We start from the raw sequence: 72,089 nt of genomic DNA, 5'->3' as shown, positions 1-72,089 counted from the left end.
AATGTCAGTGCAGATTTTGGTTGGAGCAAGTTGTTAGTCATTTGTCGACATTAGTCTATTTATCACTGTGGCTTAATTAGACAAACCCATTTTTTGTTTTCTAATTATAAACCTAGTTCAGATTCATTGAAAGACACAAGTGAACAAGAAAAATATTTATTGCCATTTGTCCCTTCTTCTGGAACATAAGTGGTTATGCTAATCTAAATGTTGTAGTCCCGTGCCTCTACATGCTGGATCTGAAGGCTGGTTTTCCGGAGGCGTCCACATCATGCAGGAGCTCACCACCAAGGCCCACCGCCATGACCATGACACCGTTGTTTAGGAGCTCGTCGACATTGACACCATAACGTCAAGCTTCTTCCTTTGAATGTTGGTAATATGTTGGAATATCGAATATGTGTGGCTTATATATATTTACCATGTAATGCTCAACTGTGCATGAACCCTAATGAAGTGAGTTTGACATCCTATGCCATCCATGAAATTGATAATTTCTTGTTTTATGTGATTGGTTTGATTACTTGATGCGTGAGATTTTACTTCTGCTTTTGGTAGAGTTGTAAATTAGATTGGGACATGTTTGTGGGTATGTGTCCGGATTGGAAAAGTGAATTCAATTTCCTGTCCATGCCTATTTTAGTGGTTATTCCCGTTCCCTATTAATCCCGTCTTGAAGTTTGAAAAAATACTCATCATATTTGTAAAGGTTGAGATGGGTGTGAGTTTTTGTAACATATGGTTTTCACGAAACCTGTGGATCACATTAACTTCCGCTTCTCCTAAGCATCTATTGCTCTTTTGCTAATGAAACAATATTGATGCCCTTCTCAATTCACCGTTCCTGTCGGTGCACATGATAAATGTACTATTTTAATTTTCCTAATTGCAAGGCATGGTGGTGATCGGGTTTTGCTGGACCCCACTCCAGCCGTGTATGTCGCCATCCAAGAGAAAGTTGAGATCCTACTAAAATCTCATGCTTCAAATAAAGAGGCCATGAGTGAAAAAGCTGCTGAAGTTAGCTAAAAAGAAAGTTACTTCTTATCTTATTAATCATCTTGAAAGGCGAGATATATCATTTACACGTATTTTATTCATTATTAGACCAGCCTGAGGAATCTTTAGTACTATTGCACTAAATTCAGTAGTTGTGTGTGGAAAAAGTCATTTTGTACCTCGATAAATTGTGGCTATATCTGCTGGGACCATACTTTTTTTTACAGTTTTGGGATGTTATTTGCTTGATTAGAATAGTACTATAAGCTACCTCTTGCGTTCTACCTATTGGGGTGATAACCAATGAACACAGAACTTTTCATATGTTTGAGCATCACGAAAACCCTGATGTTGTACTTCTGATTAAGTGATGAGAAGCTATATGGGCATCTTATTTTCTGTTTTATTTCTGCACAACTTTTATTTGTCCCGACTCCTTGTTGTTCTAAATTTGCCTCAGAACCGAGGAGCGCCGCCGCATTATACAACTTGACATTCAGTTGCTCAAGATTTAAATATGTCGGGTTGGCTATGAACCCGTTGTCTAAGTGAAGGTGTTTACTTGTTTCTTGTAGTTTCTAGTGGACTTGCTTGTCGATGTATAATAAGAGGCTTTACTATGTACTATGTTTGTGATTTGGGCTGATGTACAAATGTTGGAGTTCATTTTTTATGGTTTACAAGATGGTAGAGGGAGCTTTATTGCAGCTAGTAATAACAATGTAGACTATGATCTTGATGAAGCTACGTGTGAGGCGCTAGCTAGCGGCAAGATATGGGATCTACTTAGCGAATCATAGGCTGCAATAGTTTGATCATTCAATATGATTGTCTGGAGATTATTAACTCATTGAACGAGGGAGATTTTCACGGCGTTGGCAGCTGCACCGATCCTTGAAGATATTTGCATCCATGCAACATCTTTTCTAGAGTCCAGGTATGATTATGTTCCTAGGAATGCTAATAATGTAGCTCATGTTTTAGCAAAAAAGTATGAAGCTCAACCATGTGTTTGGAGTGTGTAACCACCTAGTTTTATTATCAATTTGTTAATTCATGATGTAGGTGTGCTTGATTAATGAAGTTTAAAGCGAGTCCTGTTGTTTCCCCTAAAACAATTAATAAACCTCATTTCCCACTTCTCTCTACTAAATGTTCAGTATACATTAAATGCATTTTCTTGGTTATTATTAGTGATACATATATCTTGCACCATAATCTCAATATCATGCTCTTTCTTATTGGGTTTTATTCTCTATTATATTGAAGCTAAATATCATGCATAATGACTTGTCCTAATCTGGTTCTCAATTCATAAATAAGTGGTTATTTGGTGGTTAAGCAGACATCCATGTTTTCGTTGTGTCGATGTGTGCTTTGCAATGGGGTCTCTAATTTACTACTAGTGGACAGGCTTAGCTAATCATTTTTATCGAGGGACAAAAACATGTGTGAGCTTCGAGCCTTGTTTAGGAGTACCTTGATTAATGTTCTACACTAAATAATCTTACTTGATTGCTAGTACTACATTATATTCTTAATTGATCAGTTTTTTTCCTTTCTAGTCATTGCTCTTTAGAACCTGCCTTGAGGCCCAACTAGAATGTTACAAGCTTTGATTTTTTTCTCGCCTGCGTTTTGAAGTACATTCTGCTACACAATACATCTTATTTGGAGGCCACGACTGGCTGTGTCGTTCCAGGCACTTGTGTGACCTTAAACCTTTCCACTTAAAGCCAAGGTGGTGGTGATGGTGAGGATGGGCGGCGGCAGGAATAGAAACGACGACTTGCTCCACTTGATGTTGCTAGGGATAAGAGCAGCTATGGCGACTCATAATTAGGTGCATCCTACTGCTTTTGTATGACTTTGTTGTTTTTGTGCTCCTCGTGCAACACAATATTTAGTGCACAAAAGGTTGTAGCTGATTTGGACATAGCGATTACAAATTTAACCTGTATGTTGCTATAGTTCAGTATTTGGTTTTGGTAACTTTGGCGTTGGACCTCTCATTTTGATAGACACCCCTAGATAAAGTCTGCTGCTTGGTAGTGGTGTTTCTAGTGGTAAACTATCACCACAGCTTAATGGTTGCCTCCCTGACTCCCTGTTGGTAAATGCGTCATTTCTTGCTTAATAGTTTTCACTATTTATTTCACTATAGCAAGATGCATGTTGCTACTTTATATGTGCAACATAAATATTTTGTGTATGGAAGTAGCTGTTATGTTCAAATACTTGGAAGTACATGCATCTAGCACTTGATTTCTATACATGTTCGAATGCACTACTCTTTCCAATGTCTATATATGCAGCTTGAGTTCTTTTAAAACCTGGATTTAATCTAGTGTTGATTGCACTTATTGGAGCTGATATGGAGTACTAGTTCGAGTTACTCTTTTGTGAGTCAACAATGCTAACACCTTATAAGGATGAGTTTTGTTGTTTGAAATGGTTGAGCTGCGATGGTTATATAGAAAGTCTGATTTGTGCCCCCTAAGGATGAGTTATGTTTGAATAGTATTTGAGGCGGGTAGTTTACAATTTAGCAGATTTTTGAATTATATATTATCTGTTGTTTGACATGGATGTACAAAAAAGATCAAATGTCAGTCCTAATTTTCAATTTTTTACTGAAGTTTAGTTGATTATCTAGCCTAAATTTTACTTTTGTGTTCTTTATATTTTGTGTAGTTTTCCTGGCTAGCTAGCCCTGATTATTATGTATCAATTGCTGACTAAACAAGCTAGGCAAACCATTACTATTGGCTGGATGTTCAATTTTGCTCTGTGTAGAGCGTTATGTTAACTTTGAAGGAATATGTTGCCTACTTGTTCCCTGATTGCCAACTGACCTAGGATTTTTTAGAATTAGTTTTTCTTTTGAATTGGACCAGTTCCATCTACTATTTTCTTGTGTTTTTGTATTTTAGGGGAGAAATGGAGCTGGACAAGAGGTAGCCATTGCCGCTGGATCGAGCCGGTCGACGGCGTGTGGGTTTAGGTACACTTTTGGTTCCTGCGTCCCGTGTCATGTGGGGTCAAGTCGTGTGGGATTGCAACAAGTGCTTATTTGCACTACTAGTAGTTGTGAGGTGCATTGGGAGCAACAAAAACTAGTTTGGTTTACCTCATCGTGTGTAATGATCTAGATTATAATTTCACTGGAATAGGTTGAGTTCTGAATTCAGCTTTAGCATTTAGAGAAAGTGCTCATTAATAGTAGTTTCAGTTAGAGTATGAAATTGATAAAGTTCAACTCTTTATAATTATTTTTGATACGCCAATCTCTGTTTGGTCCAGCTCCTGTTGCCATTCATGATTGTTTAAAGTGTGTTGCTTTCTAATGGTTTAGCTTTGCACAGGAGGTGCAATACCTTGTTGGAGTATGTATCTACGTGCGTAATCCACACAATTAGTTGTTGGGTTTTATCACCACAATCCAAATCACTAACTCACTAAAAGAATTGTTGCTTGTGTTTTATTATGGGCAAGAGTTCAGCTACTAGAAGGTAATTGAAATGCCTCCTGTTTTTCTCGAGGCCCTAGTGCCATGTATTTGCCTCTCGTTGCCTTCTCATAAATTTGGGTTTTTTAAAGCTGGCCATTCGACGCAACTACTACTACACACAAGCTTAATTATTGTGGGATGTGTTTGTGGCTATGTTCATTATTCTTTCATTAAGTGGCATTTCTTTGCTTTATTTGTCAACATAATTCCTTATTTGTCCTCTTTGTATTTCAGGCTTTTGGTGCTAAGGCTTCGTGGGGTCATCGAGGACAAGTTGACCTCCAGAGATAGAGGCAAATGGTCAGCTACATCATCAGTTATGTGTACAAGGTCGAAGACAAATGTAGTTGTACATGTAGTGTAACTGCTTTGTTCCGCATGTGATTGTTTGTCTCAATGTAGTTCCTATATAGTTTTGATTGATTAGTGAACTCATAATTTGTCTCACATCTAGCAGTCTCTACAAGACGATTTTTACGAGCGTTTGTCGTATTAACCTGGGATGCAAAAATTATGATTGATTTGATTTTTCTCATTTTCCTGTTCCTTTTCCACAGTGCAGTCCATCGTCTTTTTCGAGGGCGGCCGGCAGCTCAAGACTGACGCCTCAACTCATGTCCTCAAGCAACGGTCGTAGGGAGGTGCTCTGGTGGCTTGACATTAACTACGCGGTCCCGTTAAGTCCTCATTGTGTCCTGGGTCACTAGCATTGATTTCATTCGATACTCTCTACCTGCGTATAGGTATTTTTCCTTACGAACCTATATGCTTATGCGCCTATGGCAGCGTTTTGATTTACATGGGAGTGTGTAGGAATATTTGTGGGATATGTGCTTATCATTTTCTTGGTTTATCATGAGACGAGAAGGTTGAATATATTCATAGAAGATGACACCTCTTATGTGGGTCATCTCATTTTCCTAGTTTCGTAGAGTTAATTTTGTAATGTGGGCACCTGCGGATCTGTTAGCCCCTGCCATCACGGTGGCCAGATTACGATATGCAAGGAGGTCTTTCACTCTTTAATTGATACAAATACAAATGATTTAGCTAAGATATTTTGTGCTGAAAAAATTATTAGGCAAGTGTCGATACGTCTATTATATTTCATACAATTGTTTTGTTATCTTTATATTGGAATGTACTTTTGTTGTAGTTGATCTAGTGCAGGATGTATTTTCTGGTCCTGTTTCTTAATACTTGGAATAGAGTTTCTTAGGTGTATGCTAGTAGTATGTTTCATAATACGTATGTATATCCTGGCATGTTTATCCCGGAGTAGTTAACTTAAAATGTTGAGGATATCTCTGTGTTTTTAGAACTGCTATGTTCGAAGTGAGTACACATAGAGTTCCTTTTTGATGGATGACTGATGGGGCCAACTTTTACATTAATACTGTTGATAGATGCGCTCTTGCTTAGTCTTGGATTCTGGTATGTGTAAATTGATACAGTAACTTATCATGATTCTTCTTATATTTGCATTATAAAAATAAACATTGACAAACTTCATTACGATTTGTGGTGGCCCTCGACGCCTTAGGATGCGCACACCAGTGGTGCTTAGATGGAGCCAACCAAATCGAAGTGTGTCATCTCGTGACGCCGTCACAGTCGAGTTCGTCGGTAGGAGAGGGTGATTGTGGGCGCCAACGTTCTGCTCCTCGACGTCGAAACCTAGGTACACCACGAGCCCACCTCTGGCCTGCGGCTTTTTGCCATGTTCTTTCTGTCAACTTGGTTCTGGAAATTGACAAGGAGTGCTGCACTTTCAGGTGTTCATAGGGATCAAAATCCCGTCTACTATTGCTCCCCCAGCAAGGATTTGATTGGGGCACAAAGTTTCAGAGTAAAGTTAGTCTGCCACTTCCAACATACAGTGCACCTCCCATCTGTCATCATATCTGCAGCTCTGTGCGATTTATAAATTGCTGATTCAAACTTGTAGAAAAATTCTATCTTGAGAGCCGCTTGGCTCCAACATGAAGTGTGGTGGCCATCGGTGTCGCCTGCTTGCCGGTCGGACCGACAGGGTCAGGTGAGAGAGGGAGACTGAGGGTGCCACCGTCTTGCTCCTTGGCGTCCTTGGCGTTGAAACCCAGGTACACCACACGCCCACCTCCAGCCTCCGGCTTGACCCTGTTTTCTCCATCCATTTGGCACGGGAATTTGACATTGGACTTCTGTAGCTTTAGGTGTTCAAAGGCATCAAATGGTGCCGCATCTCGTCTATTAATGCTCCCAAGCAGCTATTTGACTGGAGCAGCAACTCGTTTTAGAGTAAGATTACGGCAAGCCACTTCTATTATGTATGCTTGAATCTGCTGTACTATGCACATGTAGTTTGGCTTTGGACGGGTAGCTTGTGTGGTTGATTATGTCATGAAATCTTCATGCATTTATATGAAACTGTTATCTTGAGCGCCACTATGATTGAGCATGACACACCATCGATGTCGGCCATTGTTTGTCTGGTGCTCATGTTGTCGGTCTGACTGCTATGGTCATGTCACAGGAAGTGCTAGGACGACCTAGATCGCTGCCTCTGCCAGGTCTCTACGTCAATTCGAGTAGCCTCTCAGATGTCGCAGCTGAGGGTAACATTAGATTGCAGATGTTGCAATGCTTGCTTCCATTCTGTGTCATCTCCTTGTCGTTTTTTGATTTGTATAGCACGTGTTGTATTTTGTTCTGCTTCATCTGCATTGCTTTTGCTGATGCTTATGGAAAGTAAACCAAGTGGAGGAGATGGTGAGCTCCCGGTATTCTTTGTACTTTTTAGCATGCTAGGGAGGGTCAAGGATATTAGGAAGAAAATCCATTTGAACTGGCCTTGTATGGACAGTGCTAGCCCAGACAACACGTGCTAGTTATGAAAGCATCACTAGTATATATGCACACAAACTAAATTCAGAGCGTGAGATCTCACACCGAAAAAATATTTTCTATTTGAGAAATTCTTATTGGTTGCACAATTGCAGGTCATTTGTAAGCTACTAAGCATTGGTTAGGGATGAACGAACCATGATCTTCTTTGTTTAGTTGTGATTGTCTACTTTTTGTGGCGTGGTGTGGCTAATCATGCTTCCAAGTATAAATGGAGGGGATACTACTTTTGTTGAAAGCTAGCGATGCCGTAAATGCCGTCAATTAGGATTGAATTGTTGCATGTGTACGCTTGATTCCTAATTTAAGATTAGATTCTTAACATAGCAATGACAGTTTTATTGTGTGAACCATTTGCCTTGATGCTAACTAAATAAAAGTACTTCCCTTCCATTGGTTGCATGCTTAGCGACAAGTAAAGTTAATCACATTACTAGTATTTAGTAGTATCTATTGTTTCTTCTATTGTTGTGGTTTTCCCTGCACCATCCTGCACAAGCTAAATTAAAATTGCATCGGTTAATTAGCTGAACTAGAACTTTTTTTTTGTCTTAGAGACAGATCCTAAACGTCCTTGGTTCTTGTTGCTGTGAATTATTTGCTATAGGGTTACTTGTTTATCATGAGCTAGCTAGTTTCTTTACCACTAGCCATTTCTTTGGTTCCAAGATTTATAAATATGTTTTTGTATTTGATATCTTGTGCCTGGTTGTGACTAAAATGTGTCTAGATAAATCTATATTAGTTGTTTCTTATGGTGTCTAGTTGTTTTCTTTTTTAAGTGCTGCAGATCTTCAATTTTATTGGATTAAAAGCATAAAGCTTTCCTAATGTAATACACTCTGGAAACATTATGCTTATAATCCAAAGAACATGCCTAGTGGATGAAGATTGCTATTCGTCGTTTGTAAATATCATCATATGATGAGATAATGTCTGTTGTACACTTTTGGGTTAAACACCTAGGATTCTATGAGTGTTGTTAATTTTATTGTATATGTATCACTTGCAGGATTTCCTATCAACTGGACTGTTGCGTTTGAGAGCATCTTTGTAGGCTGTTAAGACAGCTGTTTGGTGCGGTGGAGGCAATGTTTGGCCTCGGCTACAACCTCTCCGGTGAGCTCCTGGTTCACCGATTGATCTCCGTCTCCCATGTGCTCTATGATCTTGATGTGGGTTTTGTGCATTTGGTTTCCGTCGCTGTAGATGAACCCAGTCTGCAATTAGATCAAATGCAGAACATTTTTACCAATCAGAGTAGCGACACTATCGAGAGTCACTTATCATCTGTGTTTTCTTGTAGGTTGGAATTTCTTGTAGCTGTTGCATCCATGAGTGCAAGGCAAGAAAGTTGAACAATTTGGTAGCGATGTCAATGGCGAGATGGACAAGGGATGTCTTGATCCGTTTTCTTTGTTGGTTGGATGGCATCCTAGCTAATCGCAGTGGTGAAGATGAAGCCTGGTGGGACACGGTGACTTCCTCCACTCGAAACGACTTTAGCGGCAAGAACGGCTACAACTCGTAGTAATGTGCCTCATGGTGCCTTCTTTTGTTGCGTGTTTGATGATTGCGTTGTTGCTTATCTTGAAAGATGGAGTTATGCCCCTAAATTGATTGTTGCCCGACTTGGAAATCGTTTCATCAACTCCATCTTGAAAGATGGTTCTAGCTACTAGCTGTAGAACATGGTGAGAAAAGAGTTGGTTGCACCATGAGGCACCTTGAAAGATCGTTTCATCAATTCCATCTTGAAAGATGCTACACTTTATCGCAACATCTTGTTGTAGCTTGATTTGGTTGCGAGTTGTAGGGTCATTAGTACTATCTTGGTAAGATGCACGATAACTTCAGATTAGCTTGCCTATTTCTATGAATTTGATTTCAATAAGGACTATAGTGCAGGTTTAATCAACAATATTAACACACTATACATTGATGGTGATATCAATATGCGTATTGAGTTTTTGTTTGGACACGTTAGCATGTACTTGTTTGTCGACTGGATCATGTTTCTATTGGTTTCGCTTATTTGGCTTGTCAATTTTCTTATGGAATATGGATGGTATCTCTGCCTATGGAACTTGGTAGAAAATCAACTTTAATTTATTTTGAACTTTATATTTAGGTTTTAGTGCAAATACTCTTAAGGTAGGACCATTAGAATTAAATGAGCTTGCCTTGGAATTGATAGCTTCAAATTTTAGTTAGCTCCATGTTAGCAAATGTACCGGGTCTACTTGAATACGATTTGATATCATGCTTTTGGTCCTATTTCTTGGACTGCAAATAATCGATGGTTCAGAACCGCATGTCATGTGTCGTTGCTTATGGGAAGGTAGTTATGAATGTTTTTGTTTTATTTGTTGGCCATGATAAATTGAATGCATGCCTTTTAGTTACATAGTTTGTTGCGATGATTCAGTTGCCAATTGTAGCTCTATTTCTATTGTTTTCCGGGCTAGAATGTCCACTTTGTGCGTATCTAGAGTGAACTGAAATTTGATAACCTTACTCTGGCAGATCCTTGGGTGGAGGTGACCGAGGAGACTTGCGAGAAAGCAAAGGGTGCGGTGATTTGATATGGGCAGTTATGGCTTCAGCAGTGCTGCTGCCATTGGGCTCGCTGGCTGCATGGTGGTAGGCTCGGGTGGCCCTTGACCTCCGGACTCATCCACTCGGTATTGGCCACCACCATGTCGCTGAACGGGCGTGGACCGGCTGTAGGAGTTTACTGAAGCTACAAAGGATGCAGGTGTTACAATTTTGGTTGCATAGTTTGATGGATCTTGTTGGTGAGATGTTGTCCACTTTTCAAAATTGTTTTGTCCGATGAATGAATCACTTATCCTCTGCGTTTTGTTGTAGGTTGCATCCATGAGTGCATCGCTAGAAAGTTGAGAAATTTGGTAGGGCTACCGGTGGCGAAAGAACATCTTTGTAGATGTTAAGCTAGATGTTTGGTGCGTGGGAGGCAATGATTGGACTCGGTTACAACCTCTCTGGTGAGCTTTGATCTCTGTCTCGCATGTGCTACGTGATCTTGCTATGTTTAGTGTGCATTTGGTTTCCGTCGATGTAGATGAACTGCGGTCAGTCTCGATCTGAAATTAGATCGAATTCAGAACTTTATGCCAATGTTGCTGCTGTTGGCATTGCTGAATTGGGGAGTTGTATTTGTGGCTGGCGTTGATTCGGAAGAATAATTGATAGCCTCAGAACAAATATAAAATATTGTGGATTTAGTTGTGCACTTGACAAAAATATATTGATATTTATCTTTTATTGCTTTGGGCATGATTTCATTTAGTAGAGCTGCCATTATATATACCCGTGCATCATGTCCTTTTTTGGTTCAATTTTTTTTATCCAGTATTATATGCATGAATATGATGTGTTATCATAGGAATCAACACATAATGATTATATGTACTATGTGGATGATATGTGCTATGTGTGTATTAGGAATCAACACAGCATCATTTCATTGAGTGTTGGCTTGTAAAATTAGGATTGCAGTTGCTTATATGTGCTTTGTGCATTCATTCACCCCCTTGATTGCGTGTAGCTGTTGTGGCTGATGGAGGAGGGACGGCAAGCGGCATGGCATGGTCTTGGTCGCCGCCTCCACTCGGCTCCGGGAACCCACCAGCGAGATGGCGACAACGCTGATACGGAAGGAGGAGCTGGCTGGTTTACGCTGCTTCACTGACCTCATCGCTGGGGCCCTTGTGCACTTGGCAGCTGACGGCGTTGACTTGCTGTGGTTTGGTTTTTGGAGAGCGGAACAACTTGATCAGAACCTATATATGCTTGCTCCATGTGTGAGGTTATGCGTATGTGTGCTGTATGTGATAATAAGTGCTCCTGTTAGCTTGGTTATCATCATCTGACAGGACCTGATGCTTATGTAATGTTCCATGTAATTTTTGATGCAAAGGAGATCATGGGAAAAGTTTGAACTTTTACTGTTTAGAACACAGATTAACAATGTATTTGTCTAGTTAAAGAAAAATCTTCAAATTTCCATGTCTTTTCATAGCTCAGCAACAAGTTTGTATACGTGAGAAGAAATCAATCTAGATGAGCTATCTACCTTAATTCAGGTCGATAGATCAGCTTGACCAGCACTCCGGGGAAGGGAAGGCAGGTTCCCAACCGTGAAACATCTTTGGCGCGATGAGGCTGGGGATGATGGAAAATTTTGAAACTGATTTGCACTGGGCCGACGACCCTCTTGCTTGGGTCTCCGGCGAGCGCTACTGGCGATGATGTGGGAGGAGCCAGCATGCCTACTGTTTGTTTCAAATAAATATGGTATAGTGAAAAACAAAACAAAATTCTAGTCGTCTTGTTAAATCTATCAATGGTTCGTTAGACGGAGGAAGTACTAGTGTATGCCTGGTCTGCAGGTACGATATCATCCAAAGTGTGATATGATGAGATCTCTTCTCTCTGCAAAGCGAGATGGCTGTAGGGCAATGGATAAAAAATAGTCTAAAAACAGTTCGATGAGAAGAAATCTCGGGCTCCTTGTTTATTTGCTTCTCCATGTCAACGTTTATAAATTAGGATTTTAAGTTTTTGCGGTGAAGCAAAGTGTATTTTTTTAGCCTACGGATCTTGTGACCTGGAGGTTAGAAATGTGTCTGGTTCGTACCTAAGTTGAGCTTAGCTACTAATACAGTGGTATCTATCTTGTACTACGTAAGAGAATGCATATCTAGTATATTATTATTTTTCCAATATAAGTACATGCACATGGCACGCATTGTATTCCATCTATGCATCCGTGAGACCGGGAGGCATTAATTGTGGGAGGGATTTGAGGTGGTCGTTTAGGTATGTGGAATACTAGTAACATGCATAGGGCCGCCCATCTGCAGTTAATTAGATTGATTGCTGCCTATTAATTAGGAGATTCCCTCTGTATTTTCGTTTGACGAGAGCGCAGCGCTGCCAAGTCAGCAATCCGTGGCACCAGCTATCTCGTCCGTCCATCATGTTCTGATTAAGCAACCAACGAAGAGCAACACGATCGGAGGGAAACCGAAATCTCTTATCCTTGCCGCTCGCCTAACTTTCCCTCGTGAAAATTCGAAATTGGGCAGCCCCTTCTTCTATAAGTACAAGCCAGCCATGAGGTTCCGCGTGCGGTATCGTGTGTGTGACTTGTGCATATCTAGTATCGGCCCGGATCGGCCCGGTCTCCGGTGTGAGACTCTTAGTTCTTGTAGCGGGAGGAGAGTGGGGAGGGGAAATGAGCGGTTGGGTATATAAGGATGGAGTAACGAGAAATATCACACCCATAATCAAAACTTTTGAAATAAAGCTAGGAATAGACATTGCATGTTATGAAAATATAAAAAGATAAAAACTTGACGACACTACACCGGTTCCACCATCCACTTCATCAGCATGACCGGTACGCCTATTTCGGGCTGCATCGGCCCCCCTCATCAAGGACACCACACTCCGCCAACCCCATCAACATGACCGCCTTTGTTCTCAAGGAGGAAGGCCTCGCAGCTCTCTGGCCACCCCATCGACACACGATCACATGAGCTAAGGGTGGGGCTTGTTCGAGAAGCGAGGCAGGTGGGCTTAGCGACGAGTGAAGAATTTTCATCTGCAATGTAAGCCTAGCTGCAATCTACTAGTAACAAAGATACATTTTTTGTTCTCTTTCATGCATGTGTAGATGCCTTGAAAACTACTACTAGCTAGTAGCAAATACAACACCCCCTGCATTCACAATTACTTGCGTTATAGATTTTGTCAAACTTAAATTTTATGAACTTTGACTAAATATTTAGAAAAGTATATCGATATTTACAATATCATATATATTGTACTAGAACAGATATAAAGTATTATATATATTTGATATTATGGATATCAATATTTTTGGTTATATTCGTGATTAAGTTTTCCAAAGTTTGATTTTAACTAAACCTAAAACACGAAGTAAATAGAAGCGGAAGGAGTATATGTGATGGTTCCTTGTTTTTTCGAGCAAGTAATAATCGAACACGTGTTTTGAGTTTAATTAGACACGTACCATTGGATTGCTCCTAAGCTCATCGTGACAAGCTAGCTGATGACGTCCAAAACGAGCCGGAGGCATTAAAGGAGGGCGCGCGCATGCATCGGCTATAATTGCGGCGGTGGAGAAAACTAAGGAGACGCGAATCGGATTTGGGAGTAATTATGCACGCAATCGAGGCGTCCCTCTTAATTAGCCTGCTGCTAATAACGTGATTTTGAGATAATCCGCCAGTCTCCCGAAGAGTAGTCCTGAATCAGTCATCAACTGTCCCTTCCTCGCCAAGAAGCCACCCAACCCGGAGCGAGCTTGCCGGCCGCCAGCAGCCGTGCCGCCTCTCCGTCGCCAACCCCATCTTACCGCCCCTCTAATCAAGCCTTCTCCTTGCGTGGAACCCTGCCGTCCGCCGTCGAGTGCCGCTCCAGCCCAGCCTCTCCTACTCCCCGACCTCCCTCGTAAATCGTAACCGGCAAGGCCGCCCCATCCGCTCGCCGGTGCGGTCCTGCTCCGGCGCTCTTCCAGGAGGAGGACACGGACCGGTTCCTGCAGATGCGCGGCTCTCCTGCGACGACCCTGGTCAGCGCTCCCTCCTCCCTTCACCTCACGGCCTCCCTTCTTTTCCCACTAACGCTGCTGCTGCATCTTCCCTCTTTGCAGCTCCTGAACGACGGTGGCACAGCCCGACGGAGCCGCATCACCATCCTGGAAGGAGCCACGGCCGAACACCAGCACGCCAACCACCCCTACCCAACCGGTGAGACCTCACATCATCCCTCGCCCTACCTCGCTCGTCGGGTCGCACGTTGCCCCGCCCCTAGTTGTATGCACAGAAAAAATACCATCTTCCACCGCGCATCCATCCCGAGGGATGACGCCGGTCTTTGCTTCACAATGCGTTCTAGACTTGCTCTACAATTACTGCACCTGCTTTGCTTGTTCGGCTTCCAAGCTTGCTTTTGTGAGGCAGCACCCGTAACTAGAAATTGGAGCACCAATGTGGTTTGTTGCTACTTGTGACGCAGCACCCGAAACTAGGAGCAGTTCTTCTCATTTTGTGAACATCTGTTCAGTTCAGATATTTCAGAAGTGAAATGTCAGTGCAGGTTTTGGATCCCTGCCGGTTTATTTCCAGAATGCAGTCAAGATTTCATTTCTAGATAGAATTAGACACCGAGTCTGTACTACTTCCCCCTTCAATAATATGCCCCACTAGTTACTGTCAGATAAGAAATTTGATTCCAAAATAGAAGTAGCACCCGTAACTAGAAGGAGTGCCTGTTCTTCTCATTTTGTGAACATATGTTCAGTTCAGAAATTTTACAATTGAAATGTCAGTGCAGATTTTGGTTGGAGCAAGTTGTTAGTCATTTGTCAGCATTAGTCTATTTATCAGCTGTGGCTTAATTAGACAAACCCATTTTTTGTTTTCTAATTATAAACCTAGTTCAGATTCATTGAAATACACAAGTGAACAAGAAAAATATTTATTGCCATTTGTCCCTTCTTCTGGAACATAAGTGGTTATGCTAATCTAAATGTTGTAGTCCCGTGCCTCTACATGCTTTGGATCTGAAGGCTGGTTTTCCGGAGGCGTCCACATCATGCGAGGAGCTCACCACCAAGGCCCACCGCCATGACCATGACACCGTTGTTTAGGAGCTCGTCGACATTGACACCATAACGTCAAGCTTCTTCCTTTGAATGTTGGTAATATGTTGGAATATCGAATATGTGTGGCTTATATATATTTACCATGTAATGCTCAACTGTGCATGAACCCTAATGAAGTGAGTTTGACATCCTATGCCATCCATGAAATTGATAATTTCTTGTTTTATGTGATTGGTTTGATTACTTGATGCGTGAGATTTTACTTCTGCTTTTGGTAGAGTTGTAAATTAGATTGGGACATGTTTGTGGGTATGTGTCCGGATTGGAAAAGTGAATTCAATTTCCTGTCCATGCCTATTTTAGTGGTTATTCCCGTTCCCTATTAATCCCGTCTTGAAGTTTGAAAAAATACTCATCATATTTGTAAAGGTTGAGATGGGTGTGAGTTTTTGTAACATATGGTTTTCACTGAAACCTGTGGATCACATTAACTTCCGCTTCTCCTAAGCATCTATTGCTCTTTTGCTAATGAAACAATATTGATGCCCTTCTCAATTCACCGTTCCTGTCGGTGCACATGATAAATGTACTATTTTAATTTTCCTAATTGCAAGGCATGGTGGTGATCGGGTTTTGCTGGACCCCACTCCAGCCGTGTATGTCGCCATCCAAGAGAAAGTTGAGATCCTACTAAAATCTCATGCTTCAAATAAAGAGGCCATGAGTGAAAAAGCTGCTGAAGTTAGCTAAAAAGAAAGTTACTTCTTATCTTATTAATCATCTTGAAAGGCAGATATATCATTTACACGTATTTTATTCATTATTAGACCAGCCTGAGGAATCTTTAGTACTATTGCACTAAATTCAGTAGTTGTGTGTGGAAAAAGTCATTTTGTACCTCGATAAATTGTGGCTATATCTGCTGGGACCATACTTTTTTTTACAGTTTTGGGATGTTATTTGCTTGATTAGAATAGTACTATAAGCTACCTCTTGCGTTCTACCTATTGGGGTGATAACCAATGAACACAGAACTTTTCATATGTTTGAGCATCTTTGAAAACCCTGATGTTGTACTTCTGATTAAGTGATGAGAAGCTATATGGGCATCTTATTTTCTGTTTTATTTCTGCACAACTTTTATTTGTCCACGACTCCTTGTTGTTCTAAATTTGCCTCGGGAACCGAGGAGCGCCGCCCGCATTATACAACTTGACATTCAGTTGCTCAAGATTTAAATATGTCGGGTTGGCTATGAACCCGTTGTCTAAGTGAAGGTGTTTCTTGTTTCTTGTAGTTTCTAGTGGACTTGCTTGTCGATGTATAATAAGAGGCTTTACTATGTACTATGTTTGTGATTTGGGCTGATGTACAAATGTTGGAGTTCATTTTTATGGTTTACAAGATGGTAGAGGGAGCTTTATTGCAGCTAGTAATAACAATGTAGACTATGATCTTGATGAAGCTACGTGTGAGGCGCTAGCTAGCGGCAAGATATGGGATCTACTTAGCGAATCATAGGCTGCAATAGTTTGATCATTCAATATGATTGTCTGGAGATTATTAACTCATTGAACGAGGGAGATTTTCACGGCGTTGGCAGCTGCACCGATCCTTGAAGATATTTGCATCCATGCAACATCTTTTTCTAGAGTCCAGTATGATTATGTTCCTAGGAATGCTAATAATGTAGCTCATGTTTTAGCAAAAAGTATGAAGCTCAACCATGTGTTTGGAGTGTGTAACCACCTAGTTTTATTATCAATTTGTTAATTCATGATGTAGGTGTGCTTGATTAATGAAGTTTAAAGCAGAGTCCTGTTGTTTCCCCTAAAACAATTAATAAACCTCATTTCCCACTTCTCTCTACTAAATGTTCGGTATACATTCTGTGCATTTTCTTGGTTATTATTAGTGATACATATATCTTGCACCATAATCTCAATATCATGCTCTTTCTTATTGGGTTTTATTCTCTATTATATTGAAGCTAAATATCATGCATAATGACTTGTCCTAATCTGGTTCTCAATTCATAAATAAGTGGTTATTTGGTGGTTAAACGAGACATCCATGTTTTCGTTGTGTCGATGTGTGCTGCAATGGGGTCTCTAATTTACTACTAGTGGACAGGCTTAGCTAATCATTTTTATCGAGGGACAAAAACATGTGTGAGCTTCGAGCCTTGTTTAGGAGTCTTGATTAATGTTCTACACTAAATAATCTTACTTGATTGCTAGTACTACATTATATTCTTAATTGATCAGTTTTTTTCCTTTCTAGTCATTGCTCTTTAGAACCTGCCTTCAGAGGCCCAACTAGAATGTTACAAGCTTTGATTTTTTCTCGCCTTTGCGTTTTGAAGTACATTCTGCTACACAATACATCTTATTTGGAGGCCACGGCCGGGCTGTGTCGTTCAGAGCACTTGTGTGACCTTAAACCTTTCCACTTCTGAAAGCCAAGGTGGTGGTGATGGTGAGGATGGGCGGCGGCGGGAATAGAAACGACGACTTGCTCCACTTGATGTTGCTAGGGATAAGAGCAGCTATGGCGACTCATAATTAGGTGCATCCTACTGCTTTTGTATGACTTTGTTGTTTTTGTGCTCCTCGTGCAACACAATATTTAGTGCACAAAAGGTTGTAGCTGATTTGGACATAGCGATTACAAATTTAACGTGTATGTTGCTAGTGTTCGGGATTTGGTTTTGGTAACGGCGTTGGACCTCTCATTTTGATAGACACCCCTAGATAAAGTCTGCTGCTTGGTAGTGGTGTTTCTAGTGGTAAACTATCACCACAGCTTAATGGTTGCCTCCCGACTCCTGTTGGTAAATGCGTCATTTCTTGCTTAATAGTTTTCACTATTTATTTCACTATAGCAAGATGCATGTTGCTACTTTATATGTGCAACATAAATATTTTGTGTATGGAAGTAGCTGTTATGTTCAAATACTTGGAAGTACATGCATCTAGCACTTGATTTCTATACATGTTCGAATGCACTACTCTTTCCAATGTCTATATATGCAGCTTGAGTTCTTTTAAAACCTGGATTTAATCTAGTGTTGATTGCACTTATTGGAGCTGATATGGAGTACTAGTTCGAGTTACTCTTTTGTGAGTCAACAATGCGACACCTTATAAGGCTGAGTTTGGTGGTTTGAAATGGTTGAGCTGCTGATGGTTATATAGAAAGTCTGATTTGTGCCCCCTAAGGATGAGTTATGTTTGAATAGTATTTGAGGCGGGTAGTTTACAATTTAGCAGATTTTTGAATTATATATTATCTGTTGTGTGACCTGGATGTCCAAAAAAGAGCAAATGTCAGGCCAAATTTTCAATTTTTTACTGAAGTTTAGTTGATTATCTAGCCTAAATTTTACTTTTGTGTTCTTTATATTTTGTGTAGTTTTCCTGGCTAGCTAGCCCTGATTATTATGTATCAATTGCTGACTAAACAAGCTAGGCAAACCATTACTATTGGCTGGATGTTCAATTTTGCTCTGTGTAGAGCGTTATGTTAACTTTGAAGGAATATGTTGCCTACTTGTTCCCTGATTGCCAACTGACCTAGGATTTTTAGAATTAGTTTTTCTTTTGAATTGGACCAGTTCCATCTACTATTTTCTTGTGTTTTTGTATTTTAGGGGAGAAATGGAGCTGGACAAGAGGTAGCCATTGCCGCTGGATCAGGCCAGTCGACGGCGTGTGGGTTTAGGTACACTTTTGGTTCCTGCGTCCCGTGTCATGTGGGGTCAAGTCGTGTGGGATTGCAACAAGTGCTTATTTGCACTACTAGTAGTTGTGAGGTGCATTGGGAGCAACAAAAACTAGTTTGGTTTACCTCATCGTGTGTAATGATCTAGATTATAATTTCACTGGAATAGGTTGAGTTCTGAATTCAGCTTTAGCATTTAGAGAAAGTGCTCATTAATAGTAGTTTCAGTTAGAGTATGAAATTGATAAAGTTCAACTCTTTATAATTATTTTTGATACGCCAATCTCTGTTTGGTCCAGCTCCTGTTGCCATTCATGATTGTTTAAAGTGTGTTGCTGGCTAATGGTTTAGCTTTGCACAGGAGGTGCAATACCTTGTTGGAGTATGTATCTACGTGCAGAATCCACACAATTAGTTGTTGGGTTTTATCACCACAATCCAAATCACTAACTCACTAAAAGAATTGTTGCTTGTGTTTTATTATGGGCAAGAGTTCAGCTACTAGAAGGTAATTGAAATGCCTCCCCTGTTTTTCTGAGGCCCTAGTGCCATGTATTTGCCTCTCGTTGCCTTCTCATAAATTTGGGTTTTTTCTGAGCTGGCCATTCGACGCAACTACTACTACACACAAGCTTAATTATTGTGGGATGTGTTTGTGGCTTTGTTCTTTATTCTTTCATTAAGTGGCATTTCTTTGCTTTATTTGTCAACATAATTCCTTATTTGTCCTCTTTGTATTTCAGGCTTTTGGTGCTAAGGCTTCGTGGGGTCATCGAGGACAAGTTGACCTCCAGATAGAGGCAAATGGTCAGCTACATCATCAGGTTATGTGTACAAGGTCGAAGACAAATGTAGTTGTACATGTAGTGTAACTGCTTTGTTCCGCATGTGATTGTTTGTCTCAATGTAGTTCCTATATAGTTTTGATTGATTAGTGAACTCATAATTTGTCTCACATCTAGCAGTCTCTACAGAAGACGATTTTTCTGAGCGTTTGTCGTATTAACCTGGGATGCAAAAATTATGATTGATTTGATTTTTCTCATTTTCCTGTTCCTTTTCCACAGGCAGTCCATCGTCTTTTTCAGGGGGCGGCCAGCAGCTCAAGACTGACGCCTCAACTCATGTCCTCAAGCAACAGTCGTAGGGAGGTGCTCTGGTGGCTTGACATTAACTACGCGGTCCCGTTAAGTCCTCATTGTGTCCTGGGTCACTAGCATTGATTTCATTCGATACTCTCTACCTGCGTATAGGTATTTTTCCTTCTGAACCTATATGCTTATGCGCCTATGGCAGCGTTTTGATTTACATGGGAGTGTGTAGGAATATTTGTGGGATATGTGCTTATCATTTTCTTGGTTTATCATGAGACAGAAGGTTGAATATATTCATAGAAGATGACACCTCTTATGTGGGTCATCTCATTTTCCTAGTTTCGTAGAGTTAATTTTGTAATGTGGGCACCTCTGGATCTGTTAGCCCCTGCCATCACAGTGGCCAGATTCTGATATGCAAGGAGGTCTTTCACTCTTTAATTGATACAAATACAAATGATTTAGCTAAGATATTTTGTGCTGAAAAAATTATTAGGCAAGTGTCAGTACGTCTATTATATTTCATACAATTGTTTTGTTATCTTTATATTGGAATGTACTTTTGTTGTAGTTGATCTAGTGCCAGATGTATTTTCTGGTCCTGTTTCTTAATACTGGAATAGAGTTTCTTAGGTGTATGCTAGTAGTATGTTTCATAATACGTATGTATATCCTGGCATGTTTATCCCGGAGTAGTTAACTTAAAATGTTGAGGATATCTCCTGTGTTTTTAGAACTGCTATGTTCGAGAGTGAGTACACATAGAGTTCCTTTTTGATGGATGACTGATGGGGCCAACTTTTACATTAATACTTTTGATAGATGCGCTCTTGCTTAGTCTTGGATTCTGGTATGTGTAAATTGATACAGTAACTTATCATGATTCTTCTTATATTTGCATTATAAAAATAAACATTGACAAACTTCATTACGATTTGTGGTGGCCCTCGACGCCTTAGGATGCGCACACCAGTGGTGCTTAGATGGAGCCAACCAAATCGAAGTGTGTCATCTCGTGACGCCGTCACAGTCGAGTTCGTCGGTAGGAGAGGGTGATTGTGGGCGCCAACGTTCTGCTCCTCGACGTCGAAACCTAGGTACACCACGAGCCCACCTCTGGCCTGCGGCTTTTTGCCATGTTCTTTCTGTCAACTTGGTTCTGGAAATTGACAAGGAGTGCTGCACTTTCAGGTGTTCATAGGGATCAAAATCCCGTCTACTATTGCTCCCCCAGCAAGGATTTGATTGGGGCACAAAGTTTCAGAGTAAAGTTAGTCTGCCACTTCCAACATACAGTGCACCTCCCATCTGTCATCATATCTGCAGCTCTGTGCGATTTATAAATTGCTGATTCAAACTTGTAGAAAAATTCTATCTTGAGAGCCGCTTGGCTCCAACATGAAGTGTGGTGGCCATCGGTGTCGCCTGCTTGCCGGTCGGACCGACAGGGTCAGGTGAGAGAGGGAGACTGAGGGTGCCACCGTCTTGCTCCTTGGCGTCCTTGGCGTTGAAACCCAGGTACACCACACGCCCACCTCCAGCCTCCGGCTTGACCCTGTTTTCTCCATCCATTTGGCACGGGAATTTGACATTGGACTTCTGTAGCTTTAGGTGTTCAAAGGCATCAAATGGTGCCGCATCTCGTCTATTAATGCTCCCAAGCAGCTATTTGACTGGAGCAGCAACTCGTTTTAGAGTAAGATTACTGGCAAGCCACTTCTATTATGTATGCTTGAATCTGCCTGTACTATGCACATGTAGTTTGGCTTTGGACGGGTAGCTTGTGTGGTTGATTATGTCATGAAATCTTCATGCATTTATATGAAACTGTTATCTTGAGCGCCACTATGATTGAGCATGACACACCATCGATGTCGGCCATTGTTTGTCTGGTGCTCATGTTGTCGGTCTGACTGCTATGGTCATGTCACAGGAAGTGCTAGGACGACCTAGATCGCTGCCTCTGCCAGGTCTCTACGTCAATTCGAGTAGCCTCTCAGATGTCGCAGCTGAGGGTAACATTAGATTGCGAGATGTTGCAATGCTTGCTTCCATTCTGTGTCATCTCCTTGTCGTTTTTTGATTTGTATAGCACGTGTTGTATTTTGTTCTGCTTCATCTGCATTGCTTTTGCTGATGCTTATGGAAAGTAAACCAAGTGGAGGAGATGGTGAGCTCCCAGTATTACTGTACTTTTTAGCATGCTAGGGAGGGTCAAGGATATTAGGAAGAAAATCCATTTGAACTGGCCTTGTATGGACAGTGCTAGCCCAGACAACACGTGCTAGTTATGAAAGCATCACTAGTATATATGCACACAAACTAAATTCAGAGCGTGAGATCTCACACCGAAAAAATATTTTCTATTTGAGAAATTCTTATTGGTTGCACAATTGCAGGTCATTTGTAAGCTACTAAGCATTGGTTAGGGATGAACGAACCATGATCTTCTTTGTTTAGTTGTGATTGTCTACTTTTTGTGGCGTGGTGTGGCTAATCATGCTTCCAAGTATAAATGGAGGGGATACTACTTTTGTTGAAAGCTAGCCAGTACCGTCGTACCGTCAATTAGGATTGAATTGTTGCATGTGTACGCTTGATTCCTAATTTAAGATTAGATTCTTAACATAGCAATGACAGTTTTATTGACGCGAACCATTTGCCTTGATGCTAACTAAAAAAAAGAACTTCCCTTCCATTGGTTGCATGCTTAGCGACAAGTAAAGTTAATCACATTACTAGTATTTAGTAGTATCTATTGTTTCTTCTATTGTTGTGGTTTTCCCTGCACCATCCTGCACAAGCTAAATTAAAATTGCATCGGTTAATTAGCTGAACTAGAACTTTTTTTTTGTCTTAGAGACAGATCCTAAACGTCCTTGGTTCTTGTTGCTGTGAATTATTTGCTATAGGGTTACTTGTTTATCATGAGCTAGCTAGTTTCTTTACCACTAGCCATTTCTTTGGTTCCAAGATTTATAAATATGTTTTTGTATTTGATATCTTGTGCCTGGTTGTGACTAAAATGTGTCTAGATAAATCTATATTAGTTGTTTCTTATGGTGTCTAGTTGTTTTCTTTTAAGTGCTGCAGATCTTCAATTTTATTGGATTAAAAGCATAAAGCTTTCCTAATGTAATACACTCTGGAAACATTATGCTTATAATCCAAAGAACATGCCTAGTGGATGAAGATTGCTATTCGTCGTTTGTAAATATCATCATATGATGAGATAATGTCTGTTGTACACTTTTGGGTTAAACACCTAGGATTCTATGAGTGTTGTTAATTTTATTGTATATGTATCACTTGCAGGATTTCCTATCACTGGACTGTTGCGTTTGAGAGCATCTTTGTAGCTGTTAAGACAGCTGTTTGGTGCGGTGGAGGCAATGTTTGGCCTCGGCTACAACCTCTCCGGTGAGCTCCTGGTTCACCGATTGATCTCCGTCTCCCATGTGCTCTATGATCTTGATGTGGGTTTTGTGCATTTGGTTTCCGTCGCTGTAGATGAACCCAGTCTGCAATTAGATCAAATGCGTAACATTTTTACCAATCAGAGTAGCGACACTATCGAGAGTCACTTATCATCTGTGTTTTCTTGTAGGTTGGAATTTCTTGTAGCTGTTGCATCCATGAGTGCAAGGCAAGAAAGTTGAACAATTTGGTAGCGATGTCAATGGCGAGATGGACAAGGGATGTCTTGATCCGTTTTCTTTGTTGGTTGGATGGCATCCTAGCTAATCGCAGTGGTGAAGATGAAGCCTGGTGGGACACGGTGACTTCCTCCACTCGAAACGACTTTGGCGGCAAGAACGGCTACAACTCGTAGTAATGTGCCTCATGGTGCCTTCTTTTGTTGCGTGTTTGATGATTGCGTTGTTGCTTATCTTGAAAGATGGAGTTATGCCCCTAAATTGATTGTTGCCCGACTTGGAAATCGTTTCATCAACTCCATCTTGAAAGATGGTTCTAGCTACTAACTGTAGAACATGGTGAGAAAAGAGTTGGTTGCACCATGAGGCACCTTGAAAGATCGTTTCATCAATTCCATCTTGAAAGATGCTACACTTTATCGCAACATACTGTTGTAGCTTGATTTGGTTGCAGTTGTAGGGTCATTAGTACTATACTGGTAAGATGCACGATAACTTCAGATTAGCTTGCCTATTTCTATGAATTTGATTTCAATAAGGACTATAGTGCAGGTTTAATCAACAATATTAACACACTATACATTGATGGTGATATCAATATGCGTATTGAGTTTTTGTTTGGACACGTTAGCATGTACTTGTTTGTCGACTGGATCATGTTTCTATTGGTTTCGCTTGCTGGCTTGTCAATTTTCTTATGGAATATGGATGGTATCTCTGCCTATGGAACTTGACTGAAAATCAACTTTAATTTATTTTGAACTTTATATTTAGGTTTTAGTGCAAATACTCTTAAGGTAGGACCATTAGAATTAAATGAGCTTGCCTTGGAATTGATAGCTTCAAATTTTAGTTAGCTCCATGTTAGCAAATGTACCGGGTCTACTTGAATACGATTTGATATCATGCTTTTGGTCCTATTTCTTGGACTGCAAATAATCGATGGTTCAGAACCGCATGTCATGTGTCGTTGCTTATGGGAAGGTAGTTATGAATGTTTTTGTTTTATTTGTTGGCCATGATAAATTGAATGCATGCCTTTTAGTTACATAGTTTGTTGCGATGATTCAGTTGCCAATTGTAGCTCTATTTCTATTGTTTTCCGGGCTAGAATGTCCGCTTTGTGCGTATCTAGAGTGAACTGAAATTTGATAACCTTACTCTGGCAGATCCTTGGGTGGAGGTGACCGAGGAGACTTGCGAGAAAGCAAAGGGTGCGGTGATTTGATATGGGCAGTTATGGCTTCAGCAGTGCTGCTGCCATTGGGCTCGCCGGCTGCATGGTGGTAGGCTCGGGTGGCCCTTGACCTCCGGACTCATCCACTCGGTATTGGCCACCACCATGTCGCTGAACGGGCGTGGACCGGCTGTAGGAGTTTACTGAAGCTACAAAGGATGCAGGTGTTACAATTTTGGTTGCATAGTTTGATGGATCTTGTTGGTGAGATGTTGTCCACTTTTCAAAATTGTTTTGTCCGATGAATGAATCACTTATCCTCTGCGTTTTGTTGTAGGTTGCATCCATGAGTGCATCGCTAGAAAGTTGAGAAATTTGGTAGGGCTACCGGTGGCGAAAGAACATCTTTGTAGATGTTAAGCTAGATGTTTGGTGCGTGGGAGGCAATGATTGGACTCGGTTACAACCTCTCTGGTGAGCTTTGATCTCTGTCTCGCATGTGCTCTGTGATACTGCTATGTTTAGTGTGCATTTGGTTTCCGTCGATGTAGATGAACTGCTGGTCAGTCTCCAGTCTGCAATTAGATCGAATTCAGAACTTTATGCCAATGTTGCTGCTGTTGGCATTGCTGAATTGGGGAGTTGTATTTGTGGCTGGCGTTGATTCGGAAGAATAATTGATAGCCTCAGAACAAATATAAAATATTGTGGATTTAGTTGTGCACTTGACAAAAATATATTGATATTTATCTTTTATTGCTGGGCATGATTTCATTTAGTAGAGCTGCCATTATATATACCCGTGCATCATGTCCTTTTTTTGGTTCAATTTTTTTTATCCAGTATTATATGCATGAATATGATGTGTTATCATAGGAATCAACACATAATGATTATATGTACTATGTGGATGATATGTGCTATGTGTGTATTAGGAATCAACACAGCATCATTTCATTGAGTGTTGGCTTGTAAAATTAGGATTGCAGTTGCTTATATGTGCTTTGTGCATTCATTCACCCCCTTGATTGCGTGTAGCTGTTGTGGCTGATGGAGGAGGGACGGCAAGCGGCATGGCATGGTCTTGGTCGCCGCCTCCACTCGGCTCCAGGAACCCACCAGCAGATGGCGACAACGCTGATACGGAAGGAGGAGCTGGCTGGTTTACGCTGCTTCACTGACCTCATCGCTGGGGCCCTTGTGCACTTGGCAGCTGACGGCGTTGACTTGCTGTGGTTTGGTTTTTGGAGAGCGGAACAACTTGATCAGAACCTATATATGCTTGCTCCATGTGTGAGGTTATGCGTATGTGTCTTGTATGTGATAATAAGTGCTCCTGTTAGCTTGGTTATCGTCATCTGACAGGACCTGATGCTTATGTAATGTTCCATGTAATTTTTGATGCAAAGGAGATCATGGGAAAAGTTTGAACTTTTACTGTTTAGAACACAGATTAACAATGTATTTGTCTAGTTAAAGAAAAATCTTCAAATTTCCATGTCTTTTCATAGCTCAGCAACAAGTTTGTATACGTGAGAAGAAATCAATCTAGATGAGCTATCTACCTTAATTCAGGTCGATAGATCAGCTTGACCAGCACTCCAGGGAAGGGAAGGCAGGTTCCCAACCGTGAAACATCTTTGGCGCGATGAGGCTGGGGATGATGGAAAATTTTGAAACTGATTTGCACTGGGCCGACGACCCTCTTGCTTGGGTCTCCGGCGAGCGCTACTGGCGATGATGTGGGAGGAGCCAGCATGCCTACTGTTTGTTTCAAATAAATATGGTATAGTGAAAAACAAAACAAAATTCTAGTCGTCTTGTTAAATCTATCAATGGTTCGTTAGACGGAGGAAGTACTAGTGTATGCCTGGTCTGCAGGTACGATATCATCCAAAGTGTGATATGATGAGATCTCTTCTCTCTGCAAAGCGAGATGGCTGTAGGGCAATGGATAAAAAATAGTCTAAAAACAGTTCGATGAGAAGAAATCTCGGGCTCCTTGTTTATTTGCTTCTCCATGTCAACGTTTATAAATTAGGATTTTAAGTTTTTGCGGTGAAGCAAAGTGTATTTTTTTAGCCTACGGATCTTGTGACCTGGAGGTTAGAAATGTGTCTGGTTCGTACCTAAGTTGAGCTTAGCTACTAATACAGTGGTATCTATCTTGTACTACGTAAGAGAATGCATATCTAGTATATTATTATTTTTCCAATATAAGTACATGCACATGGCACGCATTGTATTCCATCTATGCATCCGTGAGACCGGGAGGCATTAATTGTGGGAGGGATTTGAGGTGGTCGTTTAGGTATGTGGAATACTAGTAACATGCATAGGGCCGCCCGTCTGCAGTTAATTAGATTGATTGCTGCCTATTAATTAGGAGATTCCCTCTGTATTTTCGTTTGACGAGAGCGCAGCGCTGCCAAGTCAGCAATCCGTGGCACCAGCTATCTCGTCCGTCCATCATGTTCTGATTAAGCAACCAACGAAGAGCAACACGATCGGAGGGAAACCGAAATCTCTTATCCTTGCCGCTCGCCTAACTTTCCCTCGTGAAAATTCGAAATTGGGCAGCCCCTTCTTCTATAAGTACAAGCCAGCCATGAGGTTCCGCGTGCGGTATCGTGTGTGTGACTTGTGACTTTGGACTTTGGCGAGGACGAGGGGAGGAGAGCGAGCGCCATATACGGCCGAAGAAGATGCACTGCGTCCGGCCGAGGTCCAGCAGCAGCAGGTAAGGTAATCGATTCGTCGCCGTCTCCTTCAGTTTTGGTTCCATGAATTGGTTGGTTCTCGCTCGCTGGGATGAATAGATTTGTTTGGGTTTTGGACATTGTCAAACATTGGTTGATATTCATGACCTTGAATTGGGGCCAAGATGGTAGACCGAGCGTGGCAACACGATCGAGCGGCCCTTGTCCAGCGCGAGGAGCAGATCGATCGGGTCGTCTGTATGGATGGATGGATGCAGAGATTTGTTTGCTGTTTTTTTGCTTTCACCGTGGGACGTGTACGTATGCAGTTAATTAGGAGTTGTTCAGGCCGGGTGCGAGCGAGCGAGAGCAAAGGCAGGCGAACGAGACTAGCTAGGCTCGATCGGTTCGTTCCGTTGAGAAGGTGCTTCAGCGCAGAGAGAAAAAGACGGACTGTACGTGCTAGCTACGGCCAGGCTGGCAGCTAGCACGAGGAGACGTGCTAGCTGCAGCGCGGGCGGGCGGGCGGGCGATCAAATTGCTCTTTCCTCGCGACGGATCCGGAAGAGCCCGCACCTGAAAACTCCCTCTCACGCGACGCGGTGGCCTGAGGAGCTCCGTGGATGGAGAGCTCCCTCACGCGACGCGGCGGCCAGAGGAGCCCGCGGCTGAAGGAGCTATCGCGCTCGACTGCAGGAGTTAGCACGCTCGCTGCTGGAGGTCCTCGGCGGCGGAGATCCCGTCCGTGAAGCGGAGGCGCTTCCCTAATTTCTATCTGATCGGCCCAGAGCTAGGGGAGATCTGCCCTTCCTCTTGTGACACGGACCCTGCTTATTAGGTATTGGACAATTGCTACATAGTACCCCGTCTATATTACCCTTGACTATATGGCTATGATACTAGTAAGCACTATCATGTGGTAGTATACGTACGGAATCAACTGCAAGCATAATTAGCTATAGTTTGATTCACCTAAAAACTCTTACAATCTACTCTTCTAGGTTCTCGATTCCACACAGGAAATATCTAGGAACGTGAGTTTTCCACTTAAGTTTCATGCCCAATTAAGTATATGCTGTCGAAACTGGCATACCGATAAGCAATTCAAACCAATCAGAAAAGAACTATGGTTATGAAGTACTAGCATTCATCTCCAAGAAAAACTATGGTAGCAGCGGATCCCGAGCTCCGAGATAGACATGGACGGTGCGACTTGTCGACCATACGGGAGGCCTCGAGTACTGGAAATTCCTTTTTTTTTAATCTTGAACGCGTATGCTTCTTTTATTTGGAAAATAAAAATTTTAAAAGTTAGGAAGCAAAATTCGTCTCGATGTTCTATGTGCGTACGTATTGTTCCGCTGGCATTTTTCTCATCGGTAAAAGACAAATAATGTCTTGAGAAACGCGTTATTTTAGCTCTGAATTTTGATTTTTTTACATAGGCTGCACCAAAAGTGGTGTTTTTTCTAAAACAAGCACATAGGATGTGGAATTGCACCCATTGTTTTAACATTATTTAATATACTAGCAAAAGTGCCCGTGCGTTGCTACGGCTAAACACATATAGATCTGTATAATTAGTCTCGTAAAGTTGCACAATAAAGGCTCTAGATATACCTGGATCAAATTAGAACTTAAATAACACCAGTATTCCATTTATATCGGATTGTTTAATATTGAATACTCGTGATCAACAATTTTGTCCCACGCTTCTTCCACCTTCATAGCCACACATCCTCCACTTTCTTCTTGGTCCACATATGCCGATATGTGTGCGGCGAGACCTTTCGGAGCTTACAATGGGTGAGGATTTTTTTTATCAAGTAGGCAGAAATTAGCTAGACTTAGCGCGTCCACGACACGCTCCTCGGTCAGGTGTACCGTTGCCGCATCCTCGATCTATCCGTTTATTTAGCCTCGAAAACATACAAAAATGTGTCGCCATCACCCCCTGACACAATTGTACGAAAATTTTCGTCTTCACCCTGAGTGATATCTATTTTGTGTCAGTAAACCCCTCCTCTTTTACGCAACATGCCGCTCTTTCTTTTTATGTATATATTAATTAAGCTCTTTTACGGTGATTGGCACGGAACATTGGTTCCGTCTAATCTAATCTAGGTTCCGTCTAATCTAATTTTTCGTGACCGTTGATTAAGTTGGTAATAATTTTATGTAACTTCTATAATGCTTTGCAATTATAAACGAACATAGAAAGGAACCAGCTTCCTAAACCTAGCTCCTATTTAGCTAGAATCTATTCTCAGCCTCTATAGCTAGGTAAATACTCTACAAATAGAGTTCGTGATAGGATTAGACTACGAGTCGTTCTTTTGGAGTTTATTTGCAGATTTACCTCATTGTAAAGTAGGAGGCTGTGCTGATCTTATGTAATAGAGTCAGAGTTGTAATTCTATAGACATGCCTTGGACCCGCATATGTTTCTGTTGTACCACTCTGAGCGATATAATACTAGTGGAACGGTGTTTCATTGGTGTTGTATCAGACTTGCATACTACACCATGCAGTGGTATGCCGGGTCACCACATGTAGCAACCTCTCCTTATCTTAGTTTAGTGTTTTGTTGTGCCAAGTAAAGTCGTTGATAGTAAAGTTCATACTAGATTTGGATTACTGCACAAAAACAGATTTCTTTGCTGTCACGAATCTGGGCTGTTTTCTCTGTAGGTAACTCAGAAAATTATGCCAATTTACGTGAGTGATCCTCAGATATGTACGCAACTTTCATTCAATTTTAGCATTTTCATTTGAGCAAGTCTGGTGCCTCGATAAAATTCATCAATACGAACTGTTCTGTTTTGACAGATTCTGCCTTTTATTTCGCATTGCCAGTTTTGTTATGTTCGATGGATATTTCGATTCCATTGACTTTCAGTAGCTTTTTGCAATGTCCAGAAGTGTTAAGAATGATTATGTCACCTCTGAACATGTATATTTTGATTGTGCACTAACCCTCTAATGAGTTGTTCTAAGTTTGGTGTGGAGGAAGTTTTCAAGGATCAAGAGAGGGAGATGATACAACATGATCAAGGAGAGTGAAAGCTCTAAGCTTGGGGATGCCCCGGTGGTTCACCCCTGCATATATCAAGAAGACTCAAGCGTCTAAGCTTGGGGATGCCCAAGGCATCCCCTTCTTCATCGACAACATTATCAGGTTCCTCCCCTGATACTATATTTTTATTCCATCACATCTTATGTGCCTTTCTTGGAGCGTCGGTTTGTTTTTTGTTTTTGTTTTGTTTGAATAAAATGGATCCTAGCATTCACTTTGTGGGAGAGAGACACGCTCCGTTGTAGCATATGGACAAGTATGTCCTTAGGCTCTACTCATAGTATTCATGGCGAAGTTTCTTCTTCGTTAAATTGTTTTGTGGTTGGAATTGGAAAATGATACATGTAGTAATTGCTAAAATGTCTTGGATAATGTGATACTTGGCAATTGTTGTGCTCATGTTTAAGCTCTTGCATCATATGCTTTGCACCCATTAATGAAGAAATACATAGAGCATGCTAAAATTTGGTTCAAACAAAACAAGGAAGACGGTGTAGAGTCTTATAATGTTTACAATATGTCTTTTATGTGAGTCTTGCTGCACCGGTTCATCCTTGTGTTTGTTTCAAATAAGCCTTGCTAGCCTAAACAGGGTCGGAAGCAGCAGATTGAGGAAGCCGTCTCCACCGTTTTTCCAGGCAAGTCGTCCGCAGCCGCTAGTCCCCATCCAGATCCGAGGAGCCCATTGAAAACGGTGGAAGAAGATGTTGATGCAGAGCTACAGTAGAAACAAGAACGAGAGCATTGAATTACCAGGGGCCACAGGTCACAGGCGACGTATTGTTGGTTCGTATTATGTCTATTAAATTGCAAAAGATTCCCTGCTGCTATGGGGCCCATCTCCACGTGGACCAGTGAAAACAGGCCTATGCCCAGAGCATATGCCGCCCGGTTCATCCTTGCGTTTTCCGCACCAAAAGTGGTGTTTTTCTAAAACAAGCACATAGGATGTGGAATTGCACCCATTGTTTTTAACATTGTTTAATATATTTAAAGATGGTTTGTGCTTCCAGATATCCCTAAATCTTAAAACAGTGTAACCTCCGAGAAGGTATCATGGTGTCATTTAATCTCAATCATCCTACCCCTAATCTCGAACAGGTATCGTTTAATCTCAACCGTTCTTGTGTGTTTAACTCAGGAGGATACCTTTTGGTGGTTTACACGGTTTTGAGATTGGAGTATATGAAAGCATAAGCCAAAATATATTAAAAATATATTTTATATAAAGATAGCATATGCATCTGAAAGCCAAAACGCCGCATCCCACATGTGTACAACCTATCATTTCTTATGTGTTGCCGCTTTAGCCTCTAGGTTCTGGGTTCCATTGAAAGTAAAGGTGGGTTTTCCACTTAAATCTCACCCTGACATGGGTACACAACATAACTAGATCACGTTTAATCCACCTAGAAACTATTGGGGAGTGGGTTGTGGGTTGTGGGGATCTAAAGGCCTTTGCCAAGTTGATCCGCTATCCCCGCTATTCTTTATTATTGATTCTTTGTCGGCCTTCGTCCAACACATTGTTCAATCTATTTGCCCAAACAAGAATAAAACCAAGAGGTGTAGCTTTTGACGATAGAGGAAATATAATCATAGAATGAAGATATCAACTACAATCAATATTTGCACCAACAAGATATAACAAGATATCAAAGATGCACACAACTAAGAGAAAAATAGAAAAAGAGAGAAAAAACAAACACATCTTGTGGTGAAGAAAATGGCAGTACCAGCACTCTAACCATCACCGAAGATAATACCTAGACTACAAAAGAGATTCTCTGAATGCAATACCTCCAAGAATGAAATAATGCACAAACGTTGTCGTCGCCCGATCGAAAATCTTGAGTTTTCACCCTGCAAAGGTGGTTGGCCATCCAAAGCCTATTGCGCATAGCTAACCACGCAAAAAACTTGATCTTCGGCGGTGCCCAAGCTTTCCAAACCAACCTATTCATGCTAGTAGCCGTGGCCCCAGAGAATTGTGCCTTATATGCCAACTTGCAGGGTACTCACCCCTCGGTGTTATGTTCCAAAAAATAGTTTCTTCAATCTCCTCTTGGAGGTGGATGGAGTTGAGGAGGGCCCAAAGCATAATATATTCTTGAATGTGCGGAACAGATAAGGACTCATCCAAAGGACACATACAATATAAAAGATGGTGTAGACGAGACATGCATGTCTCGGTCTCCAAAGACTAAGAATAGAGATGCAAATGCAGTAGTGTTAGGGTACCCTCTACGCTCTATAGTTCAAAAAATGAAATAAATACTTTGTTCATTTTGTTCAACCAAAGAGGATACCCTAATTGTCACACACTTGCATCTCTAACCTAGACCAAGTGATCGACATCGACCCGATGGTTAATTAACCGGAAAAACAGAAACCTGATACAAAATGATACCGGATTAGAGTTTCACGAGAAAATTTCCAAATTCACAAATATATGAGAAATAATAGAGACGGTCGCAAAGTTTCATATTTATATTTTGATTTCACTCGACCTTCTTTTGAAATGTTTATTGGTAGATGTCTAAAACCATAAAGCTACTCGATGTTCACGAAGGGCTGGTTGAGCACGCACTCGCGAGTCCACTCCGATGCCGAGCTCCTCCATGGTCTGCCTGTCCTCTAGATCCTTGTCGGTGTAGCCGGTGGCGAGGCTGAGGTTGTGGTATGCACGCTACTAAAACCAAAAGATGTAGCTTTTTACGATAAAGGAAATACAATAATATCATGAAGATACCAACTACACCTAATATTTGCACCAACAACATGTTCAAAGAAATCATAAATGCACACAACTAAAAAAATAGAAAAGGAGAGACAAAGAAAACAAAGACATGCTGCGGTGGCAGTAGCAACACTCTAACCATCACCGAAGATGAAACCGGAACTATAAAAGAAATTCTCCGAAAGCAATACCTCTAGGAATGAAATACTGCACAAACGTTGTCATTGCCCGATGGAAAATCTTGAGTTCACCCTGCAAATCGTAACTCGGTACTCGAGTAGCACCACACAAAAAAAAAGCAATCCACATGTGTTGTCACCCCTCTTTCTGAGATTGTAATAAACATATGAATTTTCCACTAAACTTCCATGCAAAACACAGTTCAAAAATTAACTACTGGATATTAAGATACTCCTTTTAATAAAGTACCGGAGCAAAGCATTAACACTCCGTGAACATATGTGATCCTCACATCACTGCCATCCCCTCCGGTTGTCCCGATTTCTGTCACTTCGGGGCCTCGGGTTCCGGACAGCGACATGTGTATACAACTTGCAGGTAAGATCATAAAACAATGCATATCATGATGAAACAATAACATGTTCAGATCTGAGATCATGGCACTCGGGCCCTAGTGACAAGCATTAAGCATAACAAGTTGCAACAATATCATCAAAGTACCAATTACGGACACTAGGCACTATGCCCTAACAATCTTATGCTATTACATGACCAATCTCATCCAATCCCTACCATCCCCTTCAGCCTACAGCGGGAGAATTACTCACACATGGATGGGGGAAACATTGCTGGTCGATGGAGAGGCGTCGGTGGTGATGATAGCGATGATCTCCTCCAATTCCCCGTCCCGGCGGAGTGCCAGAACGGAGTTTCTGGTCCCGAGACGGAGTTTTGCGACGGTGGCAGCGTACTGGATGGTTTCTGGCGACTTCGACTTCTTGTCTCGCGTTTTTAGATCAAAACCCTTAAGTAGTCCAGAGGAGGGCGTCAAAGGCCAGCCGAGGAGGCCACACGCTAGGGCGGCGCGCCCCCCTCCTGGGTTGCACCGGCCTAGTGTCTGGGGGGCCTAGGCCTCCCCCAGGTCTGCCCTTCTGGCTCCGTGATTCTTCTGGAAAAATAAGACCTTCGACATAAATTCCGGGGATTTTCCTGAAAGTTGAATTTCTGCACAAAAACGAGACACCAGAGCAATTCTGCTGAAAACAGCGTTAGTCCGTGTTAGTTGTATCCAAAATACACAAATTAGAGGCAAAACAATAGCAAAAGTGTTCGGAAAAGTAGATACGTTTTGAACGTATCAATACCTTCATGACAAAAAAAATAGCTATTCCTCCACTCATATTGTCACAATAAACACCATAGAAGCCCCTAAGGCCGAGATGATTTCGAAGACGATGCACACGATCACTCCTCTAGCGTGTTTCACATAAAAATACTAGTTGGGAAATGCGTGTACTGAGAAGAACATCAAGCTCAAAAACTGTTGCGCCATTCCCTATACCTTGACAGTTCCAGCCGAAACAACTCATTGGTTCTAGTGACCTTCAAAAAACAATCTCCAACACGAACTAGCTAGCCAAGTGCCCGAGGACTCGACCCCATACAGACTAACCAAAGCAAAGATCACGGACAAGAGCGGTCCTAGGGACCGGACGAACATGCCAACCTCCAAGCGCTGCGCCTAAATCAGCCAAGAAAAATTCAACTGATCATTAATCTAAACCAAGATGGGTAGGCCACGCTGCACCACAAACAACCTAGACAACATGTCAATAGGGGTCCAAGGAACCAGATGGACAGACAAGGCTCCTAGATGCACCTCCGTCGCAAAGATAGACATGGATGATGCGGCTTTTCAACCATACGGGAGGCCTCGGGTACCGGAAATTCCTTTTTATCTTGAATGCATATGCATCTTTTATCTGGAAAATAAATTTTGAAAAATTTAGAAACAAAATTCATCTCCAGTTCTATGTGGGCATGTATTGTTCCGCAGACATTTTGTGCCATGTGTAGAAGATAAATAATGTTTCGAGAAATGCGTTGTTTTAGCTCTGAATTTTGATTATTTTACATAGCCTGCACCAAAAGTTATTGTTTTTCCGAAACAACTTTATAGGCATGTAGGATGTGGAATTGCACATGTTATTTTAACATTATTTAATATATTTAAAAAATATTTTAGCATAAAGATAGCATATATTGCCAAAACACCGCATCCCTCGAGTACAACCTATCATTTCTCATGTGTTGCCGCTTTAGCGTCTAGGTTCACGGTTCCATTGAAAAGAAATCCACCTAAAAACTATTGGGAAGTGGGTTGTGGGTTTTGGGGATCTAAAGGAATTTGCCAAGTTGATCCACTATCCCGTTATTCTTTATTATTGATTCTTTGTGGGTCTACATCCAACACATTGTTCCCTCTACTCTTCCAAAACAAGAATAAAACCAAGAGATGCAATTTTTACGATAAAGGAAATATAATAATATCATGAAGATACCAACTACACCTAATATTTACACCAACAACATGTTCAAAGAAATCATAGATGCACACAACTAAAAACACAGAAAAGGAGAGAAAAAGAAAACAAAAACATGCTGCGGTGAAGATACTTGCAGTAGCAACACTCTAACCATCACCGAAGATAACACCGGGACTACAAAAGAAATTCTCTGAAAGCAATACCTACATGAATAAAATAATGTACAAACGTTGTCGTTGCCCGATCGAAAATCTTGAGTTCACGCTGCAAATCGTAACTCGGTACTCGAGTAGCACCACACACAAAAAAAACAATCCACATATGTTGTCACCCCGCTTTCTGAGATTGTAATAAACACATGAATTTTCCACTAAAATTACATGCAAAACACAGTTTAAAAATTAACTTCATATAGCACGTTCAATCGACTTATAGAAAACTATTACTAGTATTATGTTTCACCGGTAATTAATCCTATACTGTCGAAACTAGCCTATCTAGCTTAGCAATCTATGCCAGAGGGGCAACTTGATGAAAAGCCTACGGTAGAAGCGGATCCCGAGCTCCAAGATAGACGTTTAGGACGCGGCTCCCCGTCAGCGGTGGCACCTGCGGCATCGAGTCAGGCTTCTCTCTCTCGGCGAACACCCGCTGCATAACGATCTTGTTGTACTCCGCGTGGCTACCTCTGAACAAGACGCGTGGCACCTGTGCCCGCCGCTCCTGCCCCTCCTCGGCAGCAGCCTCGAGCCGGTACTCGATGTTCACGAAGGGCTGGTTGATCACGGTCTCGTTGCTCCACTCCATGATGCCGAGCTCCTCCATGGTCTGCCCGTCCTCCAGATCCTTGTCGGTGTAGCCGGTGGCGGGGCCGCGGTTGTGGTATGCACGCTGCGTGGCGACGGGCACCCCCTCGGCCGCCTCCACGAGCTCCTTGACGCGGCGCACCGTGGTCGTGCGGTACACCTTGACCATCAGCACCCTGGACAGCGCGCACGCGGCCTCGGTGTGGTGCCACGGCATCCGGTGGACGTACACCATCGAACGAACAGTTGGTGGCGCCCCAGTCAGTCAGCGAGCCTGCTGCCGTTCCTCAGATCACCTGTCGGGATTGGTACGTGATCTGCTGCCGGTCCGCCGGCATGCCCGTCGCCGCGCGCCTCGTACCTGGCCTTGCATGCATCAATCGCGCGCGTGACAAAAACTGAAGCCGGTGTCCACCTCCCGCGCGCGTGCGTGCGTGCGTACACCGATCGAAGCCAGCCTGGATCGTTGCGCGACTACAAATCCATGCGTGCGTGCGTGCGTGCGTACGGAACCGAAGCCGGCAGCCAGCCAGCTACAGTGCATCATTTCGATTTGGGTTTGGGTTTGTATGCAAAAGAAGAAAAAAAAATGGAGCCGGGATCGATCAGCTCACCTCATCCCAGTTTTATAACGTAGGTCCAATTTTTTTCTTGGATTTGGGGCGACCGTATACGTACACCGGAACCGTCGATGGATCAATCGCGCACGTGCATACCGATTACCCAAGCCGGTGGTTCAATTCACTCATCCTGGAACGCCCTAGTGTAGTCTCCCTCGCTGGCCTCAACATGGGAGGGAATACCCGTGCACGAAAGAAACTAACTAGACGCAACAAGAAACAACTACAACACCAAAGTTCCACTACAAAAGGAGGAAAAACAAAGATTGAAGCTCTATTCTTGTCCTTCACAAACGTAAGAAATAATCAAGCTGGAGAACAACATTCCCATGCCCTAAGCATTAGTACTTCAAATTAGAAAACAATATGGGTATATAATGATTTTTTTTTAATGGGTACGGGTCCATAAGGACCCGGATGCTGCCTCATTTATAAACGGTGGAATAAGAAGTTACAGGGGAGTCAACAGACAAACTAGGAACTACAGAAAAGACCCCAGAAAATAGATACAAGGTCCTCAGGACAAAAAGATAAAAATCTATCGGGTCCTCGAGATCCTTCTCCACCATCAAGAGCTGAGCTCCGCCGCCGCGCCAGGAATACCGGCACCGGGGACGAACCACTTGGACCAGCACCACTGGAAGGTGCGCAGCAGCAGGAGCTGAAGATCCTCCGCATCGGCTTGAAGCCTGGAGGAAGATAGACCATCGAATCGAGGCCAAGGAGGGTCGCCCTTCGACCATGATGTGCAGAGGCAGGGCGGAGGTAGCCGCCGGCTTGAGTCCTCCGCTGAAGAACTTCTGAAACGAGAGCAAAGAAGCTCTCCGACGCAGCAGATGTTCCCCGCCGTCTCCAAGCCACCGCTCCCTAAACAACCGCAACTCCCCATCCCCCCTCGCCGCCACGGCCGGCCAGGGAAAGGAGAAAGACCACCCAGAGAAGCTTGTGCTTGGCACGGGATAAAGGCCCTTTCTTTATGGAGTAGCCCGCCGCCCAGATCTTCACCGCATCCGACTCCGACCGTCGGAGAAGAAGGTCGCAGGCCGGCTCTAGATCTCGGCCAAGAGATCTAGTAGCCAACTCCCGGCATAAAGCCAAGAAAACCTAGATCTACTAGAACTATACACTAACCTAGCTCCGGCGCTTCCCCTAGGCCATCTCCGACCGGCTACGCCGGCGGAGAGGCCGTCGGATCGGCCCGGTCTCCGGTGGGAGACTCTCAGTTATTGTAGCGGGAGGAGAGAGGGGAGGGGGGAAATGAGCGGTTGGGTATATAAGGATGGAGTAACGAGAAATATCACACCCATAATCAAAACTTTTGAAATAAAGCTAGGGATAGACATTGCATGTTAGGAAAATATAAAAAGATAAAAACTTGACGACACTACACCGGGTCCACCATCCACTTCATCAGCATGACCGGTGCCTGTTCCGGGCTGCATCGGCCTCCCTCATCAAGGACACCACACTCCGCCAACCCCATCAACATGACCGCCTGTTCTCAAGGAGGGTACCCTCACACCGGCTCTCCCGTCACCCCATCGACACACAGTCAGATGAGCTAAGGGTGGGGCTTGTTCCAGGCGAGGTATGTAGGCTTAGCGACGAATGAAGAACTTTGATATGCAATGTAAGCCTAGCTGCAATCTACTAGTAACAAAGACACATTTTTTGTTTTCTTTCATGCATGTTTAGATGCCTTGAAAACTACTACTAGCTAGTAGCAAATACAATACCCATTGCATTCACAATTACTTGCTTTATAGGTTTTGTCAAACTTAAATTTTATGAACTTTGACCAAAAATTTAGAAAAGTATATCGATATTTACAATATCATATATATTGTACTAGAACAGATATAAAGTATTATATATATTTGATATTATGGATATCAATATTTTTGGTTATATTTGTGATTAAGTTTTGTAAAGTTTGATTTTGACTAAACCTAAAACACGAAGTAAATAGAAGCGGAAGGAGTATATGTGATATGGTTCCTTTTTTTTTTGAGCAAGTAATAATCGAACACGTGTTTGGATTTTGTGCCATGGGTAGAAGACAAATAATGTTTCGAGAAATGCCTTGTTTTAGCTCTGAATTTTGATTATTTTACATAGCCTGCACCAAAAGTCGTGTTTTTCTGAAACAACTTTATAGGCATGTAGGATGTGGAATTGCACACGTTATTTTAACATTATTTAATATATTTAAAAACTCTTTTAGCATAAAGATAGCATATATTGCCAAACCACCGCATCCCTGGAGTACAACCTATCATTTCTCATGTGTTGCCGCTTTAACCTCTAGGTTCACGATTCCATTGAAAACAAATCCACCTAAAACCTATTGGGGAGTGGGCTGTGGGTTGTGGGGATCTAAAGGCATTTGCCAAGTTGATCCACTATCCCGTTATTCTTTATTATTGATTCTTTGTGGGTCTTCATCCAACACATTGTTCCGTCTGCTCTTCCAAAACAAGAATAAAACCAAGAGATGTACTTTTATGATAAAGGAAATATAATAATATCACGAAGATACCAACTACACCTAATATTTACACCAACAACATGTTCAAAGAAATCATAGATGCAAACAACTAAAAACACACACACAAAAAAACAAAGCGGTGAAGATACTTGCATTAGCAACACTCTAACCATCACCGAAGATAACACCGGGACTACAAAATAAATTCTCTGAAAGCAATACCTACAGGAATGAAATAATGCACAAACGTTGTCGTTGCCCGATCGAAAATCTTGAGTTCACCCTGCAAATCGTAACTCGGTACTCGAGTAGCACCGCACAAAAAAAAAACAATCCACATATGTTGTCACCCCGCTTTCTCAGATTGTAATAAACACATGAATTTTCCACCAAAATTACATGCAAAACAGTTCAAAAATTAACTTCATATAGCACGTTAGAAAACTATTACTAGTATTATGTTTCACAGGTAACTAATCCTATACTACTGTCGAAACTAGCTTATCTAGCTTAGCAATCTATGCCAGAGGGGCAACTTAATTGATGAAAAGCCTACGGTAGAAGCGGATCCCGAGCTCCAAGATAGACGTTGAGGAGGCGGCTCCGCGTCAGCGGCGGCACGGGCGGGGTCGAGTCCGGCTTCTCTCTCTCGGCGAGCAGCCGCTGCATAACGATCTTGTTGTACTCCGCGTGGCTACCTCTGAACAAGACGCGTGGCACCCGTGCCCGCCGCTCGGCAGCAGCAGCAGCACCTGCCCCGAGCCGGTACTCGATGCTCACGAAGGGCTGGTTCATCACGGTCTCGTTGCTCCACTCCATGATGCCGAGCTCCTCCATGGTCTGCCCGTCCTCCAGATCCTTGTCGGTGTAGCCGGTGGCGGGGCCGCGGTTGTGGTATGCACGCTGCGTGGCGACGGGCACCCCCTCGGCCGCCTCCACGAGCTCCTTGACGCGGCGCACCGTGGTCGTGCGGTACACCTTCACCATCAGCACCCTGGACGGCGCGCATCCGGTCGACGTACACCATCGAACGAACAGTTGGTGGCGCCCCAGTCAGCGAGCCTGCTGCCGTTCCTCACCTGTCGGGATTGGTACGTGATCTGCTGCCGGTCCGCCGGCATGCCCGTCGCCGCCCCGTACCTGGCCTTGATGGTGTCGGTGCCCGACAGGCCGAACATGCCGTGGAGGTGATAGAAGAAGGGGTCGCGGAAGACGCAGCGTGGCAGCGTGGACGAGTCGGCCACGCGCGCGTACTTTTAAGATGGATCAATCGCGCGCGTGAAAAAACGACCTTTACGTGCGTGCGCGCGTGCGTACACCGAATCCATGCGTTCGTCTTGTACGGAACCGAAGCCGAAGCCGGCAGGTGGGATGGACCACGTCTTGTGTTGCCAGCCTGGATCCCAACGAATTATTACTTAATTAAACGTTGCGCCACTACAAATTAATCCATCCCTCGCTGTCGCCCTGACCATGCATGCAACGATACGTACGTCATTAACCCAGCCAGCCAGCCAGCCAGCTACAGTACATCATTTGGATTTGGGTTTGGGTTTGGGTTTGGGTTTGGGTTTGAATGGAAAAGAGAAAAAAAATAGCGTCGCAGGTGGAGCCGGGATCGATCAGCTCACCTCATCCCAATTTTATAACCCAATTTTTCAAAATAATAATCGATCAGCCATCCTTCTTTCCTCAAGGGCGTCGGGTGTACGTCCCTCCTCACCCCCGCCATGTACCGGGGGAAACCCCAAGACAAGTTGAGTCTACACCATAGTAAATGACACAATGCATGACACCACATATATGTTACTACCCACTAAGGCCTGGTTTGGTGCCAGTGTTTTTCTGTGTTTTGATTTAGTGTTTTGAGGAGTGTTTTGGGTGAAAACACCAACCACCCAAAACACTACTCAAAACACTACAAAACCCCTTTCACCTAAAACACTTGTCAAAACACTTGTTTGGAACACGGGTTTTGCAAACTAGTGTATTCAAGTGTTTTCAACACAAATGAATAAAAATTCAATTTTTTTTGACATTTTAAACTAGACTTGTATCACAAGTAAAAATCCAATCTTTTTAGCACACTAGAAGAACATCTCTCATATCGATAATACAAAACATCAGTATCAGAAGCACATGACAAGCCAACAAAGAGCTCAAACTTTCAGTCTATAGGTAGGGTACCACAGAGGCCGCACATCAAACACAGTGGAACAGAAACAAGTCCCAGGTATCGGAGCGAGTGTATCAATGTTTTGAAGCAGCTGAGCAAGAGAATGCAGAAAATAAACTGTATGATGTACGCAAAGTTTACCACAAGCAAAAGTGACAATTTTGTGAAAAAAAGATAAATAGAAAGTACCAGCAAACAATCTAAAATGTGTATTAGTACATTGCAGTCAGAATGTCGACTGCCTAGGACTCTCAGTTACTACTAGATTCACAAACATCTCTACAAGCAACAATGCATCTCGAGCATACAGTAAGCATTTTGCGCCTAAAATTATCAAACACAAAGCATGCAAACAACAATCGATCAATAGCTCAGCATTATAACTAAATTATCAACAGTAAATAAGTTTACTGTCAGATCTGTCCCCTACTCCCTGGCAAAACTAGTCCAGTCCAGGACCATACTGGCAAGATCTGTCCCCTACTCCCTAGAATTCAACCAAATCTCACATTCAGGAACCCTAGAAATCAAAAAAAGGAGGAGTATCTGAAGTACATGGAGAGGATGCGGTGGGGTGGATGATACTCACGATTGACTCCATCTTCGACCGAGAGGAGGGGCGGCGGCAGGAGCGTCGGCGGCGGCAGGAGTGTCGGCGGCGAGTCAGAGGGAGCGGCGGCTTTGTTCTTGCGGCGAGTCAGAGGGATCGTCGGCGGCGGCGTCGGCTCGGAACGGCGGCAGCAGCTTCGGCTTGGGACGGCGGCGGCAGCGGCGGCTTCCTCGCCCTCGCCCTCTCGTCGCCAGCTCTCGTCCTTCCACGAGAAAACGCGAGGGGGTGGACGCGTTTTCCTTCCACCCCAGCCCGACGGGTTTCCGCCGGTTTCGTTGGGCTTAAACATGTCAAATCCGGTCCACCGAACAGCCCATAGGTGTTTCGAGGTGTTTTCGGGTGTTTTGCTCGAACCCGAAAAAAACACTCCAAATCCGGCCCAAACACTTCTAAAAACACTGGCACCGAACAAGGCCTAAAGGGGTAGTAACTTATACTAGTAAGAGCATCTCTAACAGAGCCCGTAAATCCCGCCGGAACCGAACTTTTCCGGCGGATTTACCGGTTCGGGCTGAAATACGCGCAAATCAGAGCCCGTAAACATGGGCCGGCCCGAATCGAAAGTTCGGGGGCCCGAGAAATCCCCCGCACGGCCCCTATTAAAAGGGATCGCGGAGGGGAGTTCGGTTCGCAAACCCTACTCCCCTCCGCCGTCTCCTGCATTTGGCTATCCAAGTTTGGGTGGGAAAATGTGGGGTCTCGAAGTTTGGGCATAAGGGCAGCCTGAGGGGCGTGATGTAGCCTCTTGGGCTAGGGCGGGAGTACGCGTGAAAGATGCCTCGGTATGCGCCCTAGTGTACTCTCCCTCGCTGGCCTCGATATGGGATGGAATACCCGTGCAAGAAAGAAACTAACTAGACGCAACAAGAAACAACTACAACAACAAAAGTTCCACTACAAAAAGAGGAAACAAATATTGAAAGATTGAAGCTCTATTTCTTGTCCTTCACAAACGTAAGAAACAAATCAAGCTGAAGAACAACACTCCTATATCCTAAGCATTAGCACTTCAAATTAGAAAACAATATGGGCATATAAGGATGAAGTAAAGATAAGTATCACACCCAGGATCAAAACTTTTGAAATAAAGCTAGGGATCGACATTGCATGGTAGGAAAATATAAAAAAGGTAAAAACTCGACGACAGTACACCGGGTCCACCATCCACCTCATCAGCATGACCGGTAGGCCTGTTACGGGCTGCATCGGCGTCCCTCATAAAGGACACCACCCTCCGCTAACCCCATCAACACGACCGCCTGTTCTCAAGGAGGACGCCCTCGCACTGGCTCTCTAGCCACCCCATCGACACACTATCAGATGAGCTAAGGGTGGGGCTTTGTTCGAGGCGAGGTATGTAGGCTTAGCGACGAATGAAGAACTTTGATCTGCAATGTAAGCCTAGCTGCAATCTACTAGTAACAAAGATACATTTTTTGTTCTCTTTCATGCATGTTTAGATGCCTTGAAAACTACTACGTACTAGCTAGTAGCAAATACTATACCCCTGCATTCACAATTACTTGTGTTATAGATTTTGTCAAACTTAAATTTTATAAACTTTGACCAAATATTTAGAAAAGTATATCGATTTTACAATATCATATATATTGTACTAGAACAGATATAAAGTATTATATATATTTGATATTATGGATATCAATATTTTTGGTTATATTTGTGATTAAGTTTTGCAAAGTTTGTTTTTATAACTAAACCTAAAACACGAAGTAAATAGAAGCGCAAGGAGTATATGTGATGGTTCCATGTTTTTTTTTGAGCAAGTAATAATCGAACACGTGTTTTGAGTTTAATTAGACACGTACTACCATTGGATTGCTCCTAGCAAGCTCATCGTGACAAGCTAGGTGATGACGTCCAAAACGATCGAGCCGGAGGCATTAAACCAGGCGTGCGCATGCATCGGCCATAATTGCGGCGGTGGAGAAAACTAAGGAGACGCGAATCAGATTTGGGAGTAATTATGCACGCAATCGAGGCGTCCCTCTTAATTAGCCTGCTGCTAATAACGCGATTTTGAGATAATCCGCCAGTCTCCCGAAGACTAGTCCTGAATCAGTCATCAACTCTCCCTTCCTCGCCACGAAGCCACCCAACCCGGAGCTCGCCGGCCGCCAGCAGCCGTGCCGCCTCTCCGTCGCCAACCCTCTAATCAAGCCTTCTCCTTGCGTGGAACCCTGCCGCCCGGCCGCCGTCGAGTGCCGCTCCAGCCCGGCCTCTCCTGCTCCCCGACCTCCCTCGTAAATCGTAACCGGCAAGGCCGCCCCATCCGCTCGCCGGTGCGGTCCTGCTCCGGCGCTCTTCCAGGAGGAGGACACGGACCGGTTCCTGCAGATGCGCGGCTCTCCTGGTCAGCGCTCCCTCCTCCCTTCACCTCACGGCCTCCCTTCTTTTCCCACTAACGTTGCTGCTGCATCTTCCCTCTTTGCAGCTCCTGAACGACGGTGGCACAGCCCGATGGAGCCGCATCACCATCCTGGAACGGGAGCCACGGCCGACCACCAGAACGCCAACCACCCCTACTCAACTCCGCCCGCTCCCCTCTGACGGGCCCAATGGTGAGACCTCGCATCATCGCCGCCCTACCTCGTCGCGTCGTACGCTGCCCCTGACCTGGTTGTATGCACAGAAAAATACCATCTTCCACCGCTACACGAGAATTGCATCCATCCCGAGTGATGACGCCGGTCTCTGCTTCACATAGACTTCTATGATTACTGCAGCTGCTTTGCTTGTTCGGATGCCCACACACTTATTTTGAAGTTCAGAAATTGGAGCACCCATCTGGTGTTGCTACTTGTGAGGCACCACCCGTAATTAGAAGGAGTAGCTAGCTGTTCTTCTCATCTTGTGAACATATGTTCAGTTCAGAAATTTCAGAATTGATATGTCAGTGCAGATTTTGGATCCCTGCCAGTTTATTTCCAAAACGCAGTCAAGATTGCGTTTTCTAGATTGAATTAGGAACGGAATCTGTACTACTTTCCCCTTCAATAATATGCCACTAGTTACTGTCAGTCAAGAAATTTTATTCCAAAATAGAGGTAGGACCTGAATCTGAACTACTTTGCCTTTCTGTAATATGCCGTTATGTTTTTCTTTATGTCGTTCAGTTTTCAACCATCTCTGTAATTCTCTTTGATTCAAATTCTATGAAACACCGAATTATTGCTTCTTCCGCATTCAACTTTTATCTCCTCATTGTCTCTGAAGCGGGTATAGCTTGAACTTTTTCATCACATTTGTAACCTCATAAATATATGTGATAATGCACTTCCCATGCTTGATTTTTTTTTCATTTTCAGAACCAGCTATGCTTGTACATGGGAACTCGAGAACCTTTGTTGTTATATATATGTCTTCTAAATTCCATGTATCTCCCTTTATGCATGCAGTGATGCAAACGGAAGAGCTATTGGAGCTGTCCGATTACATGTAGGCCAAGGCGGCGGCGGGTGCAGCACTAACAACTTGCTCCATTTAGACGACTGTGGGGACAAGAATTGTATGGCTCATAGTAAGGTTAAATTTAATTATTTGCTTGTCAGCATTAGTCTGTTTATCAGCTAATTAGACAAACCCATTTTTGTTTTCTTATTACAAACCTAGTTCAGATTCATTGAAATACACAAGTGAACAAGAAAAATATCTACTGCCATTTATCTATTCTTCTGGAACATAGGTGGTTATGCTAATCTAAATGTTGTTGTCCCGTACCTCTACACGCTGGATCTGAAGGCTGGTTTACCGGATGCACTCACATCATGCAGGAGCTCACCACCAAGGCCCACCGCCATGACATTGACACCGCTGGTTAGGAGCTCGTCGACATTGACACCATAACGTCAAGCTTCTTCCTTTGAATGCTGGTAATATTTTGGAATTTCGAATATGTATGGCTTATAGATATTTACCTTGTAAAGCTCAATTGTGCATAAACCTGTCAGTCCAGCCGTGTATGTCGGCATCCAAGAGCAAGTCGAGATCCTACCAAAATCTCACGCTTCAAATAAAGAGGCCATGAGTGAAGAAACTGCTGAAGTTGCTAAAAAGAAAGTTAGTTCTTATCTTATTAGTCGAAAGGCAGCTATATCATTTACACCTATTTTATTCACTATTGGACCGGCCCGAGGAATCTTCAGTATTACTGCGCTAAATTCAATAGTTGTGTCGAAAAATCATTTTGTACCTCGATAAATTGTGGCTATATCTGCTGGGACCATACTTTCTTTTTACAGTTTCGGAATGTTGTTCGCTTGATTAGACAATAGTACTATAATCTACCTCTTGTGTTCTACCTATTGGGGTGATAAACAATGAACACATAACTTTTCATATGTTTGCGCGTACTGATAACCCGGATGTTGTTCTTCTGATAAAGTGATGAGAATATAGCTATACATGCATCTTATTTTCCCGTTTTATTCCTGCACTGCTTTTATTTGTCCCTGACTCCTTGTTGTTCTAAATTTGCTGCAGAGGAGTGCCGCCGCATTCTCTTGGCCTGCAGGTTGATTATACAACCGGAAATTCAGTTGCTCAAGGGTTAGATATACCAGGTTGGCTATGAACCTATTGTCTTAGTGAAGGTGTTTACCGTTACCGTATCTTGTAGTTTCCTAGTGGACTTGCTTGTCGATGTATAATATGAAGCTTTACTATGTACTTTTGTGATTTGGGCTGTTGTACAAATGTTGGAGCTCATCTTTTTGATGTTTTACGAGATGATAGAGGGAACTTTATTGCAGCTAGTAATAACAATGTAGACTATGATCTTGATAAAGCTAAGTGCGGGGCACTAGCGGCAAGATATAGGATCTACTTAGCTAATCATAGGCTACAATAGATTGATTATTCAATCTGATTGTTTGGAGATTATTAACTCATTGAATGAGGGAGGTTTTCACGGCGTTGGCAGCTGCACCGATCCTTGAAGATATTTGCAACCATGGAACATCTTTTTCTAGAGGGCGAGTATGATTATGTTCCTAGGAATGCTAATAGTGTAGCTCATGTTCTAGCAAAAAAATATGAAGCTCAACCATGTGTTTGGAGTGAGTAACCACCTAGTTTTACTATCAATTTGTTAATTCATGATGTAAGTGTGCTTGATTAATAAAGTCTAAAGCTGAGTCCTGTTGTTTCCCCTAAATCAAAGGCTGAAGCTCATTTTCCACTGCTCTCTACTAAATGTTCAGTATACATAGTGTGGATTTTCTTGGTTATCCTTAGCGATACAGATTTCTTGCACCATAATCTCAATATCATGCTCTTTCTTATGGTGTTTGATTCTCTTGTATATTAAAGCTAAAATATCATGCATAATGACTTGTCCTAATCTGGTTCTCAATTCATAAATAAGTGGTTATTTTTTGGTTAAGTAGACATCCATGTTTTCGTTGTGTCGATGTGTGCTACAATGGCGTCTCTAATTTACTACTAGTGGACAGGCTTAGCTGACCATCTTTATCGAGGGACAAAAACATGTGTGAGTTTCTGAGCCTTGTTTAGGAGTACTGATTAATGTTCTACACTAAATAATCTTACTCAATTGCCAGTACTACATTATATTCTAAATTGATCAGGTTTTTTTCTTCTTTCTAGTCAGTGCTCTTTAGAACCTGCCTTCAGAGGCCCAACTAGAATGTTACAAGCTTTGAATTTGTTTCTCGCCTGCATTTTGAAGTACATTCTGCTACACATTACATCTTATTTGGAGGCCACGACTGGGCTATCTATCCAGAGCACTTTTGTGACCTTAAACCTTTCCACTTCTTAAAGCCAAGGTGGTGGTGATGGTGAGGATGGGCGGCGGCAAGATTAGAAACGACGACTTGCTCCACTTGATGTTGCTAGGGATAAGAGCAGCTATGACGACTCATTAATAGGTGCATCCTGCTGCTTTTGTATGACTTTGTGTTGTTTTTGTGCTCCTCGTGCAACACAATATTTAGTGTACAAAAGGTTGTATCTGATTTCGACATAGCGATTACAAATTTAACCTGTATGTAGCTATTGTTCAGTATTTGGTTTTGGTAACCTGGCATTGGACCTCTCATTTTGATAGACACCCCCAGATAGAGTCTGCCTGGTTGTCGGTGGTGTTTCTAGTGGTAAACTATCACGACAGCTTAATGGTTGCCTCCCTGACTCCCTGTTTGGTAAATGCGTCATTTTCTTGCTTAATAGTTTTCACTATTTATTCACCATAGCTTGATGCATGATGCTACTTTATGTGTGCAACATAAATACTGTGTGTATGGAAGTAGTTGTTATGTTCAAATACTTGGAAGTACATGCATTTAGCACTTGATTTCTATGTTCGAATACACTACTCTTTTCCAATGTTTATTTGCTATGATATTCTATCTTTCTTACTGTTGGGTCTGCAGCTTGAGTTCTTTAAAAACCCGAATTTTATCTAGTGTTGATTGCACTTGTTGGAGCTGATATGGAGCACTAGTTCAAAGGAGTTACTCTTTTGTGAGTCAACACAATGATGCCACCTTATAAGGATGAGTTTTGTTGTTTGAAATGGTTGAGCTGCTGATGGTTATATAGAAAGTCTGATTTGCGCCCGTAAGGATGAATTATGTTTGAATAGTACTTGAGGCGGGTTGTTTAAACTTTAGCAGTTTTTTTGAATTATATGCTATTTGTTGTGTGGACTGGATGTCCGAAAAAGAGCAAATGTCAGGCCAAATTTTCAATTTTTTACTGAAGTTTAGTTGATTATCGAGGCTAACTTTTAGTTTTGTGTTCTTTATATTTTGTGTAGTTTTCTTGGCTAGCATCGTGGTTACAATAATTTCTTCTTGTAGAAATAACCCTTATTAGTATGTATCAATTGCTGACTAAACAAGCTAGGCAAACTGCTACTATTTTCTGGATGTTCAATTTTCCTCTGTGTAGAGCGTTATGTTAACTTTAAAGGAATATGTCGCCTACTTGTTCCCTGATTGCCAACTGACATGGACTTTTTTAGAATTAATATATCTTTTAAATTCGGACCAGTTCTGACTACTTCTGTTTTCTTTGTGTTTTTGTATCTTAGGGGAGAAATGGAGCTGGACAGTAGAGGTGGCCATTGCTGCTGGATCAGGCCAGTCGACAACGTGGGTTTAGGGACGCTTTTGGTTGCTGCCTCCCGTGTCATGTGGGGTCAAGTCGTGTGGGATTGCAACAAGTGCTTATTTGCACTAATAGTAGTTGTGAGACGCATTGGGAGCAACACAAACTATTTTGGTTGACCTCATCGTGTGTAATGATCTAGATTATAATTTCACTCGAATAGATTGAGTTCTGAATTCAGATTTAGCATTTAGAGAAAGTGCTCATAAATAGTAGTTTCAGTTACAGTATGAAATTGATAAAGTTCAACTCTTTATAATTTTTTTGATAGGCCAATCTCTGTTTGGTCCAGCTCATGTTGCCATTCATGATTGTTTAAAGTGTGTTGCTGGCTAATGGTTTAGCTTTGCTATAGGAGGTACAATATCTAGTTGGAGTATGTATTTACGTGCAGATTCCACACAATTAGTTGTTGGGTTTTATCACCACAACCCGAATCACTAACTCACTGAAAAATTGTTGCTTGTGTTTATTCTGAGCAAGAGTTCATCTACTAGAAGGTAATTGAAATGCCTCCCCTGTTTTTCCGAGGCCCTAGTGTCATGTATTTGCCTCTCGCAACTATTACTACACACAAGCTTAATTATTTGGGTTTTTGCTGGGCTGGCCATTCAACGCAACTATTACTACACACAAGCTTAATTATTTGGACGTGTTTTCTTTATTCTGTCATTAAGTGGCATTTCTTTGTTTTATTTGCCAACATAATTCCTTATTTGTCCTCTTTGTATTTCAGGCTTTTGGTTCCAAGGCTTCGTGAGGTCGTGGAGGCCAAGGGGACCTCCCGCAAGAGGAAAATGGTCACCTACATCATCAGGTTAGTCTCTACATAGGGCCGTGATGCATTTTTATGTGTACAAGGTTGAAGACAAATATAGTTGTACATGTAGTGTAACTGTTCTGTTCCGCCTGTGAGTGTTCATTTCGTTGTAGTTCGCAGATAGTTTTGATTGATTTGTGAACTCATAATTTGTCTGACATATGGCAGTCTCTACATAAGACGATATTTCCGAGCGTTTGTCGTATTAACCTGGGATGCGAAAATTATGATTGATTTCTTGTTCCTTTTCCGCAGGCATGCAGTCCATCGTCTTTTTCAGGGGGGGCAGCAGCTTAAGACAGACGCCTTCAACTCCTGTTGGCCTGACTGTTGGCTTCGATGTCCTCAAGCAACAGCCGTAGGGAGGTGCTCTGGTGGCTTGAGATTAACTAAGCGGTCCCGTCAAGTCCTCATTGTCTCCTGGGTCTCTAGCATTGATTTCATTCGATAATCTCTACATGCGTATAGGTATTTTCCTTCTGATCGAACCTATATGCTTATGCGCCTATGGTATCTTTTTGATTTACATGGGCGTGTATAGGAGGATTTGTGGGATATGTGCTTATCATTTTCTTGGTTTACCATGAGACAAATGGTTGAATATATTCATAGAAGATGACACCTATTATGTGGGTCATCACATTTTCCTAGTTTTGTGGAGTTAATTTTGTAATGTGGGCACCTCTGGATCTATTAGCCCCTGCCATGCCAGTGGCCAGATTCTGATATGCAAGGAGGTCACTCACGCTTTAATTGATACAAATACATATGATTTAGCTAAGATATTTTGTGCTGAATAAAATATTAGGCAAGTGTCAGTACTTATATTATATTTCATACAATTGTTTTGTTATCTTACGTGACAGTTGATCAATGTGTTATCGTTACATTGGAATGTGCTTTTGTTGTAGTTGATCTAGTGCCAGATGTATTTTCTAGTCCCGTTTCTTAATACTGGAATAGAGTTGCTTAGGTGTATGCTAGAATTTTTCATAATACGTATGTATATCTTGGCATGTTCATCCTGGAGTAGAGAACTTGAAATGTTGAGGATATCTCCTGTTGTTTTTCAAAGTGCTATGTTGGAGAGTGAGTACACATAGATTTTCTTTTTGATGGAAGACCGATGGGGCTAACTTTCACATTGATACTTTTGATAGATGTGCTCTTTTGTAGTTACATTGATACTTTTGATAGATGCACTCTTGCTTAGTCTTGGATTCCGGTATTTGTAAATCAATACAGTAACTTATCATGATTCTTCTCATATTTGCATTATAAAAATAAACATTGACATACTTCATTACGATTTGCGGTGGCTCTCGACACTTCGGGATGCGCGCCAGCCAGATCGAAGTGCGCCATCTCGTGACGCCTGGAAGGTCGAGTTCGTTGGTAGGAGAGGGTGATTGTGGGCGCCAACGTTCTGCTCCTCGAAGTCAAAACCTAGGTACACCACGAGCCCACCTCCGGCCTGCGGCGTCGCCATGTTTTTCCTGTCAACTTGGTTCTGGAAATTGACACTAGAGTGCTGCACTTTCAGGTGTTCATAGGGATCAAAACCCCGTCTACTATTGCTCCCCCAGCAAGGATTTGATTGGGGCACAAAGTTTCAGAGTAAGGTTACTCTGCCACTTCCAACATCTAGTGCACCTCCCATTTGTCATCATATCTGCAGTGTGTGATTTATAAATTGCTCATTCAAACTTGTAGAAAAATTCTATCTTGAGAGCCGCTTGGCTCCAACATGAAGTGTGGTGGCCACCGATAAGGTCAGGTGAGAGGGGGAGACTGAAGGCGCCACCGTCTTGCTCCTTAGCGTCCTTGGCATTGAAACCCAGGTACAACACACGCCCACCTCCAACCGCCAGCTTTACCCTGTTTTCCCCATTGATTTGGTACGAGAATTTGACATGGGACTACTGCTTCTTTAGGTGTTCAAAGGCATCAAATGGTGCCACATATTATGTACTAATGCTCCCAAGCAGCAATTTGATTGGAGCAGCAGCTCGTTTCAGAGTAAGATTACCGGCAAGCCACTTCTATTATGTATGCTTGAATCTGCCTGGTTCTTTCGTTACTGTGCACATGTAATTTGGCTTTGGACGGGTTGCTTTTGTGGTTTATTATGTCATGAAATCTTCCTACATTTGTAGGAAACTGTTATCATGAGCGCCACTATGATCGAACATGACACACCATTGATGCCGGCCATTGTTTGTTTGGTGCTCATGCTGTCGGTCTGACCGCTATGGTCAGGTTAGAGGAAGTGCTGGGACGAACCAGGTCGCCGCCTCTGCCAGGTTGCTACGTCAATTGGAGCAGCCCCTCAGACTTCACAGCTGAGGGTAACTTCAGCTTGCAGATGTAGCAATGCTTTCTTCCATTGTGTCATCTCCTTCCTGTCGTTTTTTGATTTGTATAGCACGTGTTGTATTTTGTTCTGATTCATCTGCATTGCTTTTGCTGATGCTTATGGAAAGTAAACCATGTGGAGGAGATGGTGAGCTCCCGGTATTACTGTAATTTTTTATCATGCTAGAGGGTCAAGGATATTAGGAAAAAAATCCATTTGAACTGGCCTTGTTTCGATACTGCTAGCCTGCATAACACGTGCTAGTTATGAAAGCATCACTAGTATTCACACAAACCAAATTCAGAGCATGAGAGCTCACACCGAATAAATATTTTCTATTTGTGAAATTCTTATTGGTTGCACAATTGCAGGTCATTTGTAAAAGCTACTAAGCATTGGTTAGGGATGAACGAACCATGATCTTCTTTGTCTAGTTGTGATTGTCTACTTTTTGAGGTGGATACTACTTTTGTTTAAAGCTAGCTAGTACCATCGTACCGTTAATTAGGATTAAATTGTTGCATGTGTGCGCTCGATCCCTAATTAAAGATTAGATTCTTAACATAGCAATGACAGTTTTATTGACGTGAATCATTTGCCTTGATGCTAACTAAAAAAGAACTTTCCTTCCATTGGTTGCATGCTTAGCCACGAGTAAAGTTAATCGCATTACTAGTATTTAGTAGTATCTATTGTTTCTTTTATTCTTGTGGTTTTCCCTGCACCATTTCTGCACAAGCTAAATTAAACATGCATCGCTTAATTAGCTGAACTAGTACTTTTTTTTGTCTTAGAGAGAGATCTTAAACGACCTTGGTTCTTGTTGCTGTGAATTATTTGCTATAGGATTACTTGTTTATCATGAGCTAGCTAGTTTCTTTATCACTAGCTATTTCTTTGGTTCCAAGATTTATAAAGATGTTTTTGTATTTGATATCTTGTGCCTGGTTGTGCTTTGTTGTGCCTTATCTGTACCTTTATTCTCTCTTCTGATTCAATACAAGGTGGCTATAATAAGATGATGGTTTAGGTTCAGCTTTAGTGCTTCATGTTTCCATTAGCTTTGCTTTTGGAGTTGCATTTAGTACAAGATTTTCTAATTTGAAGTGGTAATGCTTAGGCCATGGGAGTGTTGTTCTTCAGCTAGATTATTTCTGTCATTTCTAGTGGAAAAAACATGGACCATTCATCTTTCCATGTCCTTTTTTGCTCTTTTACAGTGGAGCTTTGTTCTAGGAGTTGTTTCTTATGGTGTCTAGTTGTTTTCGTTTCTGGTTGTGCTGCAGATCTCCAAATTTTTGGATTAAAAGCATAAAGTTTTCGTAATGTAATACACTCTGGAAACATTATGCTTATAATCCAAAGAACATGCCTAGTGCATGAAGATTGCTCGTCCTCGTTTTTAAATATCATTATATGATGAGATAATGTCTGTTGTACACTTTTGGTTTAAACACCTAGGATTCAATGAGTGTGGTTAATTTTGTTGTATATGTATCGCTTGCAGGATTTCCTATCACTGGACTGTTGCGTTTGAGAGCATCTTTATAACTGTTAAGACAACTGCTTGGTGCGGTGGAGGCAATGTTTGGTCTCGGCTACAACCTCTCCGGTGAGCTCCTGGTTCACCAGATGGTCCTTCCGTCTCCCATGTGCTCTGTGATACTGCTATCTGTTTTGTGCATTTGGTTTCCGTCGCTGTAGATGAACTGCAGTCAGCCTCCAGTCTGCAATTAGATCGAAGTCAGAACATTTTTACCAATTAGACTAGCGACACTGTCGAGAGTCATGTACTTATCATCTGTGTTTTGTTGTAGGTTGGAATTTCGTATAGCTGTTGCATCCATGAGTGCAAGGCAAGAAAGCTGAACAATTTGGTAGGACTGTCGATGGCGAGATGGACACGAAAGTCACTTATCATCCATTTTCTTTGTTGGTTGGATGGCATTCTAGCTAATCGCAGTGGTGAAAATGAAGCCAGGTGAGACACGGTGACTTCCTCCACTCAGAACGACTTTGGCGGCAAGAACGGCTACGACTCGTAGTAAGGTGCCTCATGGTGCCTTCTTTTATTGCGTGTTTGGTGATTGTGATGTTGCTTATCTTGAAAGATGGAGTTAATGACCCTAAATTGATTGTTGCATGAATTGGAAATCGTTTCATCAACTCCATCTTGAAAGATGGTTCTAGCTACTAGTTGTAGAACATGGTGAGGCACCTTGAAAGATCGTTTCATCAATTCCATCTTGAAAGATGCTACACTTGAACGCAGCATACTGTTGTAGCTTGATTTTGTTGCAGTTGTAGGATCATTGGTATCATACTGGTAAGATGCGCGATAACTTTAGATTAGCTTGCCTATTTCTATGAATTTGACTTCAATAAGGACTATAGTTCATGTTTAAACAACAACATTAACAAACTATACATTGATGGTGATATCAATATGCATAGAAATAGGCATTGATGGTGATTAGTGCCATATTGGTAAGATGCACGATAACTTTAGATTATCTTGCCTATTTCTATGAATTTGACTTCAATAAGGATTATAGTTTAGGTTTAAACAACAATATTAACACACTATACATTGATGATGATATCAATATGCATATTGAGTTTTTGTTTGGACATGTTAGCATGTACTTGTTTGTTGACTGGAACATGTTTCTATTTGTTTCGCTTGCTGGCATGTCAATTTTCTTATGAAATATGGATGGTATCTATTCCTATGGAACTTGTCCGAAAATCAACTTTCATTTATTCTGAAATTTATATTTAGGTTTTAGTGCAAATACTCTTCAGATTTTAGGATCATTAGAATTAAAGAGCTTGCCTTGGAATTGATAGCTTCAGATTTTAGTTAGCTCCATGTTAGCAAATGTACCAGATCTACTTGAATACGATTTGATTTGATGTGATGCTTTTGGTCCTATGAGTGTTGTTAATTGTGTTGTATATGTATTGCTTGCAGGATTTTCCTATCAATGGACTGTTGCCTTTGAGAGCATCTTTGTAGCCGTTAAGACAATTGTTTGGTGAGGTGGAGGCAATGCTTGGCCTCGGATACTATACAACCTCTTCGATGAGCTCCTGGTTCACCATTTGATCTCCTTATCCAATATGCTCTGTGATACTCTATGTGTTGTGTGCATTTGGTTTCCGTCGCTGTAGATGAACTGCAGTCAGGCCCCAGTCTGCAATTAGATCGAATTCAGAACATTTATAACAATGCTGCTGCCGTTGATTCGGAAGAATAATTGATAGCCTTAGAACAAATATATATTGATATTTTATCTTTTATTCCTGGGCATGATTTCATTGAGTAGTAGAGCTGTCAATATATACAAGTGCATCGTGTCCTTTTTTTGTTAATTTTTTTATCCAGTATTATATGCATGAATATGGTGTGTTGTCATAGGAATCAACACATAATGGGTAAAAAGAATCCAAGCGTTGCCTTGTAAAATTAGGATTGCAGTTGCTTATATGTGCTATGTGCATTCATTCATCCCCTTGATTGTGTGTAGCTGTTGTGGCTGATGGAGGGACAGCAAGCGGCTTGCCATGGTCTTGGTCGCTGCCTCCACCCTGCTCCAGGAACCCACCAGCAGATACGCGAGCAGGAGCTGGCTGGTTTGCGCTGCTTCACTGACCTCGTCACTGGGGCTCTTGTGTGCTTGGCAGCCGGCAGCCGCGGACGGTGGTGTTGGTGGAGGCCGGCGATATTGCAGCGGCGTTGACTTGTTGTGGCTTGGTTATTTGACAGCGGAATTAGCCATCAGTTGACCCTGTTTTGTCGGTGCCGTGTAGCTGTAGGTGGCATGCTTTTGTTTTCGTTGTTGTTTCAAGTTGAGAACCTTGGCTAGGTCCATGTGTGAGGTGATGGGTAAGTGTGCTGTGTGTGATGCAAGTAAGTGCTCCTGTTAGCTTGGTTTTCGTGATCTGACAGGACTTGATGCTTATGTATTGTTCCATGTAATTTTGATGCAAAGGAGTTCATGGCAAAAGTTTGAACTTTTACTGTTTAGAACACAGATTAACAATGTATTTGTCTAGTTAAAGAAAATTCTTCAAATTTCCATGTTTTTTCATAGCTTAGCAGCAAGTTTGTATACGTGAGAAGAAATCAATCTAGATGAGCTATCAACCTTAATTCAGGTCGATAGATTAGCTTGACCAGCACTATCGGGAAAGGGAAGGCTGGTTCCCAACCGTGAAACATGCAAAGCGCAGTAGGCTGGGGATGATGAAAATTTTGAAACAGATTTGCTGCTGGGCCGACGTCCCTCTTGCTTGGGTCTCCGGTGAGCACTGATGGCGATGATGTGGGAGGAGCCAGCATGCCTACTGTTTGTTTCAAATAAATATGGTATAGTGAAAAACAAAACAAAATTTGGGCGTCTTGTTAAATCTGTCAATGGTTGGGTAGACCAAGTACTAGTGTATGCTTGGTCTGCAGGTACCATACCATCGAAAGCTGGATGTAGGGCAATAGATGAAGAAAAGACTAAAAAACAACTTGATGAGATGAAAGCTCAGACTCCTTGTTTATTTGCTTCTTCGTATCGATGTTTATATATAAATTAGGACTTTTAGTTTCTGGGGTGAAGCAAAGTGTATTTTGTGACTCTACGGATCTTGTGTCCTGAAGGTTACAAATGTGTTCAGTAGTCCTGATTCGTACTCAAGTTGAGCTTAGCTAGTAGTACACTGGAATCCATCTTGTACTACGTAAGAGAATGCATATCTAGCATTATTATGTTTCCAGTAAGTACATGCACATGGCATGACTCGTATTTCATCTCTGCATCCGTGAGACCGGCATACATTAACTGTGGGAGGGATTTGAGGAGGTTGTTTAGGTATGTGGAATAGTAACACAAACAGAGGCCGCCCGTCTGCAATTAATTAGATTGATTGCTGCCTATTAATTAGGTGATTCCCTCTGTATTTTCGTTTGATGAGAGGGCAGCGCTGCCAAGTCAGCAATCCGTGGCACCAGCTATCTCGTCCGTCCATCATGTTCTGATTTAGCAGCCAACGAAGAGCAATACGATGTGAGGGAAACTGAAATCTCTTTTCCTTCCCGCTTGCCAAACTTTCGCTCGTGAAAATTCAAAGTTGTGTAGCTCTTCTTCTATAAGTACAAGCTAGCCGCGAGCTTCCGCGTGCGGTATCGTGTGTGTGACTTGTGACTTTGGACTTTGGCGAGGACGAGGGGAGGAGAGCGAGCGCCATATACGGCCGAAGAAGATGCACTGCGTCCGGCCGAGGTCCAGCAGCAGCAGGTAAGGTAATCGATTCGTCGCCGTCTCCTTCAGTTTTGGTTCCATGAATTGGTTGGTTCTCGCTCGCTGGGATGAATAGATTTGTTTGGGTTTTGGACATTGTCAAACATTGGTTGATATTCATGACCTTGAATTGGGGCCAAGATGGTAGACCGAGCGTGGCAACACGATCGAGCGGCCCTTGTCCAGCGCGAGGAGCAGATCGATCGGGTCGTCTGTATGGATGGATGGATGCAGAGATTTGTTTGCTGTTTTTTTGCTTTCACCGTGGGACGTGTACGTATGCAGTTAATTAGGAGTTGTTCAGGCCGGGTGCGAGCGAGCGAGAGCAAAGGCAGGCGAACGAGACTAGCTAGGCTCGATCGGTTCGTTCCGTTGAGAAGGTGCTTCAGCGCAGAGAGAAAAAGACGGACTGTACGTGCTAGCTACGGCCAGGCTGGCAGCTAGCACGAGGAGACGTGCTAGCTGCAGCGCGGGCGGGCGGGCGGGCGATCAAATTGCTCTTTCCTCGCGACGGATCCGGAAGAGCCCGCACCTGAAAACTCCCTCTCACGCGACGCGGTGGCCGAGGAGCTCCGTGGATGGAGAGCTCCCTCACGCGACGCGGCGGCCAGAGGAGCCCGCGGCTGAAGGAGCTATCGCGCTCGACTGCAGGAGTTAGCACGCTCGCTGCTGGAGGTCCTCGGCGGCGGAGATCCCGTCCGTGAAGCGGAGGCGCTTCCCTTTCTATCTGATCGGCCCAGAGCTAGGGGAGATCTGCCCTTCCTCTTGTGACACGGACCCTGCTTATTAGGTATTGGACAATTGCTACATAGTACCCCGTCTATATTACCCTTGACTATATGGCTATGATACTAGTAAGCACTATCATGTGGTAGTATACGTACGGAATCAACTGCAAGCATAATTAGCTATAGTTTGATTCACCTAAAAACTCTTACAATCTACTCTTCTAGGTTCTCGATTCCACACAGGAAATATCTAGGAACGTGAGTTTTCCACTTAAGTTTCATGCCCAATTAAGTATATGCTGTCGAAACTGGCATACCGATAAGCAATTCAAACCAATCAGAAAAGAACTATGGTTATGAAGTACTAGCATTCATCTCCAAGAAAAACTATGGTAGCAGCGGATCCCGAGCTCCGAGATAGACATGGACGGTGCGACTTGTCGACCATACGGGAGGCCTCGAGTACTGGAAATTCCTTTTTTTTTAATCTTGAACGCGTATGCTTCTTTTATTTGGAAAATAAAAATTTTAAAAGTTAGGAAGCAAAATTCGTCTCGATGTTCTATGTGCGTACGTATTGTTCCGCTGGCATTTTTCTCATCGGTAAAAGACAAATAATGTCTTGAGAAACGCGTTATTTTAGCTCTGAATTTTGATTTTTTTACATAGGCTGCACCAAAAGTGGTGTTTTTTCTAAAACAAGCACATAGGATGTGGAATTGCACCCATTGTTTTAACATTATTTAATATACTAGCAAAAGTGCCCGTGCGTTGCTACGGCTAAACACATATAGATCTGTATAATTAGTCTCGTAAAGTTGCACAATAAAGGCTCTAGATATACCTGGATCAAATTAGAACTTAAATAACACCAAAGATTCCATTTATATCGGATTGTTTAATATTGAATACTCGTGATCAACAATTTTGTCCCACGCTTCTTCCACCTTCATAGCCACACATCCTCCACTTTCTTCTTGGTCCACATATGCCGATATGTGTGCGGCGAGACCTTTCGGAGCTTACAATGGGTGAGGATTTTTTTTATCAAGTAGGCAGAAATTAGCTAGACTTAGCGCGTCCACGACACGCTCCTCGGTCAGGTGTACCGTTGCCGCATCCTCGATCTATCCGTTTATTTAGCCTCGAAAACATACAAAAATGTGTCGCCATCACCCCCTGACACAATTGTACGAAAATTTTCGTCTTCACCCTGAGTGATATCTATTTTGTGTCAGTAAACCCCTCCTCTTTTACGCAACATGCCGCTCTTTCTTTTTATGTATATATTAATTAAGCTCTTTTACGGTGATTGGCACGGAACATTGGTTCCGTCTAATCTAATCTAGGTTCCGTCTAATCTAATTTTTCGTGACCGTTGATTAAGTTGGTAATAATTTTATGTAACTTCTATAATGCTTTGCAATTATAAACGAACATAGAAAGGAACCAGCTTCCTAAACCTAGCTCCTATTTAGTTAGAATCTATTCTCAGCCTCTATAGCTAGGTAAATACTCTACAAATAGAGTTCGTGATAGGATTAGACTACGAGTCGTTCTTTTGGAGTTTATTTGCAGATTTACCTCATTGTAAAGTAGGAGGCTGTGCTGATCTTATGTAATAGAGTCAGAGTTGTAATTCTATAGACATGCCTTGGACCCGCATATGTTTCTGTTGTACCACTCTGAGCGATATAATACTAGTGGAACGGTGTTTCATTGGTGTTGTATCAGACTTGCATACTACACCATGCAGTGGTATGCCGGGTCACCACATGTAGCAACCTCTCCTTATCTTAGTTTAGTGTTTTGTTGTGCCAAGTAAAGTCGTTGATAGTAAAGTTCATACTAGATTTGGATTACTGCACAAAAACAGATTTCTTTGCTGTCACGAATCTGGGCTGTTTTCTCTGTAGGTAACTCAGAAAATTATGCCAATTTACGTGAGTGATCCTCAGATATGTACGCAACTTTCATTCAATTTTAGCATTTTCATTTGAGCAAGTCTGGTGCCTCGATAAAATTCATCAATACGAACTGTTCTGTTTTGACAGATTCTGCCTTTTATTTCGCATTGCCAGTTTTGTTATGTTCGATGGATATTTCGATTCCATTGACTTTCAGTAGCTTTTTGCAATGTCCAGAAGTGTTAAGAATGATTATGTCACCTCTGAACATGTATATTTTGATTGTGCACTAACCCTCTAATGAGTTGTTCTAAGTTTGGTGTGGAGGAAGTTTTCAAGGATCAAGAGAGGGAGATGATACAACATGATCAAGGAGAGTGAAAGCTCTAAGCTTGGGGATGCCCCGGTGGTTCACCCCTGCATATATCAAGAAGACTCAAGCGTCTAAGCTTGGGGATGCCCAAGGCATCCCCTTCTTCATCGACAACATTATCAGGTTCCTCCCCTGATACTATATTTTTATTCCATCACATCTTATGTGCCTTTCTTGGAGCGTCGGTTTGTTTTTTGTTTTTGTTTTGTTTGAATAAAATGGATCCTAGCATTCACTTTGTGGGAGAGAGACACGCTCCGTTGTAGCATATGGACAAGTATGTCCTTAGGCTCTACTCATAGTATTCATGGCGAAGTTTCTTCTTCGTTAAATTGTTTTGTGGTTGGAATTGGAAAATGATACATGTAGTAATTGCTAAAATGTCTTGGATAATGTGATACTTGGCAATTGTTGTGCTCATGTTTAAGCTCTTGCATCATATGCTTTGCACCCATTAATGAAGAAATACATAGAGCATGCTAAAATTTGGTTTGCATATTTGGTTTCTCTAAGGTCTAGATAATTTCTAGTATTGAGTTTGAACAACAAGGAAGACGGTGTAGAGTCTTATAATGTTTACAATATGTCTTTTATGTGAGTCTTGCTGCACCGGTTCATCCTTGTGTTTGTTTCAAATAAGCCTTGCTAGCCTAAACAGGGTCGGAAGCAGCAGATTGAGGAAGCCGTCTCCACCGTTTTTCCAGGCAAGTCGTCCGCAGCCGCTAGTCCCCATCCAGATCCGAGGAGCCCATTGAAAACGGTGGAAGAAGATGTTGATGCAGAGCTACAGTAGAAACAAGAACGAGAGCATTGAATTACCAGGGGCCACAGGTCACAGGCGACGTATTGTTGGTTCGTATTATGTCTATTAAATTGCAAAAGATTCCCTGCTGCTATGGGGCCCATCTCCACGTGGACCAGTGAAAACAGGCCTATGCCCAGAGCATATGCCGCCCGGTTCATCCTTGCGTTTTCCGCACCAAAAGTGGTGTTTTTCTAAAACAAGCACATAGGATGTGGAATTGCACCCATTGTTTTTAACATTGTTTAATATATTTAAAGATGGTTTGTGCTTCCAGAGATCCCTAAATCTTAAAACAGTGTAACCTCCGAGAAGGTATCATGGTGTCATTTAATCTCAATCATCCTACCCCTAATCTCGAACAGGTATCGTTTAATCTCAACCGTTCTTGTGTGTTTAACTCAGGAGGATACCTTTTGGTGGTTTACACGGTTTTGAGATTGGAGTATATGAAAGCATAAGCCAAAATATATTAAAAATATATTTTATATAAAGATAGCATATGCATCTGAAAGCCAAAACGCCGCATCCCACATGTGTACAACCTATCATTTCTTATGTGTTGCCGCTTTAGCCTCTAGGTTCTGGGTTCCATTGAAAGTAAAGGTGGGTTTTCCACTTAAATCTCACCCTGACATGGGTACACAACATAACTAGATCACGTTTAATCCACCTAGAAACTATTGGGGAGTGGGTTGTGGGTTGTGGGGATCTAAAGGCCTTTGCCAAGTTGATCCGCTATCCCCGCTATTCTTTATTATTGATTCTTTGTCGGCCTTCGTCCAACACATTGTTCAATCTATTTGCCCAAACAAGAATAAAACCAAGAGGTGTAGCTTTTGACGATAGAGGAAATATAATCATAGAATGAAGATATCAACTACAATCAATATTTGCACCAACAAGATATAACAAGATATCAAAGATGCACACAACTAAGAGAAAAATAGAAAAAGAGAGAAAAAACAAACACATCTTGTGGTGAAGAAAATGGCAGTACCAGCACTCTAACCATCACCGAAGATAATACCTAGACTACAAAAGAGATTCTCTGAATGCAATACCTCCAAGAATGAAATAATGCACAAACGTTGTCGTCGCCCGATCGAAAATCTTGAGTTTTCACCCTGCAAAGGTGGTTGGCCATCCAAAGCCTATTGCGCATAGCTAACCACGCAAAAAACTTGATCTTCGGCGGTGCCCAAGCTTTCCAAACCAACCTATTCATGCTAGTAGCCGTGGCCCCCAGAGAATTGTGCCTTATATGCCAACTTGCAGGTACTCACCCCTCGGTGTTATGTTCCAAAAAATAGTTTCTTCAATCTCCTCTTGGAGGTGGATGGAGTTGAGGAGGGCCCAAAGCATAATATATTCTTGAATGTGCGGAACAGATAAGGACTCATCCAAAGGACACATACAATATAAAAGATGGTGTAGACGAGACATGCATGTCTCGGTCTCCAAAGACTAAGAATAGAGATGCAAATGTAGTAGTGTTAGGGTACCCTCTACGCTCTATAGTTCAAAAAATGAAATAAATACTTTGTTCATTTTGTTCAACCAAAGAGGATACCCTAATTGTCACACACTTGCATCTCTAACCTAGACCAAGTGATCGACATCGACCCGATGGTTAATTAACCGGAAAAACAGAAATCTGATACAAAATGATACCGGATTAGAGTTTCACGAGAAAATTTCCAAATTCACAAATATATGAGAAATAATAGAGACGGTCGCAAAGTTTCATATTTATATTTTGATTTCACTCGACCTTCTTTTGAAATGTTTATTGGTAGATGTCTAAAACCATAAAGCTACTCGATGTTCACGAAGGGCTGGTTGAGCACGCACTCGCGAGTCCACTCCGATGCCGAGCTCCTCCATGGTCTGCCTGTCCTCTAGATCCTTGTCGGTGTAGCCGGTGGCGAGGCTGAGGTTGTGGTATGCACGCTACTAAAACCAAAAGATGTAGCTTTTTACGATAAAGGAAATACAATAATATCATGAAGATACCAACTACACCTAATATTTGCACCAACAACATGTTCAAAGAAATCATAAATGCACACAACTAAAAAAATAGAAAAGGAGAGACAAAGAAAACAAAGACATGCTGCGGTGGCAGTAGCAACACTCTAACCATCACCGAAGATGAAACCGGAACTATAAAAGAAATTCTCCGAAAGCAATACCTCTAGGAATGAAATACTGCACAAACGTTGTCATTGCCCGATGGAAAATCTTGAGTTCACCCTGCAAATCGTAACTCGGTACTCGAGTAGCACCACACAAAAAAAAAGCAATCCACATGTGTTGTCACCCCTCTTTCTGAGATTGTAATAAACATATGAATTTTCCACTAAACTTCCATGCAAAACACAGTTCAAAAATTAACTACTGGATATTAAGATACTCCTTTTAATAAAGTACCGGAGCAAAGCATTAACACTCCGTGAACATATGTGATCCTCACATCACTGCCATCCCCTCCGGTTGTCCCGATTTCTGTCACTTCGGGGCCTCGGGTTCCGGACAGCGACATGTGTATACAACTTGCAGGTAAGATCATAAAACAATGCATATCATGATGAAACAATAACATGTTCAGATCTGAGATCATGGCACTCGGGCCCTAGTGACAAGCATTAAGCATAACAAGTTGCAACAATATCATCAAAGTACCAATTACGGACACTAGGCACTATGCCCTAACAATCTTATGCTATTACATGACCAATCTCATCCAATCCCTACCATCCCCTTCAGCCTACAGCGGGAGAATTACTCACACATGGATGGGGGAAACATTGCTGGTCGATGGAGAGGCGTCGGTGGTGATGATAGCGATGATCTCCTCCAATTCCCCGTCCCGGCGGAGTGCCAGAACGGAGTTTCTGGTCCCGAGACGGAGTTTTGCGACGGTGGCAGCGTACTGGATGGTTTCTGGCGACTTCGACTTCTTGTCTCGCGTTTTTAGATCAAAACCCTTAAGTAGTCCAGAGGAGGGCGTCAAAGGCCAGCCGAGGAGGCCACACGCTAGGGCGGCGCGCCCCCCTCCTGGGTTGCACCGGCCTAGTATCTGGGGGGCCTAGGCCTCCCCTAGGTCTGCCCTTCTGGCTCCGTGATTCTTCTGGAAAAATAAGACCTTCGACATAAATTCCGGGGATTTTCCTGAAAGTTGAATTTCTGCACAAAAACGAGACACCAGAGCAATTCTGCTGAAAACAGCGTTAGTCCGTGTTAGTTGTATCCAAAATACACAAATTAGAGGCAAAACAATAGCAAAAGTGTTCGGAAAAGTAGATACGTTTTGAACGTATCAATACCTTCATGACAAAAAAAATAGCTATTCCTCCACTCATATTGTCACAATAAACACCATAGAAGCCCCTAAGGCCGAGATGATTTCGAAGACGATGCACACGATCACTCCTCTAGCGTGTTTCACATAAAAATACTAGTTGGGAAATGCGTGTACTGAGAAGAACATCAAGCTCAAAAACTGTTGCGCCATTCCCTATACCTTGACAGTTCCAGCCGAAACAACTCATTGGTTCTAGTGACCTTCAAAAAACAATCTCCAACACGAACTAGCTAGCCAAGTGCCCGAGGACTCAGGACTCGACCCCATACAGACTAACCAAAGCAAAGATCACGGACAAGAGCGGTCCTAGGGACCGGACGAACATGCCAACCTCCAAGCGCTGCGCCTAAATCAGCCAAGAAAAATTCAACTGATCATTAATCTAAACCAAGATGGGTAGGCCACGCTGCACCACAAACAACCTAGACAACATGTCAATAGGGGTCCAAGGAACCAGATGGACAGACAAGGCTCCTAGATGCACCTCCGTCGCAAAGATAGACATGGATGATGCGGCTTTTCAACCATACGGGAGGCCTCGGGTACCGGAAATTCCTTTTTATCTTGAATGCATATGCATCTTTTATCTGGAAAATAAATTTTGAAAAATTTAGAAACAAAATTCATCTCCAGTTCTATGTGGGCATGTATTGTTCCGCAGACATTTTGTGCCATGTGTAGAAGATAAATAATGTTTCGAGAAATGCGTTGTTTTAGCTCTGAATTTTGATTATTTTACATAGCCTGCACCAAAAGTTATTGTTTTTCCGAAACAACTTTATAGGCATGTAGGATGTGGAATTGCACATGTTATTTTAACATTATTTAATATATTTAAAAAATATTTTAGCATAAAGATAGCATATATTGCCAAAACACCGCATCCCTCGAGTACAACCTATCATTTCTCATGTGTTGCCGCTTTAGCGTCTAGGTTCACGGTTCCATTGAAAAGAAATCCACCTAAAAACTATTGGGAAGTGGGTTGTGGGTTTTGGGGATCTAAAGGAATTTGCCAAGTTGATCCACTATCCCGTTATTCTTTATTATTGATTCTTTGTGGGTCTACATCCAACACATTGTTCCCTCTACTCTTCCAAAACAAGAATAAAACCAAGAGATGCAATTTTTACGATAAAGGAAATATAATAATATCATGAAGATACCAACTACACCTAATATTTACACCAACAACATATTCAAAGAAATCATAGATGCACACAACTAAAAACACAGAAAAGGAGAGAAAAAGAAAACAAAAACATGTTGCGGTGAAGATACTTGCAGTAGCAACACTCTAACCATCACCGAAGATAACACCGGGACTACAAAAGAAATTATCTGAAAGCAATACCTACATGAATAAAATAATGCACAAACGTTGTCGTTGCCCGATCGAAAATCTTGAGTTCACGCTGCAAATCGTAACTCGGTACTCGAGTAGCACCACACAAAAAAAAACAATCCACATATGTTGTCACCCCGCTTTCTGAGATTGTAATAAACACATGAATTTTCCACTAAAATTACATGCAAAACACAGTTTAAAAATTAACTTCATATAGCACGTTCAATCGACTTATAGAAAACTATTACTAGTATTATGTTTCACCGGTAATTAATCCTATACTGTCGAAACTAGCCTATCTAGCTTAGCAATCTATGCCAGAGGGGCAACTTGATGAAAAGCCTACGGTAGAAGCGGATCCCGAGCTCCAAGATAGACGTTTAGGACGCGGCTCCCCGTCAGCGGTGGCACCTGCGGCATCGAGTCAGGCTTCTCTCTCTCGGCGAACACCCGCTGCATAACGATCTTGTTGTACTCCGCGTGGCTACCTCTGAACAAGACGCGTGGCACCTGTGCCCGCCGCTCCTGCCCCTCCTCGGCAGCAGCCTCGAGCCGGTACTCGATGTTCACGAAGGGCTGGTTGATCACGGTCTCGTTGCTCCACTCCATGATGCCGAGCTCCTCCATGGTCTGCCCGTCCTCCAGATCCTTGTCGGTGTAGCCGGTGGCGGGGCCGCGGTTGTGGTATGCACGCTGCGTGGCGACGGGCACCCCCTCGGCCGCCTCCACGAGCTCCTTGACGCGGCGCACCGTGGTCGTGCGGTACACCTTGACCATCAGCACCCTGGACAGCGCGCACGCGGCCTCGGTGTGGTGCCACGGCATCCGGTGGACGTACACCATCGAACGAACAGTTGGTGGCGCCCCAGTCAGTCAGCGAGCCTGCTGCCGTTCCTCAGATCACCTGTCGGGATTGGTACGTGATCTGCTGCCGGTCCGCCGGCATGCCCGTCGCCGCGCGCCTCGTACCTGGCCTTGATGGTGTCCACGGTGTCGATGCTCGACAGGCCGGACATGATGTGGGTGGAGACGGGACAGCACAGGTTGCGGACCCACACATCCATCTGAGCTGCACCGTGGACGAGTCGGCCACGCGCGCGCGCGTCCTTTTAAGATGGACCGGACCGCGTCATTCGCGCATGCGTCGCTGTCCTGCTTGCATGCATCAATCGCGCGCGTGACAAAAACTGAAGCCGGTGTCCACCTCCCGCGCGCGTGCGTGCGTGCGTACACCGATCGAAGCCAGCCTGGATCGTTGCGCGACTACAAATCCATGCGTGCGTGCGTGCGTGCGTACGGAACCGAAGCCGGCAGCCAGCCAGCTACAGTGCATCATTTCGATTTGGGTTTGGGTTTGTATGCAAAAGAAGAAAAAAAAATGGAGCCGGGATCGATCAGCTCACCTCATCCCAGTTTTATAACGTAGGTCCAATTTTTTTCTTGGATTTGGGGCGACCGTATACGTACACCGGAACCGTCGATGGATCAATCGCGCACGTGCATACCGATTACCCAAGCCGGTGGTTCAATTCACTCATCCTGGAACGCCCTAGTGTAGTCTCCCTCGCTGGCCTCAACATGGGAGGGAATACCCGTGCACGAAAGAAACTAACTAGACGCAACAAGAAACAACTACAACACCAAAGTTCCACTACAAAAGGAGGAAAAACAAAGATTGAAAGATTGAAGCTCTATTCTTGTCCTTCACAAACGTAAGAAATAATCAAGCTGGAGAACAACATTCCCATGCCCTAAGCATTAGTACTTCAAATTAGAAAACAATATGGGTATATAATGATTTTTTTTTAATGGGTACGGGTCCATAAGGACCCGGATGCTGCCTCATTTATAAACGGTGGAATAAGAAGTTACAGGGGAGTCAACAGACAAACTAGGAACTACAGAAAAGACCCCAGAAAATAGATACAAGGTCCTCAGGACAAAAAGATAAAAATCTATCGGGTCCTCGAGATCCTTCTCCACCATCAAGAGCTGAGCTCCGCCGCCGCGCCAGGAATACCGGCACCGGGGACGAACCACTTGGACCAGCACCACTGGAAGGTGCGCAGCAGCAAGAGCTGAAGATCCTCCACATCGGCTTGAAGCCTGGAGGAAGATAGACCATCGAATCGAGGCCAAGGAGGGTCGCCCTTCGACCATGATGTGCAGAGGCAGGGCGGAGGTAGCCGCCGGCTTGAGTCCTCCGCTGAAGAACTTCTGAAACGAGAGCAAAGAAGCTCTCCGACGCAGCAGATGTTCCCCGCCGTCTCCAAGCCACCGCTCCCTAAACAACCGCAACTCCCCATCCCCCCTCGCCGCCACGGCCGGCCAGGGAAAGGAGAAAGACCACCCAGAGAAGCTTGTGCTTGGCACGGGATAAAGGCCCTTTCTTTATGGAGTAGCCCGCCGCCCAGATCTTCACCGCATCCGACTCCGACCGTCGGAGAAGAAGGTCGCAGGCCGGCTCTAGATCTCGGCCAAGAGATCTAGTAGCCAACTCCCGGCATAAAGCCAAGAAAACCTAGATCTACTAGAACTATACACTAACCTAGCTCCGGCGCTTCCCCTAGGCCATCTCCGACCGGCTACACCGGCGGAGAGGCCGTCGGATCGGCCCGGTCTCCGGTGTGAGACTCTTAGTTACTGTAGCGGGAGGAGAGTGGGGAGGGGGGAAATGAGCGGTTGGGTATATAAGGATGGAGTAACGAGAAATATCACACCCATAATCAAAACTTTTGAAATAAAGCTAGGAATAGACATTGCATGTTATGAAAATATAAAAAGATAAAAACTTGACGACACTACACCGGTTCCACCATCCACTTCATCAGCATGACCGGTACGCCTATTTCGGGCTGCATCGGCCCCCCTCATCAAGGACACCACACTCCGCCAACCCCATCAACATGACCGCCTGTTCTCAAGGAGGAAGGCCTCGCACTGGCTCTCTGGCCACCCCATCGACACACAGTCACATGAGCTAAGGGTGGGGCTTGTTCGAGGCGAGGCAGGTGGGCTTAGCGACGAGTGAAGAATTTTGATCTGCAATGTAAGCCTAGCTGCAATCTACTAGTAACAAAGATACATTTTTTTTGTTCTCTTTCATGCATGTGTAGATGCCTTGAAAACTACTACTAGCTAGTAGCAAATACAACACCCCCTGCATTCACAATTACTTGCGTTATAGATTTTGTCAAACTTAAATTTTATGAACTTTGACCAAATATTTAGAAAAGTATATCGATATTTACAATATCATATATATTGTACTAGAACAGATATAAAGTATTATATATATTTGATATTATGGATATCAATATTTTTGGTTATATTCGTGATTAAGTTTTCCAAAGTTTGATTTTAACTAAACCTAAAACACGAAGTAAATAGAAGCGGAAGGAGTATATGTGATGGTTCCTTGTTTTTTCGAGCAAGTAATAATCGAACACGTGTTTTGAGTTTAATTAGACACGTACCATTGGATTGCTCCTAAGCTCATCGTGACAAGCTAGCTGATGACGTCCAAAACGAGCCGGAGGCATTAAAGGAGGGCGCGCGCATGCATCGGCTATAATAAGGAGACGCGAATCGGATTTGGGAGTAATTATGCACGCAATCGAGGCGTCCCTCTTAATTAGCCTGCTGCTAATAACGTGATTTTGAGATAATCCGCCAGTCTCCCGAAGAGTAGTCCTGAATCAGTCATCAACTGTCCCTTCCTCGCGTGAACCGAGGCATAGCCCGGTGGTTGGGATGGGCTGATGCATCCCTGCCCGCCCAGGTTCGAGTCTCCGCACTCGCAATTTGGTGTCGTACACACAATCACTTCTAGTAAAATCACAGCGCTTGGGTTTCTTCCCCTTAAAGCCAAACATTTAACTGTCCCTTCCTCGCCAAGAAGCCACCCAACCCGGAGCGAGCTCGCCGGCCGCCAGCAGCCGTGCCGCCTCTCCGTCGCCAACCCCATCTTACCGCCCCTCTAATCAAGCCTTCTCCTTGCGTGGAACCCTGCCGTCCGCCGTCGAGTGCCGCTCCAGCCCAGCCTCTCCTACTCCCCGACCTCCCTCGTAAATCGTAACAGGCAAGGCCGCCCCATCCGCTCGCCGGTGCGGTCCTGCTCCGGCGCTCTTCCAGGAGGAGGACACGGACCGGTTCCTGCAGATGCGCGGCTCTCCTGCGACGACCCTGGTCAGCGCTCCCTCCTCCCTTCACCTCACGGCCTCCCTTCTTTTCCCACTAACGCTGCTGCTGCATCTTCCCTCTTTGCAGCTCCGGTACGCCGGTGGCACAGCCCGACGGAGCCGCATCACCATCCTGGAAGGAGCCACGGCCGAACACCAGCACGCCAACCACCCCTACCCAACCGGTGAGACCTCACATCATCCCTCGCCCTACCTCGCTCGTCGGGTCGCACGTTGCCCCGCCCCTAGTTGTATGCACAGAAAAAATACCATCTTCCACCGCGCATCCATCCCGAGGGATGACGCCGGTCTTTGCTTCACAATGCGTTCTAGACTTGCTCTACAATTACTGCACCTGCTTTGCTTGTTCGGCTTCCAAGCTTGCTTTTGTGAGGCAGCACCCGTAACTAGAAATTGGAGCACCAATGTGGTTTGTTGCTACTTGTGACGCAGCACCCGAAACTAGGAGCAGTTCTTCTCATTTTGTGAACATCTGTTCAGTTCAGATATTTCAGAAGTGAAATGTCAGTGCAGGTTTTGGATCCCTGCCGGTTTATTTCCAGAATGCAGTCAAGATTTCATTTCTAGATAGAATTACACACCGAGTCTGTACTACTTCCCCCTTCAATAATATGCCCCACTAGTTACTGTCAGATAAGAAATTTGATTCCAAAATAGAAGTAGCACCCGTAACTAGAAGGAGTGCCTGTTTCTTCTCATTTTGTGAACATATGTTCAGTTCAGAAATTTCACAATTGAAATGTCGTGCAGATTTTGGTTGGAGCAAGTTGTTAGTCATTTGTCAGCATTAGTCTATTTATCAGCTGTGGCTTAATTAGACAAACCCATTTTTTGTTTTCTAATTATAAACCTAGTTCAGATTCATTGAAATACACAAGTGAACAAGAAAAATATTTATTGCCATTTGTCCCTTCTTCTGGAACATAAGTGGTTATGCTAATCTAAATGTTGTAGTCCCGTGCCTCTACATGCTGGATCTCAAGGCTGGTTTTCCGGAGGCGTCCACATCATGCAGAGCTCACCACCAAGGCCCACCGCCATGACCATGACACCGTTGTTTAGGAGCTCGTCGACATTGACACCATAACGTCAAGCTTCTTCCTTTGAATGTTGGTAATATGTTGGAATATCGAATATGTGTGGCTTATATATATTTACCATGTAATGCTCAACTGTGCATGAACCCTAATGAAGTGAGTTTGACATCCTATGCCATCCATGAAATTGATAATTTCTTGTTTTATGTGATTGGTTTGATTACTTGATGCGTGAGATTTTACTTCTGCTTTTGGTAGAGTTGTAAATTAGATTG

The 72,089-nt window shown here is 42.9% G+C and overlaps 1 long non-coding RNA gene across 5 annotated transcripts; it reads left to right on the top strand.

Moving 5' to 3' along the window:
• Window positions 1-44,516: 44,516 nt before the first annotated feature.
• On the top strand, window positions 44,517-54,704 carry LOC139829982 (uncharacterized). Of its 5 annotated transcripts, none has more exons than XR_007860370.2 (16): window positions 44,517-44,799; window positions 44,881-45,007; window positions 45,845-45,971; window positions 46,220-46,318; window positions 46,402-46,505; window positions 46,929-47,008; window positions 48,231-48,337; window positions 49,504-50,397; window positions 50,656-50,868; window positions 51,747-51,850; window positions 51,944-52,017; window positions 52,114-52,241; window positions 52,335-52,419; window positions 52,557-52,748; window positions 54,264-54,368; window positions 54,574-54,704. It is a non-coding gene; the product is annotated as an uncharacterized lncRNA (long non-coding RNA). The 5 variants fall into 5 exon arrangements; XR_007860368.2 differs by having other exon boundaries at window positions 46,188-46,318; XR_007860367.2 differs by lacking the exon at window positions 46,402-46,505.
• Window positions 54,705-72,089: the final 17,385 nt, after the last annotated feature.

This window comes from Lolium perenne, chromosome 7 (assembly GCF_019359855.2).
Source record: "Lolium perenne isolate Kyuss_39 chromosome 7, Kyuss_2.0, whole genome shotgun sequence".
Classification (NCBI taxonomy): domain Eukaryota; kingdom Viridiplantae; phylum Streptophyta; class Magnoliopsida; order Poales; family Poaceae; genus Lolium; species Lolium perenne.
This window is presented reverse-complemented; position numbering and strand designations above follow the sequence as displayed.